Source organism: Vigna unguiculata, chromosome 10 (genome assembly GCF_037176805.1).
Source record: "Vigna unguiculata cultivar grain cowpea cultivar isolate G323 ecotype 2 chromosome 10, ASM3717680v1, whole genome shotgun sequence".
Classification (NCBI taxonomy): domain Eukaryota; kingdom Viridiplantae; phylum Streptophyta; class Magnoliopsida; order Fabales; family Fabaceae; genus Vigna; species Vigna unguiculata.
The window spans coordinates 25121881-25182828 of record NC_140801.1 but is presented as its reverse complement, the minus strand read 5'-3'; the positions used below and the strand labels follow the sequence as shown (position 1 = coordinate 25182828).

General features: G+C 34.6%; 1 protein-coding gene, 1 long non-coding RNA gene and 1 pseudogene across 7 annotated transcripts; 2 read left to right on the top strand and 1 right to left on the bottom strand.

The window, feature by feature from the left end:
• The first annotated feature begins 6611 nt into the window (after positions 1 to 6611).
• Positions 6612 to 7490, top strand: LOC146882349 (uncharacterized; annotated as a pseudogene).
• A 10115-nt stretch (positions 7491 to 17605) lies between these two features.
• On the top strand, positions 17606 to 19994 carry LOC114166363 (uncharacterized). 5 transcript variants are annotated; one of them, XR_003599901.2, is made up of 4 exons: positions 17606 to 18352; positions 18788 to 18948; positions 19446 to 19507; positions 19709 to 19994. It is a non-coding gene; the product is annotated as an uncharacterized LOC114166363 (long non-coding RNA). The 5 variants fall into 5 exon arrangements; XR_003599904.2 differs by having other exon boundaries at positions 17607 to 18331; positions 18791 to 18948; XR_003599903.2 differs by having other exon boundaries at positions 17607 to 18331.
• Positions 19995 to 51335: 31341 nt separating this feature from the next.
• LOC114165793 (uncharacterized) lies at positions 51336 to 55696 on the bottom strand. 2 transcript variants are annotated; one of them, XM_028050375.2, is made up of 3 exons: positions 55526 to 55696; positions 51927 to 54558; positions 51336 to 51848 (listed from the first exon to the last, which is right to left on the bottom strand). In XM_028050375.2, exons 2-3 carry the CDS (start codon positions 54414 to 54416, stop codon positions 51582 to 51584), a joined length of 2757 nt encoding a protein of 918 aa, XP_027906176.1. In that variant the 5' UTR covers positions 54417 to 54558; positions 55526 to 55696; the 3' UTR covers positions 51336 to 51581. The 2 variants fall into 2 exon arrangements, with proteins under 2 accessions (XP_027906176.1, XP_085523777.1); XM_085667651.1 differs by lacking the exon at positions 55526 to 55696 and adding an exon at positions 55307 to 55424.
• Between the last annotated feature and the right edge of the window lie 5252 nt (positions 55697 to 60948).

Here is a 60948-nt window from a genome sequence, read left to right as displayed (position 1 = left end):
GAATATTACTTGGTAAAGCAAAATATAATTAAAATAAAATTCAAACATCTGATACCATTCCCAAATTTAGGAAAATTCAAAAACTTTAACTATTCGTTTAGAATAACAATCCATAGTTCACAATTAAACTATTACAAGTCCAAAATCCAAAACCAACTTAAAGGAAAATAACAAATTATTCAAAACATGTTTTTCTAATAAAATCTCAAGCTATCCCGCATCTAAGCATCGGTAACATCACCTAAAATGACATGTGCTCCCGTGTGACAGGTCACACGATCATCGCGCAAAAAACAGAAAGGGTGAGCTTAAACAAAATAAAACATACATAAATAACATGAACACCTCACCCAAAACAATTAACTTAACAAGATTCCCATTCTTAAAGACCTTATATCACAAGGTAAATATGCAACCATAGTCTCATAACTTATATGAGATTAACACCTTCAAACGTGACGTGATCCTATTCAACCATGGTCTTAAGGATATCATGTTTCTACGAACTTGCCCGCTCATAGTTCAACCTCTAGGAACCTCCCCGCTCGTAGTCCAACACTCATGAACACATCCATATACGAAACTCCCCACTCGTAACAACCAAGTGTGAGGCAGCCAATACGAACCTCCCCTATCGTATTCTTACACAAGATTTCCAACATTATGAACCTTCTCATCTATAATTATAGCGCATCCAAACTCAATTACGAACCTCCCCGCTCGTAATACATTCAAGCATATCCTAGACCCAAGTTCTCATTGAGAACAAATCACCAAGCACACTGCCATTAGATCATCGCCTGGCGGAGCAACAACATCGCCTGGCGGAGCAACAACACCGCCAGGAGATTTCGCATTGCAGATTGCCTGGTGGTTCAAGAGCATCGACGAGCACCACACCTTCTAGGGTCCCCTATTTCACCTATCGTTTGGCGATCCAACAACACCACCAAGCGTTATACCAGTAGTGTGAAACTACTGGTTTAGCACCACAACACAGATTCTAACACACCAACCATCCAAGGCACACATCCAGAACACAATAACATATATCCACTTATCATAGTATGATTCAAACACACTACCACACATAATATGCTTTCCATTTTCATTTCTTTAGGTATGCATTACTGTTGGTTTGGATCTCCATTTCTACTACCTTGTGCCTTATTTCTGTATACATTGCCACTCTCCATACGGGTTATATTTTTTATTTAGTTTTGGTTAATTTTATGTTATTAATATTTATTATTTATAATGTAGGTATGATTTAAATTTTAATTATATTTTATTTAGTATTAGAAATATATGTCTTGTTGAATCAAATGTTATATTTTTGTTGTCATAATGTTATGAAGCTTTAAGATTCTTCGTTTTATTGAACATGTTTGTATTGAGTCCGGAGGTGTCCAAACTTTAACCATTATTATTCATTTTATTTTTACATTACAAAAGTTTTCTTGGACTTGTTCATTGAGTGATCTTTAGTTTTCCATTTGAAATTTAATACATTGATTTGTGTAGAAGTCCTCCAATTTTAAACTTCTTTGTATGTTAATTTAAAATTTATTTGAGAACTAATGAAGGTTGCACCAACAATAATTGTATTAATTTTTGAATTGTCTAGTTGAACAACTTTAAAAGAGTAATCATGTTTTACTAATTGACTAGTACATAAATTATAATCTAAATTTCATATATGTTATCTAATTTTGGTTTATTGCACTTTGTGTTGATCTTCAAGTGCATACTTGACTGTGGAGATTATGTGTCACCATTTTCGTGTCGTGTCACATGAAGATCAATTTGAAGTGTTGACAATTTTTTTGTAAAATATAATCGATGATAAATACACTTTAAGAACTATTAAACTATAATAAAAGTGAATCTCGTTGAATGGGATATGATCATACATTTCATAAAAAACTGAGATTTGCATGTATTATAAATAACTAATTTCAATTACGTATCTACAAAACATAGATATGGATCAGAGTTAGATTAGGTATAAGTGAAAATTATGAGAAATGGGTGGAAGAATTTGTATAGTTCACTCAACATAATGCCAATAGTGTAGAGAACTGGGTAATAATGTGATAATTCCATGACTCCTCATGAGAGCTCAGAGAACCTTCTTACGAGGATTACTAGAAGCACAACAAGAAGGGAAGCCTCTAATTCATCTTTGATTTCATTTAGCATTAGTTTATAGTGACTTTTTTTGTGTTTGACTTTGTTTGTGTTGACTTTTACTTATGTGTTGTTTTGTACGCATTGCTAATGGAACATTGTTAGGGAATAACACATATTTGGGGAGGAGAAGAGGATTGGACTTGGCCTGCATGTAGTGTCTGCCTTGGAGCTTGAGAAGCAAAGGTTTGTCTTTCTATAAGGTCAAATGTGCATGGAGAGACTTGGAGAGCAAGGCTAGGTCACGCTTCCCACACTTAGTGTCTCCTTTAGGATGACCTAGATTCTAGAAGCCTTCTCTTTGTATTTGCTAGACTATCTTTGTTTTTGCTAAGAGATCCCTTCCATCACCTATAGAAGGAGACTTCTTTATCTTAGAAGCTAATTTTCCCTATCTCATTCACCCTTCCTCCTTCAAACACTCTTAGATTCCACAATCCAAGCATTCTAATTGGTTTAAGTATTCCTAGCAATGCATTTGTCTATCCCTTAGTATCTAGAGCATGGGTTCTTCAATAGATAACTCACTTTCTTATTCTTCTCTATTGATCCTTTTTGTCACATCTAATTCTTACTTGTCTACAAGAATGCTGCTCGCATACATTATTATGTTGTCTTGAAACTTTTGGTTCAAAATTATTTTCATGATCTCTTTAGACCTTAGTTTCTAAGAATTCGTCTTCACATTAGCTTTTAATTTCTCTTTTTTTTTGTTTGGTTGGTTCGTGTTTTAATTTAAGTATTTTGATTTTGAATTTCATATGTTGTGTCTAGAGTCTTGTGTAATTCATATATGTTGTTATTTCTTATTGTTAACCTTTTTAGTTTGTTTATTCAAATTCTTGAATCTAGAACATCATATAGTTTTGCATGTTTTTTGCTTTAAATTTGTTTTGTTCATATATGCTAGTAAACCTTAGAGATTTTCAATGTTGAATGAAAACAAAAATACTAATGTTCTCTAAAGTTTTTAATATAGTGATGAATGACGCTTCACGGTGAAGAAGGTAAACTCTAAAGAAGAAAACACATAAATGTGATTTACATTCAATCATCAAAGTTAATGGTTTACAAAGACTGGCATGCCTTTTATAAGAGGATAAAGGCAGTCATGTACATCTAGAAAGGGGAATAACATGAAAGAATGGCTTAGAAGGAGTATTGATCAAGCTCTAATGGGAAACCCTAAGGAAGAAGGGAAACCTTCTTTGTGAAGAAGCCCTAGTAGCTAAAAGGTTGGGTGCCTAAAAAGGGAAGAAGGAACCCTAGATGATGTGATACAAAGATGCACTCTGATGTTGAACGCAAAAGAGACGCACTCTGATGTTGGATGATGCATGAAGCAATTTGAGCTATTGAAGACAACATGCTGGCCCAAATAAAAGATCCTTGTGCGCTGACTACTCCAAGATGAGAACTAGAATGATGGTTGCACATTGACACATGTTGGGTGTAACACCCCAAATTTTGGGATGTCACGGATAGTTAGAAAATGAACACGTTTGGCGGAAAAAGTATTATCATTACAAATGTATTAATAAAAAAAACTTATATTTTAATTTAAATTACATAGTTAAAAACATCACTCTGTCTAAAAATTCAAATAACACTTACGGACAAAAGAAAATTACATAATTTCTAATATCTGATTTATAACAACTAAATAACTTATAAAAACTCCTGAGTCCACCCCAGCCTCTCGTCGATCTACTCCATGTCAAAAACATCTGCATTATCATCTGCTCTAGTATAACACACGTTATACGATCATCGCACATACAACAAACACACAAACAAACAAATAGGGGTAAGCTAACCATAAACAATGATATTCACAAAAGAAATTCATAAATAAAACTTGTCCAATAATACTCAACGTCGCATTCAATTAACACGGAAACTTTATTATCACAATCCATCCTTGGTTTGAACACACAAACCCAAAAGTTTAAACAATCATACTAAACCAAACATAGCATCACATTAATCTGAAATCTTCATTAAATTCCACCAAGAGTTTTCAAGCAAATCAAAATACTCTCAACATTCAACCCATGAGAATTTCATATTGCCAACAAAGTACTCACCATCACATCATGCATGGGAAATAAACCATAACATAAACTCATCAACTTATCAAATAATACATTCATACAATGAACCCAACGAGTGACATTCATTCAAACACAGTATAAAATTACACTCAAACCACCACTTAAACTACATAACCATGCAACCCATGAAAACCAAGAAAAACCACCAATCACATAACCCATTTATTCATGTCACTTTCCCACCGTGAATCACATCCTTACACACCTTCATGCCTCAACATCCTCACTTACATCTCTCTCTCTTGGAAAATAACTAATTCTTTTAATTTTTATCCAATCCAACTTAACAACACATTATGCAAACGATTTGGGATTTTAGAAATAAAACTGCAGCTTGTGTAAAGCTCTAAAAATTATGTATTTATATTCAAATTAAAGATGATTGAATCAAGGAACAAAGGTCAATGCTATCAATAACCAAACTACAAGAACCTTGCGATAAGAACTGCTCTCACTACAGAGCTCCGATTCAAGATCCGACCGGTCAAAGTCAAGAACTATGTGTTAAGGATCAACGGTTAAAATTTCAGATCGATCCAACGGTTAACTAAGTGGGAACCTTCATTTTACGAAAAGTGTGCAGGGTAGAAAAATGGATAGCGCCTCAAAACGAGATATAGAAAACGAAAGGTTGCTGCACCAAAATAAATAGCTCACGTACAAGAAAGTGTTCCATCAATCCTTAGCCTCATTGAAATATAAAATCATGTACTGCACCCACATCAATATGCATGATATCAAAAAGAATAAAAAAAAACTAATAATTTTGCACCACATTCACATAAATAAAAAAGAAGAGGTAAAAGAAGAGTTAATCTCATGCAGAAAAGCTTGCTCCAGCAGCATGAATGAAGAGAAAACAATCACACATGCAGGCCATGAAAAAGAAGAAGGATATATCAAGTATATTCATTAAAACCTCATGCACCAATCCACAAAATGAAGAGAAGAAAAGGTAAAGCTTCAAACAAAACAGAAAGCAAACTCAGCTTTCCCTACCGTAAATACCACAGATAAAAGAATGTCAACTTCCCCTACCTCTCTAAAAAACTCCAACTTGCACTCTTTCTCTCTCTTTTTTCTTCTCTCGTCCTAACTCCTTTTTTTTTCTAAAGAAACTTATAGGGTTTAGCTTTATCTAATCCCACCAAATAATTCAGTTAAGATTTCTATCCCATTTTATTTTTCTTATCATTTAACTCCAAAAGATATAATAAAAACAAAAAAAGAAAAAAAATAAAGAAATAAAAATAAAACTGGTTGCAGTGTTTTGAAATCCAATAATCCAATATTTCTGCATGCCATTAGCGGGAACACAACCCATTTACGCTCCATGGGCCCCACACCTTTAAAGGAGAAAAGAATTGAATTTAAAAAACCAAAACAAAACCAATTTCCACTAGTTAGATTCGAACCCCTACATTTGCTTACTAATGCATAAACCTTCCACCATTAGGCTACATGCCATCACATGACATCATATGCATTATAAGAATTAAAGCACTTATACTCCACAAACCATAACTTCTTAACGTAGGTAATAGCAACTCTAATTACTCACATAATAATTATTTTCTATTTCATAATTTAATAACCTAATTAAATTAAATAAATCAATAATATTAATCAATCCATTAATATTTTTTTTATGTGTTTTCCTTTAGTCTAATTTTTCTCTGGTCTTACATTGGGCTGTTGGAAGCAAAGGTTGGTGCTGGTTCTCATAACCCAAAAATGTTGAAGAATTCATGAAAGATGCTCATCGGTTGGGCTGCTTAGAAAACATTGGAGTCTTGGCCCAAACACATGAAGATGAACTTGATGGTAGAATGGGTTGTTGATGTTGGGTTGGCACCAAATGTTGTGGACCTTGGTTCATGCATCCACCTCATCATGTGTAAGACCCGAGAAAAAATTAGAATAAAGAGAAACACATGAAAAAAAATGGTGGCTTGTTTGAGATTATGGATTTTTAAATTAATTATTTTATTTAATTATAATGTATGGGATAATTATTTGAGTGATTTGAGTTACTATTTTATTTATTTTAATTAATTATTTGATTATGGAATGTGAAAATATGTGTTTATAATGCATGGTTCTTTTTCTTGCGCAACCTACGAAAATACGTTACTCCGCAAGATGACCTTTGTCTCATTTTCAATCGCCATGAATCAATCAAAAGTGCATACTCTAGAGAAGGTAGCGGTGGGAACAATAATAAATTTGTTCATGTCTACTGCATTCGTCATACTGCATAAAAACTTCATGCGAAGCGAAGATTTTGAAGAATGCAACACTAAAAAAGATGTTATCAGCATGGATAATTGTCTTCTCAAGTTCTCTTATGAAATTAATTTGTAATTTGCAGTTTGTTTACATCCTATTGTTTTACTAACTAAATCTCTATCAAATAATTTCAGCATATGGAATGGCAGAACCACGTTTTTTTTACTACAAAAACATAATTATAGAGGACAATGTTGAGGCAACACAATGGTTGGACGACATACCAAGAGAAAAGTGGACTCTTGCATGGGACAATGGGCAACAATGGGGACATATGACTACCAATCTCGTTGAGTCCATCAACTCAGTATTAAAGAAGACGAGAAACCTTCCAATCTCTTATATGGTTATGGCAACATACACCCGTTGCAACAAATTCTTCACCAATAGAGGTAGAAAAGTCACAACCATGATGGCTATTGGCCATGTCTACTCTGAAGTGGCAGCAAAGGCATCGAAAGATGCACAATCTAAGGCAAATACTCACACAATGCTTTCTTTTGACAAGAGGAGCACTATATTTTTTATACAAGAAACACAAAATCCAAGAGACATACGACCACCAGGAAGATTTGCAGTCCGCTTAGATGAATTATAGTGTGACTGTGGTAAATTCCAAAAACTACACTTACCATGCTCACACATGCTTGCTGCATACAAATATGCACACCACGATTTTGAAAAGTACATCGCACTTACTATAGATTGGACCAAGTGTCTCAAGTATATGAAGGCCTGTTTGGTGAACTAAGACATGAAGATTATTGGCCTCCTTACAATGGCCAAAAACTACACCCAAATCCACAAATGAAAAGAACACCAAAGGGTAGACCTAAGTCAAGTAGGATAAGAAAAAAGATGAACTTAAGGGAACAACATGATCGATCCAAAATGTAAGATCCGCGGAATTTAATTAATTAAATAAATAATTAAATAATAAATGCGGGAGGGTTGTGCATTTATGACATTAAATTCTGTTATGTATGATGTGGAAGAGTACTAGCTCATGTGGTTAAGAGTACTTGGTTTGTGTGAGAGGACTTGGGTTCAAGTCTTATGTATGCCAATTGTGTGTGTATTTGTTTTTATTGTTTTAATAATATGTTGAGCCACGTTTTGTATGAGATAATGCTTGAGTTGGGTGTGTTAGCAAGAAACATAAGTTGGCCTAGTGGTTTAGATTTGATTTGGCATTGGGAAGGTCATGGGATTGAACCTGGGTGAGTCAAAATTTAACTCTTTTTGTTAAAAGATTAATTGTGGGCTGAATAGGAAAGGGTAGTAAAGACCAAGCAGAAATGGGTAGCTAAAGGGCTGAGAAATAATCAATTAAAGGCCCTTGAATAGCAATGATTGAGAGTGGAGAGAGAATTGAGAATGAAGTAAAGAGGGAAAAAGGAAGTGGTGGTACGGTCAGCCCTTGGTGATCAAAGGAATCCTTCAACTTCAAGCTTTAAGCGGGGAAATTTCAGGTTAGGGGAGCTGAAACTGAATTTTAGCTTTACTGCACTGTTTTTGTTTGATTTGTGATGAATTGTGGACCTAAAATTCGTGGTATACCTGAGGGAATTTGGGGTTGTGGTTTTGGGGACTGTTGCATTGGGATTGGACCTAATAGTTTGCCTATAATGTGATGGTATGTGGTGTATTCTGTGATGTTGCCAAGTTTGGGTGATTGTGGATTGTTTTCGTGTTCAAATAACGTGTATGTACCTATCCAAATTGTGCTTAAAGAATTGGTGTGGTTGAGATGTGTTTTGGGTCACTAGTGCAATGGGTGTGTGCGTGAATCAGCGTCAAAACCTGCAATTCTCGCTCAGGCGAGTCAGACTCGCTTAGGCGAGATACGCAGGGACGCGAACCCTCTATCTGCTCGTGGCCATCGCTCGGGCACAGGGTTTTGGGGTTTGGGCGAGGGCTTATCTCGCTTAGGCGAGTGAGACTTGCCTAAGCGAGAATTCGTGTTCCATTGTGTGGTTTGATTGAACATCTCGCGCATGCAAGGTTGATTGTTGTTTTGAGCGGAAGAACATCTCGCCCAGGCGAGACCCTCTCGCTTAAGCGAGATCGTGAGGGAAGGTCTGTGGTTTTGAGGGACTCGTCGCCTAGACGAGGCACTTTTATCCTGGGCGAACGAGAGTCTCGCCCAAGCGAGCATGAGCTCGCTTAAGCGAGAATACATAGGCTGCAGTGGTTCTAGAGGCTTGCACAGATTGAGGGTCTAGCTATAAGAGGTGGGATGTAATGGTTAAACAAAGGCTCTAATTTAAGCAAGCAAGGGCGAAGAGGTACGTTTAAAGAAGATGTACCTACTGTATTTATAAGACGAGATGAAACTTGTGAGAGGTGTTCTACATGGCTTTTAAAATATCTTCTTGGTGGGCTTGCAAGTGTTCCATGGGTTGTGGCCCTGAACGTATCCTTGAGTTGTGGCTCGGGATAGGGGTTAAGCACGTGGCATTCTATGGGTTGTGGCCCGGAATGACTTCCCTCGAGTTGTGGCTCGGGGTAGCGAATGAACACGAGGAACTTTGAGTGGTGACTCGGGTTGGCGAGTGTGCCGGTGTGAGTGTACTAGTTGTGGCCAGTACGGATGGGTCCAATGGATTGCCCTCCTCAGTGGTTGCTAACGAGTTTGGTAGTCCTGTGACGTTACGGACTATGTTCGTATTTGGGAACTCTATCTGGCGTTACGGTGTGTGATCCGTAGCATGATCTCTACACGTGCTCTATCGGTTGTGGCCGATAGGTGTGGCAGCAAGGCACCTTGAGATACTTACTAGAAGATGTAGAACCCTGTTAACATGGTTGTGGCCATGTGAAAGAAGTGGAACGAGGTTCCCTGATGTACTTAATATGCATGGTGGTGGCCATGTGGAGGGAAGGTAACGTGACTTCCATTAGGTGCCTCGGTGTACATGGTGGTGGCCATGTGATGGAAATAGAGTAAGACTCTGTGGGAAAATAAAGGATACTCAATATGGTGGTGACCATGCAGTACAAAGAAAGAATTGGTGTTGTTGTTATATTATTTGTACTGGTTAAACATGTATATGTATATTGATATATATTCTTGTATGTTTTAACTGTTAGCTCACCCTATTTGCTTGTGTTTGGCGATGATCGTGTACGCGGTACACGTGAGCAGGTGATGATGCAGGTGGAGCTGGTGATGCTTAGCTACGGAGAAGGAATAGCTTGGGGATTTTATTTTATGATTTTGAAACAGTTGTAAACATTTATGTTCTTGGACTTTTTATTTTATAATTGACGAATACTTGTCTGAATTTTCATTATCGATATATGAAATAAAGACTTAAATTTCCCACATTTTGGGAAATGAGGTATTATTAAATGCGACGTTATTATCTATTTTTTTTAAAAATAAATGATGCTGATGTATGATTTCTTATCTATTTTATTAAATTCGCAATATCCGGACGGGATGTTACACCAAACACCAGGATACACCAAAAGAACATGTTTGAACAATTCTGAGGCATCCATTTCTCATTGTTGATTATGTTTCATTTAACAAAGTATGTTCCGTGTACCATTACTTAATGTATTTAATGCATGCATGTTCATTTCTTTGTATTCATCTTGAACTTTTACTTTATCATTTTTTTTTGTCGAAAATAAATTTTTTTTTAATTTTTTATACTTCCTCAATTTTTTTTTTTAATTTCTATTAAAAATTTCTCTATTTTTCTCTATTTAAAATATCTATAAATATTTATATGGTCCAAACCAAGTATATCAAACACGGTGTGAGTAATTTTCGAAGTTTTTGATTACCTTCACAAAAAATATTCTCCGCTCTCCACTTATTTGCACAAGATTTACCACATAAGTGTGACAAGTGCTATGGGATTTATTTGGCACAGTAGACAAGATAATTCAATAGTTTGGGTTCATAAGCACTTGAATGTAATTACTACGGTCCATACCAAGTACATCAAACATGGTATGTGTAATTCTCCAAGTTTTCAAAAACTTGTACAAAAAGTCCATTTTAGCTCACCGCTTATTTGCATAAAACTTACCACATATGTGTAACATGTGTCGTGCCATTATTTTGGGACAAAAGGTAAGGCAATTCATTTGTTTGGACTCATAAGAACTTCAATGTAATTACTATAGTTGATACCAAGTACATCTATAATTTTCTATATTTAAAATCTCTATAAAAATTAATTTTTGCACTATATAACTTAAAATTTTTATTTTTGTATTTTCTATAAATATTTTTTGTATAAATATTCTAAATGTTTTACATATTCATATATCTCATTTTTAACTTTACATTAATTTTCTTTTTAAAGATTTAATTTTATTTTTCTAACTAATTACACATGAAGTTTTATTACATACATTATTTTAATAATGTAGTTTTACCTGGGGTTTTGTGTTCCCCTCTATAGCTTTGAGTGCAGGCACACGTTTCTGTTATGGGTACTTTCCTTTGCTTTTATTTTGGTTGTTGGTTTAACCTTATGGAAAACGATTCTTTGACAAACAAAATTTGACAAAGTTTTGACAAAGCTGAGCTGGCTTTTATATGTCATTGTTTTATTTATTTTTATTTGTAAATAATTTTTCATGCTGCCTTTGAGAAGGGATAAACACTATCAAACTTTCTTCCCTAACTTTCATTTTCAAAGTTTCTATAGCTGTTCTTTTGTGTCACCATTCCCTCCTTCAAGCTCTCTTCTGTGTCTCGTTGCTTCTCCTCCATAATCCTTCGCGACATACGTTTGTCTCAATCCTTCTTCCAGAAGGTTACTTTCATATTAAGGGTTTGGTGTGTTCTTATTTGTACATGGCTTTCGTCTTTACTGTTTCCGCCTTCATTTGCATTGCTTTCGTTGTTCCAGTGTTGGAGTTCGACGACATCGTAGGTTAGTTTTCCTTCTTCTTGTATTTTGTTTTTTTTTTCGAGATCTTGTTATTCTTTTTTCTAGGTTTAGAATTTTATTCGAAGCCTCTGTGTTTGCATCCCTGTTTTCGTCCTCCCATTTTCACGTGCTTTGTTTTATTGAATTTATTTCATTTTGTAGTTTTAGGGATTTTTTTTGGTATTTGGGTTTTGATTTCTAATTTAGGGAAAGTAATCATTCTTTTTCGTAGATGGTGATGTTGAGACAATAATAATTATGAGACAATAGACTTGGATGGCGTTAGGTTACAATTTTTTTTTTGCATGATTTGCTGATTCCATAAGTGTTGAAAAGTTGGATTAGGTTCCTATGTCTTTTTTGTTGTTGTTATAATTGAAAGTCCTCTAGTCTTTATTTTGGTAATCTTCAACCCCTTTGATTTGGTGATCCTTTTGAGATTTTGCTTTTGTAATTCTTGTAGCTTTATTCACAACCATACCTGTAGTTACATGAGAAATGTTTCCTTCATGGCTTCAGGATCCAAGAAACCCAAAAGTACTAGTCTCTTCTCATCTTTGACCATTTATTTAAACATGCTTAATTGTTTGTGCTTACAAGTTCAAGAAATATCAATATTTTATATTTTATTGTGAAAATGATATTCTCCAAATCTGAAACTTTGTAATTTGATTATTTGATATTATTTCTTCTACACCAGCTCTGATAGCAAATATTGGAGGTGTTTTTTACTTTTTAGTTGAATTATTTGAATAAAAATTTGTCGCCTTTGTACATACATGATGTCACACATTTTTAGTACCATATTCTTATAATTCATCTCCCAATTTTGTTTCTCATTGCAGGTTGATGTTGATAACATTTTACAATTGACTATAGAGAATTGATTGTTGCAACATTGCATTTAAACAAGGTTTACAGAGAAGATCATTTAGGTGCAACTTTTTCATTTTTTGATAGAAGTGGAAGCGACTATATCACTCAAGATGAGCTTGAAAAGGCTTATGAAGAATTTCATATTAAGAATGTACATATGTTTGAGGAAATGATCTAAGAAGTTGATCACAACAATGTGAGTACATTTTACTGTAACGTAAATAATGTTTGACATCTAATAAATGAAATCATAATTCTTAAAAGAATAATGTACTTAAAATTCTAAGTAGGTGTAATCCTTATCCCATGGACTATGTGTAGATTAAATATTCATGGATTTCCTTAAATTTGACTAATTATATGCAGTTATTGAATTTAGAGTTATTAACTAAAGCCCTTAATATATATATTTATTTAACTAAAGCCCATATCAAGATGAACATTTTATTTCAAAGTGTATTTGACTTGGACCACATGTCCTTGGGGGTTTATAAAAATTTAGTGGGTTTGTGTTTTTTCCCATGTTGTGAAATAGAAATGATGTGGAAAAAACACTAGAAAATATTTTCTCTTTTTAAGTACCATACACTTTGTCATTAAGTGGCAAACACAATACAAGTTTTAGCACATAGGGTTAACCAAATCAAGATGAACAATGGCAAATAATTATGTGGTAGTTTTTTTGAAGTTGACATGAATTAATTAAAAAAGAAACAATCAAATGTGTTCCAAAAACAAAGTTCCAAATATATTTTCCAAAGTATTAGGTACCAAACATAGAGTAATTATCTGGAAAATGCTTTATTGCTTTTTTCATAATTATAATAAATAAGTGGTTAAGTATGTTGTATACGTTATGAACAACATTTACACGGTCATAATTAAATGATAATTAGAAAATGTGTAGGCTTGGACTCTTGCAATTGGGAAAAATTAATTTAAAACATATATTAACTATTTTTCCAAAGTATTAAGTATCAAACGTAGAGTAATTATGTGACAAATGTTGTGTTACTTTTTTCATAATTATAATAAATTAGTGGTAAACTACTTTATATACATTATGAAGAATTTTTACGTGCTCACAATTGAATGATATTTACAAAATATGTAAACTTGAACTTTTGCAATTGGAAAAAAAATAATTTAAAAAATATAAATTAGATATTGTTTCCAAAGTATTAGGTATCAAAAATAGAGTAATTATGTGGCAAATGCAATATTATTTTTTTCATAATTATAATAAATAAGTGGTTAACTACCTTGGATACGTTATGAACAACTTTTACAAGGTCAAACTTGAATGATATTTAGAAAATGTGTAGGCTTGGACTCTTGCAATTGGGAAAAAATTAATTTAAAACATATATATTAACTATTTTCCCAAGTATTAGGTATCAAACATAGAGTGTTAACTATATTTTCAATATGAATATGTTCAACTTGTTGTGCAAAAACTATAACTGTGTTTGCTACTTAATTATAACATTTTTGATACATAGTCATTGGAAATATTTTGGTGTTTTTTTTTGCACATGATTTTAATTTTAAATCATGGGAAAACCCACAACCTTTATTGGATTCCACATGGACTTGTCTCCCACCTCAAATACATTGTGAAATATATTGTCAATATAAATCTGTTTAACTTGTTGTGCAAAAACTCTAATTGTGTTTGTCACTTAATTACAATGTGTTTGGTACATAGTTGTTGGAAATATTTTGGAATTTTGTTGTACATGATTTTAATTTCAAATCATGGGGAAACCCACACCCGACAACTTTGTTGAATTCCCCATGGACTTGTCACCCACTTCAAATACACTGTGAATTATATTTTCAATATGAATATGTTTAACTTGTCGTGCAAAAACTATAATTACGTTTGCCACTTAATTATAAAGTTTTTGGTACATAGTTATTGGAAATATTTTAGAGTTTTTCTTGCACATGATGTTAATTTCACATCATAGGGGAAATCCACACCTCACAACCTTTGTTAGATTCCACATGGACTTGTCACCCACCTCAAATACAATGTAAAATATATTGTCAATATGAATCTGGAATCTGTTTAATCTATTATGCAAAAATTATAATTGTGTTTTCCACTTAATTACAATGTGTTTAGTACATACTTATTGGAAATATTTTGGAGTTTTTTTTTTCACATCATTTTAATTGCATATCACAAGGAAACCCACACCCCAGGACCTGAGCTACCATATTTGGATGACTAACAACAAGGGGATTCTCATTTAACTAGTTTGTTTTTATCTTTTTAAGGAGTTTAACAAAGTATTTGTAGAAGACCAAAGACAAGTCTAAAAACAGCACTTCGTAGAAAAACCTAAAAAAAAAAGAGTACGAAGAAAAAGGAAAACTTATCTATGATATCTTCCAAACAAAAAACAAAAGCGCAATCCATAAAACAACACATCAAACTCTATCGAGAACCAATGCGAGAGAAACATAAAGCAACTTTACAGGAACGAGTATGGAAGAGAAGCATAGAAAGAACAAAGAAAACTTGGGAGAAGCGCGACAGAGAGAGTGGAGCGTGAAAGTTGAAAAGCAAAATTGAGGAAAGGAAATTTGGCAAGGTATTTTTTCCTTTCCTAGCGTGGAAAATTTTATTAAAATAAAAAAAAATAGAATTACTTAAATGTGAGCCAGCTCAGCTTTGTCAAAAAGTTTGTCAAATTTTGTTTGTGAAATAATCATTTTCCTTAACCTTATAGTGGTGTTTGTTGTTTTGGCTTTACTCTTTACGTTGATTCTAGGAGTGTTTCCTTTTGGAAGTGGTTAATTGGGAGTTTTCTTACGTGCATGGGTCAAGGGAGGGGCTTTGAGTGAAGGCAAGTGGGTGCTATCAAAGGATAGAAGGGTTCTTTTTGTTGAGAATATTACTTAATATCTTTTTTATTTAAATTAGTTTTTAGAAAATATTTCAATTTTAGAGATATGTTTCAATTTTAGAAATTTGTTATTATTTTAGATTAGGAGTGAGATATTCTAAATATTTTATACTTGATATTTGTTATATTTTGCTCTATATATAGAGTATATCAATAAAATACAAAAACATGTTCCTTCGTATAACATATCACATATATCTCTCATATATCTCATATCTCTCATATTTTCAAAAGTCCCAAAAATCCCAATAACTGGTATCAAGAGCCATTGTTCTTACTACCTATAGAATGGAAGGAAATATGTCACACGTCGCTATTCCACTCTTTGATGGTGAAAGCTATGATCTATGGGCGGTAAGGATGCAAACATATCTAGAGGGGCTAGATCTATGGGAAGTTGTGGAGGAAGATGATGTTCCCTTGTCTGAAAATCCTACCGCGGCTCAAATGAAAGCGCATAAAGAAAAGAAAACGAGAAAGGCAAAGGCAAAATCATGCTTGTTCGCAGGTGTTTCACAAATGATTATGACCAGAATCATGACTCTAAAGTCTCCCAAAGAAATATGGGAATACTTGAAAGCAAAATATGAAGGGAACAAGAAGATTCGAGGCATGAAAGTTTTGAACTTGATAAGGGAGTTCGAGATGCAAAGAATGAAAGAGTCAGAGACGATTAAAGAATACTCAAACAAATTGTTGGGTATTGCCAACAAGATAAAATTGTTGGGAAAAGAGTTTCCAGATTCCAGACTCGTTGAGAAAATTCTGGTGACGGTGCCGGAAAGATATGAGGCATCTATTGCTTCCTTAGAAAATACAAAAGATTTGTCTACAATCACCTTTACAGAGGTGATACATGCCTTGCAAGCACAAGAACAACGAAGATTGATGAGAGAAGATCATGAGGCAGTTGAAGGTAATTTAAATTACACGGAAGATAATGCTCTCATAGTCAAGAAAAATAGAAGGAGCAAATACAACAACACACAAGTTTTTCCATCTTGTCCCCATTGTAAGAGAAAAGGTCATCAACCCAATTGGTGTTGGTGGAGGCCAAATGTTAAATGTCACAAATGCGGTCAATTGGGACATGTGGAAAAGGTATGCAAATCTAAAGATTCTGAAGAAGATGTTCAAATTGTGGAGAATAAATCAGATGAGGATAAATCAGAGGAAGATCTACTTTTTACAACATCATGTGTCACAACCAACGAATCTTCAAAAGATTGGATTATAGATAGTGGTTGCACAAACCATATGACTCATGATAGAGAAATTTTCAAGGAGCTAAATAAATCAAATATTTCCAAGGTAAGAATTGGGAATGGAGAACAACTTACTGTGAAAGGTACAGGAACCGTTTCAATTAAAACTCATTCAGGTATCAAATTAATTTTTGATGTCTTATATGTTCCTAAGATTACCCAGAATTTGTTAAGTGTTGCTCAATTGTTAGAGAAAGGTTATAAGGTCTCCTTTGAAAATAAAGTATGTGTGATAAAAAATACTAACAACATAGAGGTATTCAAAGTCCACAGGAAAGACAAAAGATTTGCGTTAGATTTTATGAAGGAGGAATTTGATACAAAGAAAGTGAGCATGAAAAAAGGACCAAAATTAGAAGATAAATATCTTTGGAACAAAGTATATGTCCAAGTGAAGAAAGTAGATGGAGGTTCACATTTTAATATTCACAAAAGGTCCAATGCCACTCCAATGAAACCCACACCGGACAAAGAAAAAGAAGTTGATCTTGATATAAGAAGAAATATGAAGGATGATGCCAAATTGAAGAAAGATGTGATGCCATGGAAGAAGGAGAAAAACAAATATTGCAAGCACAAAAAGAGGAGAAAATCAAGCATCCAAAGATGGAGAATCAAATATGAAGATATAAAATTTAAATAAACAGATATTAAGCAAGGAGGAATGTTGAGAATATTACTTAATATCTTTTTTATTTAAATTAGTTTTTAGAAAATATTTCAGTTTTAGAGATATGTTTCAGTTTTAGAAATTTGTTATTATTTTAGATTAGGAGTGAGATATTCTAAATATTTTATACTTGATATTTGTTATATTTTACTCTATATATAGAGTATATCAATAAAATACAAAAACATGTTCCTCCGTATAACATATCACATATATCTCTCATATATCTCATATCTCTCATATTTTCAAAAGCCCCAAAAATTCCAATACTTTTATCCTGTTGCGGTGAAGATTTTATGTACGCAATTCCTTTTATTTAAGTATGTTGGGGCCACGAGTTATTCTTTTCCTCCTTTAAGCATTTGGGTGGAGTGAAAATGCATGGGCTACATGCCAATTGGTTCTATTATTTATGTTCAGTGCGGATTATTTATGTTTTAGAGTGCTTGTGATAATGATTCTTGATTTTGTTTCAATTATCTCTAAGCTTGGTTTTATGGGTGTGGTTTTGTTTTGCATGCATTAGTTTCATCGATGGTTTTAAGTTAATGGGTGGGTGCTACTAATGAGTTTGATGTGGTTGTTCAAACCAAGGATGTGCTGCAGCGTTTGGGAGTTAGTTTGTGGAGTGTGTTTTCTTTTAGGATAATGATACATTAAAACACTAAATTTAACTACTTCTCTTACAACTAAACGTGACACTGAAACTTTATTTATTTTTAATTGATATTTATTTTCCACATTGGCAATTTCATTTGGAAGAGGCAGAAAAGAAAGGGTTCGAACGAATAGAGGGGTTCAAAGTTATGTGCGTTTCAAAAACTCAAAACGTTGTTCATCTTCCATAACCTCTGATTCAGTTGTTCAGTTGATTAAGTTTGTAAACTCCTTTTGTTGGTGCTTTCCCCCTTCTTGGTCTTCGTGGAAACTTTCACCGTAGTTAAATCATTTATTGATGAGCAGTAGAAAAATCGCAGGTGCAAACGAAACGCGTACCTCTATTTTCGCGTTTCTTCTTCATCTACTACCTCTTTGTGTATCGTCTCCGTTGTCGCATTCTCGTCGTGCCTAGCCTTGCCTTGCTCGGCCGTGACTACACCTGATTTTCCTTGTATTCTTCTTTCGTTTTCAAGTAGGGTTTGCATTGGATTAAGTTAATTTAATTTGGGGTGTAGTGTGGCTGCTTGTTATTTGGGGCTTAACTTTATTTTAAGGGTGGGGTTTCAATTTCAGATTATTATATGTTGCTCCATTGCTTTCTTCTTTTAGTTATAATCAGTTACAATTATCTTGTTGTAGAGATATATAGTAGTGGTATCTATCGAATGTGTTTTGCAATTTTTAAATCTTTAGCGTTACTTTCATTCGATATAGATATAAATGCAACACAAGATCTTTTTTATTATCTTATTATACCCAAAAGCAATTATTTAAAGGGAATATAAAGGGAATTTAAACTCCAATTGATTATTGCAATAGCATGTTATAATTAAATGGTTAAGCTTTGGATTAATGGTAATTTATATCACTGTATGTTGTGTTCTAATACTTGATTTCTGCAATGAAGTAGATATTATCAAATTGGAAGGCTGCAAAGGCATATAAAGATAGGGCTCATTTATAACAGTAGGGTTGAAGGCTTTAATTCTGGAGGTCTGCGGGTTCAATTTTATTCTATTATGGGGTTTCTCCCATTCCCCGAATAGAGTCCAATGCATACTTGTAAAGGTATCCATCCACCTATATGTTCATCGTCCATGTTCTTACATTAAAAGTTGGTCCTTAACGTTCTCATTTTGCTTTCCTTCTCTCTGTTTTTATGCCGAAGAGCTCATGCTTATGGGCACTTTAGAAACTGTACTTTCAGTTTAAGTAAATGAAATATGTTTCCTGTATCATAAAAGTTTTGTTACATTGTTGAAAATTGCTTACATTTTCCCTTTCAACATCTTCGTGTTTGTCAAACACTAGTTAATGATGATTCTCAGAGCCATTCACGTTCATGGCTGCACTTTTAGCATCCTTTGGTATCCATAATCCATAATAGTATACAGATAAAAATTTGCTTGTTTCCTATGGCTTGTTGTATATAGTGTTTGGCCATGTTTGCCTGTCTAAGCAGGCCATTTAATCATCTATTTGAACATATTTTAGGGGCTTCGTATTGATAATAGCATGTGGAGTTGAAATTGCTGATTTGTTGTAGCATTGATTCTTTTGTGTAGAACCAGAGAAACCTATCCAAGAAATTACAAGAGGCTTAGTTGGTTCAGTCATATCGTCAAAGGTAGATTTTATGATTTAAATAATGAGAACTATGTGTTATAACTTTTCCTTCTACTAATCTAATACAATGTTTAGTCTTGGAGCTGCTCCTAAAATACCATTGTCCCCTGAATCCAGAAAACTGATGCATAGCTCATATGTCTACATTTTTTTTTTCACTTTATCATGGACAAGTTACTACTGACATCACATAATGATGCAGGTCTTTATAACCTTAATGGACTAATACACATCTCAGAGGTGTCATGGGATCTAGTTCAGGATGTCAGAGATATCTTAAAAGTAGGCGATGAAATGAGGGCAAAAGTTGTTGGTATTTCTGGGTGAGATTTCCGATAGTTAGGTTTTTTAAAGGAAATTTTTAAGCAAAATAATCAATTTGTTTTTCGAACCCATGAAGTATTCAGTTATATTTCCTCATTGTAAAGACATGTTAACGTATCAGATTTTTTTGAATGTGACAAATACAAAGTGTAGGTTTGCACTTACTTGAGTGGTGGTTCACATATGTTTATAATATTGGATTTGTATGTTATTGTGGCTGGAAAAAAATAAGAGCCTCTTGACGTAGTGATGGTTACATGTATCATAAGTAATGCGAGGATTGAAAGTCATTAAAACTGATTTTGTTAATTGATTTGGTTCAATCAGTGCAAATGATAGGACCTGGGTTAGCACTTCTTTCCCCTGGGGTTGACAAATTGCTTTGACAGTGCTTTGTTATTCTTGTTACTTTAAAAACTCAGAAGCTTTTTGCCTATTAAATAAGTAAATAGATTTTTGTCACAATTCTTTAGGTTCAATACGTGTGATAAGTAACCACAAAGAAATGGAGAGATGAAAAGGAAATACTGATTGTATTATTGAATTCAAAAATAACTATTTGAGGATGACCCTCTTTCCATGGCCCTCCTTCTACTATCTGGTTCTCACCCACCCCCCCCCCCCCCCCCCCCCCCACCCTCTTTTCCTCCCACGGAAAACCCTCCTCCCCCATGCCTCTAGAAGCACGTAGGCAATTATGTTAGTATCAGAATCAACGTGTGTGGGCATGTGGTTCCCATGCAATTGGTTTCCACTCTTTCGTAAACCTTTTGGGTCTTTCTAATATGCCCCCCTAATTCTTTGCTTGTATCAAAGCCACCTTCTTTAAAATTCACCTTGTCCTTAAGGTGAAGATTAGGAAATGCTTCTATCATCTTGGTCATAGATTCCCATGAATTCTCACAATCTGGTATGTTCTTCCACTTTACTAATACCTCTAAGGACTGTTTGCTTTCTCCTCTCACTGCTAAAACATCTTCTGGCTAGACTTGTAACTTAATTTCCTCGGTCACATATGGTGGTAATGGTTGAACCACAACTTCGGCTGTCATAGTGGATTTCAACAAAGACACATGAAAAACTGGATGCACCTTACTATCCTTGGGTAATTTCAAACTATACGCCACTTCTCCAATCTTCTCAACAATTTCATACGGACCATAATATCTCGGGCTAAGTTTTTGATTAATTCTCTTAGCCAACTTCTTCAATTTGTATGGTTGTATCTTCAAATACACCATCTCCCCAACCTTATACTCCATTCCCCTTCTACTTTTGTCGGCATGTTGTTTCATCTGATTTTGGGCCTGCACCAGGTGATCCTTTAATATATCTAACATTTCGTTTCTGTCTTGTATAATCCCAGCTACCTCATCTACTGAGATTGCTGCAACATTTCCCCTAATCAACGGAGGAGGATCTCTTCCATACATTGCCTTGAAAGGTTTCATTTTAGAGGCTTCATGGTAGTTTGTATTATACCAATATTCAGCCCAACTAATCCACCTATGCCACTGTCTTGGTTTGGTACTTGTCATGCATCTTAAATAAGTTTCCAAGCATCTGTTTACCACTTTCGTTTGTCCATTAGTTTGCGGATGATATGCAGAACAAAATTTCAATTTGGTTCCAGCCAACTTAAATAATTCTATCCAGAAGGAGATCATAAGAACCTAGTCTTTATCGGAAACAATGGTTTCTGGAAAGCTATAAAGTTTTACCACTTCCTTTAAAAACAAATCTGCAACCTAACCTCGTTGGCATTATAAGGATGTGCCAAAGCAATAAAGTGGGTGTATTTGGTGAGTCGATCCACCACCACTAATATTGTATCCATTCCCCTGCTTTGGGCAAACCTCCAATGAAGTCCATAGAAATATCAGTCCAAATATGTTTAGGAATAGGTAAGGGTTGTAACAAACCCGATGGACTTAGAGTTTGATACTTGTTTCTTTGACACACATCACATTTCTGCACATACTCTTCAATGTTCTTCCTCATTCCTTTCGAGAAGAACAAGTTTGAAATCCTCTTATAGGTTCGAAATAATCCTGAGTGTCCTCCCACAACTCCTCCCACAACTATATATTGAAATTCTTTCAAAATGGTGATGATTTTCTGTGAGTCCTTAGGAATCACCAATCGGTTGTGATAATACAACCTCCCATTGTTCATCTTATACCTTGAGTGTTCTCCCTCCTTAACCAACAGATCTTGTAGAATTTTATTTAGTTTCACATCCTTCTCAATTTCAGCTGCTAATTCTTCCCACTCAAAGAAACGTATCGAACTCAAGGCTGAGTATTGTAATTTTTTGGAAAGGGCATCTGTTGCTCTATTTTCCGCCCTTGGTTTGTACTTAATTTCGAAGTCAAACCCCAACAATTTAGAGATCCATTTATTTTGCTCCTCACTCGTCAATCGTTGATCCACTAGAAACTTCAAACTTTTTTTATCGATATGAACAATGAAGTGCCTCCCTAGCAAATAATGCCTCCATTTTTGGATTGCCATGACCATGGCCATCAACTCTTTTTCATAAACAGATTTATTCTGAGCTTTGTCAAACAGAGTTTGACTCATGTAGGCTACTGGTTGTCATTCCTGCATCAACACCGCTCCAATCCCCTTCCTAGATGCATTTGTCTCCACCACAAAAATTCTGTCAAAATCTGGGACAGCAAGAACGGGCACTTGAGTCATAGCTTTTTTCAAATTCTCGAATGCCACTTGTGCATAATCATTCCATTGGAATTTATCTTTCTTTAATTGTTGAGTTAGGGGCCATGCTATTTTGCCATATCCTTTAACAAATTTTCTGTAATAACCTGTGAGGCCTAGGAAGCCTCTTAATCCCTTCACGTCTTTAGGGATTAGCCATTCCACCATGGCTTTTATCTTGGCAGGATTAGCAGCCACTCCTTGGCCTGAAATGACATGTCCTAGATATTCAATGCTTCCCCTCCCAAAAGAGCATTTCTTCTTGTTCACCATTAAGCCATGTTTTCTTAGAGAATTTAATACCGTTCTCACATGCTCATAATGACAACTCACTCTTGCTAAAAATGAGTATATCATCAAAGAAGACTAAAGCAAACTTTCGCAAATATGGATTCAACACCTGATTCATGAGAGCTTGAAATGTAGAGGCGACATTAGTGAGTCCAAATGGCATAACAAAAAACTCATAATGTCCTTCATGCGTTCTAAAGGCTGTCTTAGGGATATCTTCCTCCTTCATGCAGGTTTAAGATCTAGCTTAGAAAAAACTTGAGCTCCTCGCAATTCATCTAGAAGTTCATCTATGACGGGTATTGGAAACTTGTCTGGTACAGTAAGTTTGTTTAAGGCACGATAATCAACACAAAATTGTCACCCCCCCACTTTCTTCTTTACTAAGATAATTAGGCTGCTGTAAGGGCTATTGCTAGGCCTTATAATTCCTGTAATCATCATTTCCTTTACAAATTTCTCAATTTCATTCTTTTGGTAGAAGGGGTACCTATAAGGCCGTATATTTTGGATACTTACACCCTCCTTGAGGTTAATAGCATGGTCACAGGTCCTCTTAGGGGGTTAAGTCTGTAGGCTCTTTGAACAAATCATCAAATTCCTCCAAGACAACAACCAAATTAGGACTGAGAGGATTAACTTCCTTTGCATCTATTATCAATAGTGCTTGATAAGATAGTAGGTATCCATCTCCTTCATTATTGAGGGCCTTCATCAATGCTCTCCAGGAAGCTTGGGATTTACAAAAGGCAGGATCCCCCTTCAATATTTTCTTCTCTCCCCTTATTCCCCAACTTAACACCAGATTTCAAAAATTAGCTTTCACATTACCCAAACTTGCCAACCACTCCATTCCTAACACCAAATCAGTCCCTCCCAACTCCATAAGAAAGAAATGTTGCACAATAGGAACTCCTTGAACCACCACTTCCAACTGTTTGCATAATCCTCGGTTCACCACCTTGTCCCCTGTTCCCACTTCCACCTCAAACGGAGTAGTATCGCTTACTTCCAAATTGAGATGCTTAACTAACCCTTTTGATATAAAGTTAGTTAAAGCTCCACAATCCACTAGAATTAACACCTCTGCACCTCCTATCTTTTCATCACCTTGAAGGATCGATTAGAAGTCAACCCTTCCTTGCTTTTCAATGATATCTGTAGAACCTTAACAGTGAAAGTATCCAATGTTTCCTCCTCTCCCCCACTATCCTCCGTCTCTTCCCCTTGAGAGTCTTCCAATAATACAAATTGAAAGTGTTTCAATTTGCAAATATGGTCCCTTCCCCATGTTTCACCACATTTAAAGCATAACTCCTTCCTACTCCTTTCTCTCAATTCAGCTTGAGAGAGTCTTCCTCAACTCATTGTCTTCTTCTCAACCAGCTCACTCTCATTCACTTTACTGCTTATCCCCTCAGTATTTCCACCCTTCTCCCATCTAGTGAACCCTTTCGCCTGTTTTATAGGTGGTTTGTCACCGACCTTCTTCTCTGAGCCCATCAACCCAACCTTGCGTAAGGCATTATTCTTTTCTTCTAACAATAAAGCTCGGTCCATCAACTCGTAATGTGCCTGTGGTGTAGATTTTCAATTCAGCTTGGATCTCTTCCTTCAACCTATTGATGAAAATTCCCTTCAACATAATCCTTTCCTCCTTTTTCAATGGAGCTGATTCACGTTCAAATATTTCTTTGTACTTCATTACGGAACTAGTTTGCTTAATACTCAGCAACGGACCAAACGGGTTTTGGACCAACCCTGGTTGGAAGCGTCGAATCAACACTCCCTTAAATTCCTCCCAGTTGAGCTCCTTACTCTGTTCTTCCCACCATTGATACCAACTCAGGGCTTTATCCTCCAATGCGATTACCACTGTATCGAGCTTTTCTTCTTCACCCAGTTCAATTTGAAGTATCGTTCAACTCGAACGATCCATTCAAGCGTCATCACCACGGAAGATGGGTATCATGAGTTTCCGTCCTCCGAAATCCCTCGACGACTCGCCACTACTACTTCGTACTGTCGAACGCGAGCTGTCGTCACGCTCCAAATCACCATCGTTCTCATCGTGCACCTTCCTTTGTATGTGCGAACGTCGTGTGTGAGGTCGGCCATTATTTGACCTGTTACGAGCGATGATCAGGTTTCTTAACTCTGCGAGTTGTTGTTCAAGGCCATCAATGCGCTTCTCCATCGCGTTTCGTGTAATGACCATGCACTCCTAGAAACAAGTGGCTCTAGATACCAATTGATAAATAACCACAAAGAAATGAAGAGATGAAAAGGAAATACTGATTGTATTATTGAATTCAAAAATAATTGTTTGAGGATGACCCTCTTTCCATGGCCCTCATTCTACTATCTCGTTCTCCCTGCCCAAAAGAAACCAGCCCCCCTTTCCTCCCACGGAAAACCCTCACTTCTTTCTTTCGTAAACCTTTTAGGTTTTCCTAATATGCCCCCTATGTTTTTCACGGTGCTTCTTTATGCTTTTGTCACTTAAAAAAAGGCAGCTTACATGTACTTCTTAAACGTAAGGAATGAATTCAATGAAAATTGTTTTTGTTTATTGTTTACTTTGAATCGATGGAAATGATAGAAGGCAGGTTTGCACTTATTTCCTCTTGGATTGAGAGATTGCTTTTTCAGTGTTTTATGATGTTTTTTCACTTTAAAAAGGCAGAAGTTCTTTACCAATTCAGCCATACGTGTACATAATTAACAATTAACAAGATGAATCAAAGTCATCATAATTGTTTTTGTTAATTGTTGTGGTTAAATTAGTGAAAATTCGATATCTTGGGTTACCATATATTTCCCCTAGGGTTGACACATGATTTTCATATTGCTTTTTTATGGTTGTCGCTTAAAAAAATGTTTATCTATTCAATCTTACATGTACTTATTTAACGCAAGAAATGAATTTCATGATAACTGTTTATGTTAAGTGTTTACTTTGAATCAGTGCAAATGATAGAATACAATTTAACACTTATTTTCCCTGGGGTTGACAAGTGATTTTTCCAATGCTTGTATATGCTTGTCACTTTAAAAAAAATTGTTTACTTATTCAACGTAACTTAACGCAAGAAATGAATTTCATGACAACTGTTTGTGTTAATTGTTTACTTCAAATAAGTGCAAATGATAGAATGCAGATTAGCACTTATTTCAGCTGCTGTTGGCATATGATTTTCATAGTGTTTCTATATGCTTGTCACTTTAAGAAAAAAATAATTGTTTACCTATTCAACCATACATGTACTTATTTAATGCAAGAAATGAATTTAATGACAACGGTTTCATTTAATTGTTTACTTGAATTTAGAGTAAATATACAATGCAGGTTAGCACTTATTACCCATGGGGTTGACCAATGGTTTTCACAATGCTTCTTTATTCTTTTGTCACTTCAACATGGCATAAATTGTTTACCTATTCAACCTTACATGAACTTCTTTAATGCAAGGAATTAATTTTATGAAAACTCTTTTTGTTAATTCTTTACTTTGAATCAGTGCAAATGATAGAAGGCAAATTAACACTTATTTCCCCTCGGATTGAAGGATGATTTTGGTAGTGCTATTTTATGCTTTTGTGACTTTAAAAAGGTAGAAGTTGTTTAGATATTGAACCTTACAAGTACTTATTTAACGCAAAAAATTAAACTTATGAAAAATGTTATCATTAAAACCGTTGTTGTCAATTCTTTAGGTTGAATAAGTGAATATCACATTACTTGAGTTAACACTTATTTCCCCAGGGGTTGACAGATGGTTTCTCATGCTGCATTTTATGAATTGTATCAGTTGAAGAACTAACAACTAATGTACCTATTCAAGGTCACATATACGGTATTACAATGATGACACTGGCATAAAAAACTTGAATGCACCAATTTGCTTTCAACAACAATTAAAGTTTCCATAATATTATCAAGACGATCATGGTAGCAGGGGGCCATGGCCCCCCGAAAAATTTTGATTTTTTTTTATAATAGATATTTTTATTTTTTTATAGATATTAGATATTTTAATTTTTTTATTATAGATATTAAATCAAATATTTTATTTCTTTTATAAACATAATAACTAATGCTAATAAATAATAAAAATAAAATAAAATATAATAAAAAATAAAGATTAAAAAGATTTATCAAGATATTTTTTATTATTTGTTTTCATTATAGTTTGTGTTTCTCATAAATTGTTCTCATATTTCATTCTCATCTATTTTCTTTTGTTTCTAAAGAAAAAAAAGATCTATTATTTTTGCTCTTATTTCTCCTTTGTTCTCTTTCATTCTTGAGGAAGAAAAGAAAAAGATAATTCTTTCGTCTCACTTTATGGTGAAATAGGTTCAATAATTTATTTAATGAACCTCTTTTATATTGTTTTTATTTTATTTTATGAACATAGAAAAAAAAGTATTGTGCTGTGTGTTTTTTATAACCATATTTTAATTGTGGTTCCATTATACGTACATGCCTTGAGTTTCTTACAAATTTTTCTCATCTTCCATTCTTACCTATTTTCTTTTGTTTCTGAAGAAAAAAAGACCAATTATTTTTGCTCTCATCTCTCAACTGTTTTCTTCCATTCTCGAAGAAATAAAGAAGGTAATTGAAATGCAACTTGAAAACTATCCTTATTCTAAGGAAAAACATCCAAGGAGATTTCAATCTAATTGGTTTAAAATGTTTCCTTCTTGGCTAGAGTATTCCCCGACTAATGATGGAGCTTATTGTTTGGCATGTTATCTATTTAGTTCAAAGCCAGATGGTCGTTTTGGGTCAGATGTGTTTACTGAACAAGGTTTTAGATCATGGAAAAAGGTTAATGTAGGAAAAAGATGTGCATTTCTCAACCACATTGGAGATAGTCATTACTCACCGCATAACAATGCAATGAAAGCTTGTGAAGACTTGTTGAATCAATCTATGCACATTAATAACATTATAAATATTCAAAGTTGATAACAAGTCTGCAAGAACCATTTATGGCTCAAAACCTCTATTGACACAATTATTCTATTAATAACATTTCAAGCTTATGCATTTAGAGGCCACGAGGAAACACCAGAGTCAATTAATAGAGGCAACTTTCTTGAAATGATTAAACTTCTAGCATCATATAATGATAAAGTGGCACAACTTGTGTTGGAAAATTCTCCGTATAATGCTAAGTATACTTCTCATCATATTCAGAAAAAAATCTTGCACATTTTCTCTAGAAAAGTAAGAAGTCACATTCGAGAAGAAATTGGAGATTCTAAATTTTGCATAATTGTTGATGAAGCACGTGATGAATTTAAGAAAGAGCAAATGGCTATTGTTTTGAGATTTGTAGATAAGGATGGTAATATAAAAAAACAATTTTTTTATATTGTGCATGTTAAAGATACAACAACTGCCACTTTAAAAAAAGAATTGAGTGTCGTTCTCTCTAGGCATAATCTTGATGTTTGCAATATCCGCGGTCAAGGGTATGATGGTGCTAGTAATATGAGGGGAGAATGGAATGGATTGCAAGCATTATTTCTCAATGATAATCCTTATGCTTATTATGTGAATTGTTTTGCTCATAGACTACAACTTGCTTTAGTGGCTGCTTCAAGAGAGGTCATTCCAGTTCATCAATTTTTTTCAAATTTGTCTTTTATCGTAAATGTTGTGTGTTCCTCTAGTAAACATCATGATGAGTTAGAAGTTGTTGAATTAAATGGAATAACTCAATTATTAAAAATGGGTAAACTTGAAACTGGTAAAGGAAAAAATCAAATTGACACTTTAAAATGAGTTGCTGATACTCGTTGGATCTCGCATTTTTATTCCATTTGTAGTATGATGAAGCTATATAATGCATCTTGTTTAGTTCTTCAAAAAATTATTGTTGATGGATCAACTTATTCTCAAATGGATGATGTTGATGCTGCATTTAATATGTTGTCTTCATTTGAGTTCATATTAATTTTACACATGATGAAAGAGATTATGGGAATTACTAACGGTCTTTGCCAAGCTTTGCAGAAACAATCTCAAGATATACTGAATTCTATGCAATTAGTTTGTTATACTAAAATTTTGATTCAAAAGTTGAGGGAGGATGGTTGGCAAAATCTATTAAAATGTGTGGTATTCTTGTATGAACAACATGACATTGATATTCCTGATTTTAATTCTACTTATGTTGCACGTCATGGTCGTTCTCGACATCAAAAAGATCATTTCACTATGGAACATCATTTTAGGGTAAATATATTTCTTATTATAGTGGACAAGCAGTTGCAAGAATTAAATGATAGGTTTAATGAGCAAACAATGGAAATTTTAACTCTAAGCAATGCTTTAGTTCCTAAAGATGCTTATAAAGCTCTTAACATTGAGGACATATGCATTCTTGAGAACAAATATTATCCTTTAGATTTTAGTGAGCAAGAGAAGATTAATTTAAAATTTCAACTTCAACATTTTATTATTGATGCTCCTAACCATCCAAATTTGAAGTATTTATCAACCATGCTTGAATTATGTCAATCTTTGGCAAGAACAGGAAAGTCAAGGACATTCTACTTGATTGATCGTTTAATTTGTCTTATTTTAACTCTTCTTGTCTCTACAACTACAATAAAAAGATCATTTTCTGTAATGAAGATTATCAAAACAAGATTGCAGAATAAAATGGAAGATGAATTTCTTGCCGACAATATGATTATTTACATTGAAAAAGAAATAGTTGAAACTTTTAGTTATGATTCAATTATTGATGAGTTCAGCGATCTAAAGGAACGAAGGGCAAACTTTTAGATATGTGTGATTTCTTTTTTAGTTATCGTTATACTAAGTTATTATTCATCTTTATTGTATTAGTGACAATAATTAAATGTATAAATTTTGGATGTATTATTTTGGCTCCCACAACAATGTTGGTCAAGATCCGCCACAGGCGACAATGCCATCTTGTGCAGTTGTTGAGCCACCTGAAAATCACCTGGTTGCATGTGCCAACAATGCAAGTGTCATCTAATGCATCATGCCAAAATAAACTAATGAGGATATGCCATAATATAATAATGTTTTTTAAGAATATAAGATTAAAATCGAAACATATGAATATGTTTGGGAACTTGCCAAAACTAGATTCAAAAAAAAAAAGGTTTAGGGATTTCTAAACTTACGGGGTATGGGAACCTGTAGTAGGGTTTGATACTCGGGTTTCAAGAACTACATTGACTTTCAACAAGGTCGGATCCAAGTATAACGCTTTAATACTTGTGGATAGTTGAAGAAGAAAACTAATTCAAATCATTCACGTCAGGATCCACCAATGGCGGTTCAATAACTTTACGAGGTTGAAGAGAAACACAACTTCAAGAAGAACATATTCGACTAAGAAGACGACTGAAGAAGAAGAAGGTCGATGAAGACGCTTTGGGTTTCTAAAACGCGCATCAGGTCAAACCTCCTTATTCTTTCAAACCCTTTCTTTTTTGTCTCTTCCAAATGAAATGGAAACGTGTAAAATCATTATCCTTTCTTTTATGCATGCAAGAATCACATGTTGTGACAGAAGTATTCAAATTTGGTATGTTTGTATATCATTATCCTTTCTTTTATGCATGCAAGAATCACGTGTTGGCAAGGTGGGAGCAAATCAATAGTTTAAATTTTGGTTCCAAATGGAATGCATGGTGCAATGTCCACTTTTCACTAGTCCAATAGAGTAACTATAGGGTAAATTGATTGGGCACATAAAAGTGTGTGGGTTTCTTCTTTAACTTTTTCGTGCATGCATAAGTTTCTTGGTTCTTTGTATCTTAATGTGTTAAGTGGCTTTTGGTCTTTGATGAGTCAACATGTGAATTATGGCAACCTCATGCAAGGTCTTCTATTTTTCTCATAGTCATTGGTCCTATTGGTTACTTTACATTGTGTTTGAATGAAATATTTCAACAATGCTGAGAAATTAAAATGCATTGTATTTGAATTGCTTGCAATTAAATTCTATTCATTTTATAAATAACTTGTTTGGAAAAGAAATTAAAATACCTTACATTTAAATTTCTTATTTGAATAAAACAAGAAATTTGGACGGTTGAGACGACCCGATTTGTCGTTAGAATATTTAATAATATATTTTAGAAAATAATGTATTTTTCATGTTTAAGAAGGTTGGCCCTAGCCTTGGCCTATAGGACTTTTGTGAGGATTTTGGCCTTGTGGGCTTCTTAATGTGGAACTTTTTGGCACTTTGGGTTTTTTTGGTCCGAGCCCACGTGGGTCAGGGTCAAGTCCTATGGACTATGCCAAATTGACAACTCTACCAAAGTGTGAGGTTGAACGAGAAAAATTTCAAATTCCACCTATTTTGAATATATTTGAATTTTTACTAATTTAGTTAATTAAAATACTTTAAAAAAAATGTTTGCATTTTAAATGCTTTTTAAATTTCTATCTAAACAAAGCATTTTATTACCGAAAAATTTAAATTCTTAAAAAAATGAATTGCTTCATTAAAATACTCTTTCCAAACTTACCATTAAGGTGCATCTAAGTTTTTTTCTCCCATTTAAATTCCCTTTAGTTGTTTTAAGGTGCAGCTACGTTTTTCACAATGTGTTAAAACCCTTAATGTTGGGACCCACGGTAGTATAGTTGGTTTTGTCTTGTGATGATGCTTAGGAAAGAACCCAATGGGTAACGTACTGGCGGACAATAGAAAAGACTAAGGGGGCATGCCTCCTAATTTTTTTTTATATTTATATAATTTTAAATATATTTTTTAAAAATTAAATATTTTTAATATGTCTTATATATTTAATATTTAAAAAATATTATATATCTATTTTTATATATAAAGAATTTTTGTTATTGTCAATATTTATATTTCAATTTTACATTTTAGATATTTTTTAAATAAAAATAATTATTTTATTAATATTATTTTTTAAGTGATTATTTTCTTAATTTAACATTTTTTAATTATTGACTATTTTTTTAAAATTAATCCATGAAAATTATTATTATAAAACTATAAAAATTATTTATATTTAATTCTATAATTATAATAATAACAATAATTATAATTTTATTTTTCTAATTATGATGAAAAAAAAGGTAAATACAATATTTTTATTAGTTTAAATAAAAAAATTAGAATTACTCTTTTGGTTCATGTTTTCATTCAAAAATATCAAGTTGGTCTTTTAGGTGTTTTTTAGTATCAATTTAGTCTTAATTTTTGAAAAAATGGTGCAATTTGGTCATTTTTTGTTAAATTTTTTTAATCAGACCAATGTTTTTTCATCAAAATTGAAATTGTGAATAAGAATGGTTTACTTTGTCAATGTAATTGTTCGCTTGTTCCACTCCGAAAAATTTAACGAAAAGTATCAAAATGTATCAATTTTTAAAAATCAAGATCAAATTGAGACTAAAAAACTAGAGAATCAATTTGACATTTTTGAACGAAAAAATAGACCACAAAAGTAATTCAACCAAAATTTTGATACCCCAAAATATTGGTTGAAGATCCGATACTTACGTGCATTTTTTTTTTTACACTTTTAGTATCTCTTTTCATCTTGTTTGGTATTGGGGAGGGTCCTACGGGTTTCACACCAATATATGAATTTTGGTTGCCGTATTTAAGTTTCGCATTGTGCCCCTTTTCTTCCAACTTATCATAAAGATTGTTATTTAAGTACAATACTAATAATTTATATGTATTAAATCTTAAATTGTCCGGTTGGACAGTTTAAGAAGATTAGTCATTTTTTAATAGTTTATTAGTACATATATATATATATATATATATATATATATATATATATATATATATATATATATATATATATATATATATACATATCTTAAAATTCATGAATATTTGTCAACTGTGTTTTATATTGATCTTCAAGTGCATATTTGATTGTGGTTGACAATCACTTTCATTTTTGTGTATCCTGAAGACCAATGTGAAATGTTGGAAAAATTTCGTGAAATATAAGACATATTTTTTAAAAGTAATAGGTACCAATAAAATAAAGAAAATGAATTTTCTTGAATGGGATATGGTCACACCTTGATTACACAAGCGGTGTGAGCATTCATTCAAATATTACTGAAATTGTTCACGCAATTTCAGTATATATACGTATGGATCGAGATTGGAGTATAAGAACGAAGTAGAATAATTTATACAATTGCGCAACGTTATGAGTGTAGAAGTAATGATGAGGTGAAGTTTAGTTGTCCTTGTGTCAACTGTTTGAATGAGAGAAAGTTGAATGCAACTCAAGTTAGGAAACATCTTATTTGTGATGGTTTCCTTAGAAGTTATACAATATGGACATGGCACAGTGTATTAATAAACTTTCCAATTGTTTCCCGAACTAAACATGTTGTCGATTCCACCATGGAAGAGCGACAGGAAGAGCGAGTGGAAGAAGACAATATGATAAGAGATGTTGGCACAAAAGCTTTTGCACAAGCACATGTGTATGAGACAATGTCTGTTAATGCGGAAACTCCGTTGTATGTCAGTCCAACTAAGTTAATGCGGATAAATGTTTTACAGAATTGCTCCTGCTCTTGAATGAAATGCTTCTCGAGGGAAATACTTTACCCACTCGAAATTATGACGCCAAGAAGATTCTTTGTCTGATGAGTATAAAGTATAAAAGGATACATGTATGTCCTAATGATTGCATATTATGGTGCTGGATTAGGAGTCGGCATATGCCAATTTTTTGGTTCCTCCTTTCTCGTCAGTCCTCATGTAGACATAGTGCTGATTATGAAGAATGACTGAGGGAAAGAATCACAAGGATGGTGAAAGAACAACTTATGCGCCAATTTGAGAATTATGGCATCCGTCTGCCATTGGATCCTCCACCAGAACTAGACCCATTTGTGCCTCCCATGGGTAAATATTTTTTCTATAAGTTATGAATTGAATAAATGATATTTAATAAAATAATTGAATAACATTAATAAATCATTGACTTTAACATGTAGAAGCAGAAAAGGGAGTTGTTCTGCTCCACCCATACTAGGAGATAAGATGGACGACACTCATCCATGTCAGCTATATATTTGGGATGGTACAGGTAAGACACTAGTGGCTCGTGGAAAAGTATTTGAGGTAGCCACAATTCTTCATGGCATGGACTTATTAGAGGATGAGGTTAAGGTCACGGTAAATGAGATCCTCGTGCCTTTTTCTTTAGTTCCTGTGCCAACAAATGAGGTATGTAAGACCCGCGAAATTTAATTAATTAAATGAATAATTAATTAATAAATGCGAGTAGTGGGAGCCTTTATGACATTTAATGTAAACTTGTATGATGTGGAAAAGTACTAGCTCAAGTGGTTGAGAGTACTTGGTAATGTTAAGAGGACTTAGGTTCGAGTCTTATGTATGCTAAATTGTGTTTTATTTAATTGATAATTATTTTAATAATGTGCTAGATTATGATGAGGGATAATAAAATCCTAGATTTATAGGAATTATCATGAAACATGATTTTGTTGAATGGTTGTGCATTGATTTGATATTGGATGGTTGTGTGTTTGAACCTTGGTAGACACGAATTAAGTTTTATTTTTGCTAAAATTAATTTTGGCATGAATGAGGGATTGGAAACCCTAGCCGTCACAAAGGGGAATTGGAAGGGACTGAGTGAATCAACTGTTTATGGCATTTGATGGCCATTAACGTCACTCTTAATGCCATTTTCATTTTGGAAGTAATTAGGCCTAATTAAGTGAATTTAAGGAGAGAGAAAGAGAGAGAGAGGAGAACTTAGATTGAAAAGACTAGGCAACCTGAGCAATCAACTGGAAATTTTAGAGAGCATTGGAACTACAAAATAGAGGAGGGTGGAGAGTTGAATTGAGGAAACACTAGGAGGCCATTGTGGATCAAGGAAGAAGCCAAGAACCATCAACTTTTAAGCAAGGAAACCAGGTTAGGGGAGATGTAGCTCGTTTTTACCTTGCCAGTTATGAACTTCGTGCTATGATATATGATGTATGATGTTTTGCTCCTATCCATCTATTAAATTCTCGGGTTTCAGGAAATTTTTAGAAACTGCCTGGCGGGCCTTCAATCAGTGTTCCACTAATCAATCCACGGAGGATTGTCTCAGAAATGCAGTGAAAACTCAAAAGTAGACTAATTCTCTCTCGTTCTCACACGAAAACTCACAACACTCACGGTGTTTGGGGAAACCGACGAGATGAAACCTCATCTAGGGTTTAAGGTTGAGCTAAGACGAAAGGGGATAAATCTCACTATATTCATCAAAGTTACTTAATACAAAGATTGACCTGCCTTTATAGACGAAGAAGTAGTCGTTATCGAAAAAGGAAACCTAATATGGGTCATGGATAGATCTAACAGATCCTAACGGTTAACGAAAGGGGGCCCTATCAACTAACGGATGAAACACGATGGTGAAGAGAACACAAGCTATGTGCGTGAATGAGCACACTCGAACCCTAAGTAATGGGAGGAGAAACGCGTGAAGACGTGACGATGTGATGCATGACAAGAGGAGGAAACCCTAGCAACTAGTGAACCACGTGTGATGAAGAAACCTAGCAGAGAAAAAGACATCTTCTTGTGAGACGCTACACTCTTAACGTGCGTGGGCTGCATAATGAATTGTAAGCCCATAAAGAGGAGCACTAAATGATGCACTGTTGGCTGAAAGTGGGCTGATTCAATTTGATGGCCTTACCAGCTGAAGTCTGCTACTGGATACAAAGGGGTGCACACAGAAGGCGTAATTGGGTTGCTGGCAAAGGTCTGAATAACACGTTAGAGGGTGTTGTCTTGGATGGCCACAGTTGGGCTGGTGGAAAGATTAGTGGCCCAAACAGATATAAGGAAAAGAATAAAACACTTCTAATCATGGGCCAGAATACAAACCCATGGAATTTGCTAGTTACACCACACATTATTAAACCTTTACATTTAACTAGAAAGACATGTAAAGATAAATGGCCCTGATCATTAGCCAAGCTGAAAAGCCCGGTATGGTGATATTCATCATATTGCGCCTGGCGTTGAGGGTCATCCCGCCAGGCGATAACTACACTTGTAGTGGCTCTGCAATAGGGGTTAAACATGTGGTATTCCTTGAGTTGTGGCTCAGGATTGGGGTTAAACATGTGGTATTCCTTGAGTTGTGGCTCAGAATAACATCTCTTGAGTTGTGGCTTAGGATGGCGGCCGAACACAAGGAACCCTTGAGTTGTGGCTCGGGTTGACGAGTGTTACCAGTCTGAGTGTGCGAGTTGTGGCTCTTATGGACGTGCCTAAAAGATTGCCCTCCTCAATAATAGCCGACGAGTTTGGTAGTTTTGGGACATTACGAACTATGTACGTATTCAGAACTTCACTTGGCATTATGGAGTATGGTTTGTAGCATGTTTCCCACACGTCTTCTACAAGTTGTGGCTCTTATGGACGTGCCCAAAAGATTGCCCTCCTCAATAATAGCCGACGAGTTTGGTAGTTTTGGGACATTATGAACTATGTACGTATTCAGAACTTCACTTGGCGTTATGGAGTATGGTTTGTAGCATGTTTCCCACACGTCTTCTACAAGTTGTGGCTTGTAGGTGTGGCAGCAAGTGTATCTTGAGGTATGCATCAAAAGAGGTAGAACATGGATAACATTGTGGTGGCCATGTTGTATGGAATCAAAGGATAAGAAGTCCCTTTGATGAGTGTATGCCTATATCTTGTTTGAATTATTATATGTTGTATGTTAGCTCACCCTATTTTCTTGTGTTTGGCGATAATCATGTATTACGTTACACGGGAGCATATGATGTTGCAGGTGGTTTTGGTGAGGCTTAGCATCGGAGAGGGGCTAGCTGGGGAAAAGCTTTATCAGAGTTTTATCATTTATGGCTTTGAATAATTTGTAAACACTTATGTGATCGACTTTATTATTTTTATTCGAGTATTATACATTATGGATTTTAGCTTATTTATGATTTAATCAAAGATTTAAATTTTTCCGTGTTTTTGGGAAATGCGTTTATAATAAATGAAATTTTAATCTTATTCCTTTATTTTATTATGTAAATCTGTAATATCTGACCGGGATGTTACAAGGTATATACTGTGGCACATGATTACAAGGTATATCAGACTCTCAAACCAACCATATACTAAATTTTTAAGTTTACATGTTTATTATATTCAACCTTAAATTATATTCCATTTTAACTCAAATTACATCGATAGGAAAATCCTCAACCAAAGAAGATTCCTTTCTCTTTGGACGATCCTCTTGGTGCATTACTCCAACTTACTGAAATCACAAATGATAAGTCGATGCAGGTTCCTTGGGATTTTAACATTTTTGGGAGAGACCTTGAGATCCCATTTTACTTGCATTCCCAAGATGTCTTGGAGCTTGCACGAGGATAAGAGGAACTGAATGTTACCATTATTCAGTTATGGATGATGTAAGTTTTTTAGTCATTATATATAGTTATTTGATTTATTTATCTATTTATTTATATCAAATCAATTTTATATTTAGGTATATATCCGGTGTCACTGAAACTATGGGGTTAAATGATCCATATAGGTATGTAGACCCCAACTCACTCATGAAGACAACAAGTTTGATGACACTCAAGCATATGTGATCAAATGCTTTCAACGCGGAAAAGAAATTGATTTTGTCCCTTATGTTGTTGGGTAAGTCATTTTTTTTAACTTATGAATATAATATGTCATTTTAACGTATAACATTGAATTTATTTTCTTCGCAAGTGTCATTGGCAGTTACTTGTGGTTTCCCTAAGAGAGAACCTCTTTTGTGGTTTTTCTCTATGCATCGCCCTCCCTCGAACCATCTGAGACAAGTGATAGATTGACAAGAACCTCAATGTCAATCTTATGAATATTCTTTGTTATATAAAAGTGATGAGTGCGTATTTTTGCCCTCATTTAATGTTTAATTATGGGTATTTAATTGAATTTGTGTGCTTAAAGATTGATTTAATTGGGATTTCCTATTATTGGGTTTATTGAGTATGAGATACAAAAATATGTTAAAAATAGCTTTTTAGTTGCATAAATGTTCTTTGGATATTTTGAGGTGTGTTAGTGCAGTTGCAGCTAAGTTGAGCTCATGGAGGTGTGGAAATAAATTGATTAAAGCTTCATGACACCTTAAAGATAAATCCAAGAATAAGAAATTATCAAAAGCACAAAAATCCAAGCAAAGCATTGCATGAAGACGGCAAGAAAAGCTTGAAAAAGTGAAGAAGTTTGGCTAAACCAAGAAGAGAGGAAAGAAAAATTGGACCTTGCGGTTTTCTTTATCTTTATGATAGAAGATAATTTGGGAAAATATATCTTTGGATATTGTCACAACCGGAATCGCGACGGGACGACGAACGAAAAAAAGAAAACGGGTTTGAAAAAGAAATTTGGAGTCGCCACCATAATTGTTCTGAAAAACTATGGAAAACCATAAAGATAAGACAAGTCTACGAAAAACCAGATTTAGGATCCGGGAGTCGGTTACGCGTAGGGAAGGTGTTAGCACCCTACAGCGCCCGCCCGAGGGCGGTACCTTTAATTAAAAATGCAAAGTCGATGTGATTTTCAAAATGTTAATTTTCCCCAAAATTAATAAGACAATAATGCTAAAAAGAAATAAAAATATTTTTTTAATTTTTTGGGCCCGACAAGGATTGACCTTGGTCCTACGTATTCTCATTCAAAATGAGAAATCAGGGTTACGTAGTTCTTTAGATAATATTTGGAAAACAAAGAAAATGATTTGATTTTTTGGAGGTGAACCTGACAAGGACTGGCCTTGCTCCTACGTATCTTACAAGGGAGAATCAAGGATCACATAGTTCTTAATAAGGACTCTTTGCTTGAAAATGGTGATGTTTTTATATTTTGAAAATTTTATATTTTTGTTTTGTATTTTTTGAATTACTTGAAAATATGTGTCACACGACGCGAGCGGTCAGACAGACACTAAAAGAGAAATAAAACTATTTTTGGTGTTTTTTAGAAAATTTGGAAGAAAGTGTCACACGACGCGAGCGGCCGGACAGACACAATAAAGAAAAGGAAGAGAACATTTTTATTTTTATTTTATTTTACTTTTTTATTTTTTTTATTTTTTTGCAATTTTTTATAATTTTCAAATATTTTGTTTTTTTCAAACTAAAAAAAATTATAAAAGGATGAAATTATTTGAGAAGGATAAAAGTGAAAAATAAAATATGGGGGTACATGAGTAATGTGTGAGGTGCATGAAGTAAAATAAAAAGAGCCCCCAAAATAGGAGATAAATACAAATGAGTGGTGGAGTCAATAAAATTGGAGGTGCAAGAAGTACACACTGGAGGTGTGTGTAGTGAAACCTGGACCGTAAATAGTAACGCATGGGGTATAGGCGCTAAAATAGGGGTGCATCAAGTAAGGAAAACAAAGCGAACCCAAATCAAACAAGAGCTAACTAACGTGGAGGGTGAGCAAGGGTGCAAGATTAAACATTCGGGGGTGCATGAAGTAAGGTGGGTTGAGACCTGATCAACCCAATGAGAAATGTGGGTGGTGAATCATAACCTAGACCTAACTACTCAAAAATCAGGAGGCAAGTCCCCTCCCTCTCCCCCTCTTGCGCCTGGAACCAAAACCATGACCAATCATCATCAACACCTCACTTACTTCGGCAGGCCAAGGACGCTGGCAACGACGCCGACCACCACCAAGAAAAAGGACATCACTGGCGACCACGAATCCCTTTCTTCCTTCTTCTCCAACGTGCGCGAGATCCTTTCTTCTCGTCATCGCCCCCCATCTTTGCTTCAACACACCACCACGCATCTGGCTTGCCAGCGACGCCAATAGACGCCAGAGACGTCCTCCCTCTCGGTGGCTCAACGATTTGTTCTCACGCACGCATCGACTCCAACCCCGAAAGATCGTCACCTCGTCACCTCACCACCACTGGCCACAGCCGTCGCGGGCGACACCGGTGTCCACCACGGTCGTTGGCGACGAGAGCCTATGCGACCTTCACTCTCCTTCCCCTCATGCACAACTCGAACTGCTTTCACGCGAACCCTAGGGCCACTGCCATTGGTGCTTGTACTCCGTTCAAAGCTCTTGTTTAAGACTTCAAATTAATCGATGTAACTTCTCAATTAATTTGTTGGCGTCCTTACTTTCAACCAAAGTAACTTCTGAATCAAAAGCAAGAACTTTGTAGATTAATCTTAGTAAATTTAACCAAAGTAACTTCTCAATTAAATATTACTAATCCTAATCATGTCCATTCTTTTACCTCTTATATCTAGTAAAAAGCTAATTAACCAAAGTAACTTCTTGATTAATTTTAATATAAGTTTTCACCTTTAATCAAAGTAACTTCTCAATTATTAGCAAAAACTCATGCAATCGTATGAAAGTTTCTAAAATTAATCAAAGTAACTTCTCAATTAAAATTTAAAAACCCTTGGACTCATACGATTGTAATGTTATGTAGATTTAACACCGTGCTATCGTGCTACAATGTAAAAATCATTACTTTCACTAAATTAAGAACCAAAGGACATAGATGAAAATAAATCTAAAAAAGAATCAAAAGAACAAACAAATTAATTGATTAACCTCATAATCCAATTGAGAAATTACAATGGAATCAACCCAATAAGTTGAACACTCCATGAATGCAAAATAAAAATAGAAGAAGATTAGAGAGAGAAAGGAAACGAAATTAGGCCCCCCTTAAGGGTTCCTAAACTCTGAAGTCTCGAGCTTGTGCTTTATGCTTCTCCCTTGGTCTCTTTATATAGGAATTAGACTAGGCTTTTCTGTTGCTAAAATCTCTCAAATATCTTTTAAAATAAAGATAAAGATAAATATTTAAAAATATTTGTAGAGATATAGACTATTTGACAAATATAATTGGTTGATAATATCAATATCTAATATAATAAATTAATTAATTAAATATATATGATAAATTATCACCAATTAGTATTTGTATTAATTTTCCAAATCAACCCTTTGCAATCTCCTTAAATTATCTTCTAAATAATCCAATATCTTCAAGATATATTTGTTTGTTGTGGAACTAAAAAGATTCAAGAAAATCTTGTCATCTTTAAAAAGATTTGGTAGTTATTATCTTTTAATATTTTATGATATAATTAAATAAGATAATTATTTAAAAATATCAAATAAAATATCCAAAGATATATTTTCCCAAATTATCTTCTATCATAAAGATAAAGAAAACCGCAAGGTCCAATTTTTCTTTCCTCTCTTCTTGGTTTAGCCAAACTTCTTCACTTTTTCAAGCTTTTCTTGCCGTCTTCATGCAATGCTTTGCTTGGATTTTTGTGCTTTTGATAATTTCTTATTCTTGGATTTATCTTTAAGATGTCATGAAGCTTTAATCAATTTATTTCCACACCTCCATGAGCTCAACTTAGCTACAACTGCACTAACACACCTCAAAATATCCAAAGAACATTTATGCAACTAAAAAGCTATTTTTAACATGTTTTGTATCCCATGCTCAATAAACCCAATAATAGGAAATCCCAATTAAATCAATCTTTAAGCACACAAATTCAATTAAATACCCATAATTAAACATTAAATGAGGGCAAAAATACGCACTCATTAAAAAGTATCCTAACATATTCCCTTTATCATAGTTCAATTGTTGGACATAACATGTTGTTAGGGAGATCAACGGCTAAGGCAAAATATCTTGCATGGTATTCCCTCCAGGTTTGGTATTTTTATCCATATATTTATAGTTGTTTGATTCGATTTTCTTCCTTAATGAGTGTGGTTACTGTATAAGGCAATGGATGACAACCATTGTGCGTGCTTGTATTACAATTAATTGGGAAACAATAATATATAAATGAATTAAAACGAATACTTTGCAATATATTCTTTCTATATACTAACTTAAGTTAATGTCTTATTTTGCAGACATTCAAGAGTACTGCACCAATTTCTGCGAAGTCCATAAAGTTTGGTAAGATAGCATGTGCCAAATTTATAATTCAGATGTACAATAGTATTGATTAGGATATATATTTGGATTTTTGATGATGTTAAAAAACCTTTTAAATGTATTTGGATTTTGGATGATGTTATATTTCATAAAATGTTCTATTTTGGTTTGTTCTGGTTTGTTGAAAAAATATGCAGGTTAAAAAATGTGGAATAAGAAAAAACAAAAAATTTATTTAAAAAAATAGAACATAAGGCATCAGTTCCTACCTTAATCGAAGCAGAAAGCCAAGAGTAGACCTAACTGCTGCAGTTACGCCTCCAATAGATGAAATCGCACCATCGTCTTTCTAGCGTAGAGCAAAGCAAACAAGTCAGCCTGAGATAGAATAGGAATCCCTAGAGAAGAGAGTTCCTGAAAGGAGAAGGGGAATTGACCAGTTCTGGAATTCACAACTAAAAAAATCATATCTTTCCTATTGTAACAACTCTGGTTCCCCCACCTTTTTTTTCGTTCTGGGACCCTATTTAAAAAAAGAATCCATTATTGTAAGTAAGCCCCCCTTTTGCCTTAAAAGAATTTGGTTTCGCTACGCCCTGAATAAATAAATAAACTTCTTTTTTTTTAATTCATCCTATTTTATTTGGGCAAGAGGGAGGTGTTGAGTCACCTGGGCTACGAATTTGTCGGTTGGTTGATTCTCAAAATCACCTCTTGAGAAAAAAAGGCCCTCGGGTCCCGACCCAAAAATGAATATGAAGCAGGGCGAGGGTCTTTCATTAAAGGGGGAAAAGAGGGGTGGGGGCCTCAGTTCAGGTCACAACCAAGACCAAAAGGGAAGATATATGGCTTCGATTCAATGCCAACAAAAGCCAAAAGGCCTTCAAATTTTTAAATTAAATTTAAAATTGGTGTCTATCTCGGATCCTAGTGAACCAAAGCAGAAAAGGTGACTATATAGCTTTGGTTCATTTAAAACCGAGGCAGAAAAGAGGGTTTTTGCTTCGATTTTCAACCGAGATCAAAAGCTGGCCCTTTTTGGCCTCGTCCTTATATGCCTTGGTTCTAAAACAGGAGCAGAATTGCAACAATAACCGTTGTCAAATCCCTTGTTTGTACTGGTGAATGCTTAAGTGTTTTACTTGGATGTGTAATGTTGAGTATTAATGGCATGTCTTATTTTGCTAAATTTCCTGATGAGTGCGTATTTTTGCCCTCATTCAGTGTTTAATTATGGGTATTTAATTGAATTTATGTGCTTAATGAGTGATTTAATTGATAATTCTGATAATTAGACGGTTTGAGCATATATGATAAAAATGTCTTAAAAAGTGATTTTTACTTGCATAAACTAGTTTTGGATATTTTAACGTTTGTTGATGCAGGTGAAGTTAAGATTAAGCTTATTTAAAGGTTGGAAAATAAATTGATTGAAATTACAAACACCTTTTAATAAGGCTAAAATTAGCAAGTTCTGGAAAAATCACTTCTGCACCCTAGTTTTTACTTATACACTCCCCTATTTCTAAATGGGTCTCATCAAAAACCTATTTTGCACCCTCTAATATGTCTATTTACACCCCTCCTACCACTTAAACTCCACTCAACCGGATGTTGCCATGTGTCAATCTCCACTTTTTAAATCTGTCCAATTAAAACATTCCATGTGGCAACAATCCTTGCACTAACAAACTGTCCAATGAAAGGCTGCCACCTCATCGTCTTCAACCCTAGCCTATTCTCTCAAAGAGAAACCCTAGGACAACCACCTCCATGCGGTCCACCTTGCCGGAAAACGTAACAACAGTGTCGTCCACCTTGCCAGAAAACGCACAAGCAGCAGCGGAGAGCTTCAACCACCAGCGCACCACCTCCACGCAGCCTTGTCGTCAGAATCTGCACCACAAAATCGCGCGCAACGCCTCGCGCCACCGTGACCATCACAGATCCGATCATGCACCTGCAACCACGCCTCCATTGTAGCAGCTGCATCGCACACCACCATAGCCATCGCGTTCGGAACAGCACCGCGTCGGTGTCCACCATGGCAGTAGCCGTCAAAGCCCATGCCATTACGTGCAGCCAAGGGAGGAAGAAGGAGCAAACCCCCTAATTCTGGAGAGAGTGTCTCTGCGCCACGTGTCAGTTTCTCATTGTACAGTCAACTGGTCAATAGGTCAACTGGTCAAACAGTCAACTCTGGTCAAATATTCAAATTTGGTCAAAGACTGGTCAAACAATAGGGGTTTAATTGCAAATATTGATATTTTTGGATGTCTCTGCAAATTTGGACTACATGATTAAAAATGGGTTATTTAGAAAATTAATACAAATATTATTTGGTGATAATTTATCAGATTTTTTTAAATAATTAATTTATTTAATTATATCATAAATTATTAACTAACTATATTTGTTAAATAGTTTATATCTCTCTAAATATCTTTGAATATTTATCTTTATCTTTATTTTAAAAGATATTTGAGAGGTTTAGCAACAGAAAAGCCCAGTCCAATTCCTATATAAAGAGACTAAGGGAGAAGCAGAAAAACAAGCTCGGGACTTCGGAGTTTTGGAACCTTTAGGGGTGCCTAATTTCATTTCCTTTCTCTTTCTTTTCTTCTCTCTATCCTTCTTTTTATTTTGTATTCCATGAATTGCTAAACTTCTTGGGTTGATTCCATTGTAATTTCATTATGGATTCTGAGGTTAGAATGAATTAATTTCTTTGTTCTTTTTATTATTGTTGAGGTTTTAATTTATCTATGTCTTTTATCTTTGAATCACATAAAAAGTAATGATTTTAAATCTATATGCATATTGATCATATGAGTCAAGGGTTTTTAAATTTAATTGAGACTTTACTTTGATTTTATTTAGAAACTTTCATATGATTAAATGAGTTTTTACCAATAATTGAGACTTTACTTTGATTAAAGGTATTTACTCTAATGAAAATTAATTGAGACTTTACTTTGATTAATTAAGCTTTTTATTTGGTGAGGAGATAAAAGAATAGACATGATTAGGCATAGTAAAATTTGATTGAGACTGTACTTTGGTTGAATTTACTGTGGATAATCTAAAAGTTCTCACTTTTAATTGAGATTGTACTTTGGTTAAAAGTGAGAACGCCAACAAATTCATTGAGACTTGACATTGATTAATTTGTAAATCTACAACAATAATTAATTGAGCAATAATCTTTAGATAACCGATGATGAATCTGTTTTGAAAAAGCAATGGAATCAATCTATTTTCTTTACTATTGTTTTTATTTCTTTTTATCTTTTAATTTTTATTTCTATCTTTGTTTATCTTAATCCCCTATATTTTTTATTTTATTTGACTAACCGTTTTGTATAGATTTTATAAGAACTAACTTGTTAAAAATCAATTCCGTGTTCGTTGGGAGACGACTTTGGGTTACTTTACCCTTTCTATTTTCTTGACTACTATCTTAGCAATATTAAAGTTGCTATAGTTTACTTGGATGTGTAATGTTGAGTATTAATGGCATGTCTTATTTTGCTAAATTTCCTCTATATATAATTGTTTATGGTTAACTTACCCATATTTGTTTGTTTGTTTGTTGTGTATGTGATGATTGTATGACGTGTGTAGGGATGTCAAAAAAATCCGTACCCGCGGGTATCCGCGGATAAAACCCACAACGGGTAGAAAATGGATATTAAAAATGGATACCAACTATCCGCGGGTATGGGTATTTTTGATACCCGCATGTTAACGGGGCGGATACGGGTATCATAGTATCCGTACCCGTGGATACCCGTACCCGCTAAACTTACACCCCTTGACATTCTTCTCATTCCTTTCTTTGAAATTTGGCATATACATCAAACCTTATATAGACAATGACATTTATGATATGTTTGTTGTCAAATGATAGAATCAAAATAAGATTACTTGGCATGTGGCAATTGAGGTTTATTATTTGTTTATTTTGTTTATTTTTCAGGAATCAACCAGAGAAAGTGAGTTTGTTGATCAAAACACTAATTAAAGAATTTTTATTATGTTGAACGTTATTTTATATTTACTTTTAAAATTATTTGGACTTGTATCAACTTGAGTTTATTTGAACTTTATTCAAAATTTATGACAATGATGCATTTTATTTTATTTTACTTGAATTTATGATTAAATATTTATTTTTTAAATAATTTTTCAAATACCCGTGGGTACCCGTGGATATTTGCGGATATGAAAAAAATAGGCGGATACCCGCATAACGGATACCCGACGGATGTGGGTACGGGTACAGGGCATATATTTATCCAACGGGTAGGGTACAGGGGAGCTACTACCCGTACCCTACCCGCCCAGTTGACATCCCTAGACGTGTGTGTTATATGGAAGCAGGTGATAATGTAGATGTTTCTGACGTGGAGTAATCGATGAGAATCTATTGAATGAAGTCGAGAGTTTATTATAATTTATTTAATTATTTTAAATCAAATATTAAAGACTCTGTAATCTTCTTTTGTTCATAGTTGTTATTTGGAATTGATTATACCAATTGACTTTTTGAACTACTCCTTTACAATTAAATTATCAACTTTTGTTTAAGTGCATTTAAAAAAAATGTTTTACTTCAAAATGTATACGTTTTATAACTCTCCGTGACATCCTAAATTGGGTGATGTCCCAAATTGGGGTGTTCCATCATGCCTCCATGGATTCTTGACCCAAACATATTACAAAGAAAATTCAACACAATAATAAAAACTTGGGCCTAAAATACAAGCCACAAACTTGCTAATTACACAAAAAAATCATTGATCCTATCAATTCTACATTTATTGAATTATTTAAAAACAAAAAATAAATTTTAGCCTAATCTTTGGCCCATGATGAAGACCGTTGGGACAAATATCATTCTCCCTTCCTTCTTGAAAAGGATTTGACCTTAGATTAAAAGGGAGTACAGTAATCCACGTCTTAAACTACTTATATACACCTAGGTCAAAAATTAATTCGTAGTGGTCATAAAAAATGCACTCATTAAATTTTAGAACCACAATAAAGATATTTGGAAATGTCAAATTGGATAAAGGCCTTTTAATGGAATTTTCATAATATCTACTAGCCTATGTTACAAATTTGTGCACTTTGAAATAGTTCTAGCCAAGAAGGCAACATTAATTCCAAGTTTAATTTTGTGAACTCTATGGACAATTTGGAAGAATTATGTAAATTTTAAAAACAAAAGAATGCATGAAAAATGGGAAAGGGTTTAAAGATTGAGTTACTCCCTTTAAGAGTTTAGCTTCAATTATTAGGGAAGGAATTAGGGATGGTGGCTCCTTAGACTTGATTCCATTCTTGTCATCTGTTTTGTTCTCAAACTCTTCCTTTTCTCTCTTCTTTCTTTTTTCTTGTTTAATTATTTCTTTTTCGAGTTCTAATCTCTCTTTTCTTCAATTTCTCTCCTTTTGTTCTCTTCCTTATCTCTTCTTTTCTTCTCGTCTTTCTCTCTCTCTCATCTTGCTCTCTTCTCTTGTCTTCTTTCCTTTTTTTCTTTTGTATTCCTCTCTTACCACTAATTTTTCTACTTTTTCTTCAATTTCTCTCAACTTTTCCTCCCTCAAGAGCTTTTTAAGCTTTTCTTTAAATTCACTTTCTCTATAAAAGAAATCGTCCTCAATTTTAATGAATGCTTTTCTTATCTTTATGAATTCTTTTAAACCATTCCAATCATCCATTATGGATTTTCTTCCTCTCTCCACTCTAAATTTCTTATTTTCCCACCACTTACATGCATGTCCTACAAACTTAGAAATGCAAAATCTAAGTATTTGATATTTACTATAACAAGTACATAATGGATACAACAACTCTTCTATTTTCCTCTACCATGCTAAATATGCCAATGTAATTATATCCTCACCAAAGAAAGGAATGTTACTATACATCTCATCCTCACTATGCTTATCTAAATGCAACCTAGGATGACTAAAATGGGAATACATACTCATCTTTCAAATCACATATGAATCAAACAAATTTTCTCATAACAATTTTCACATAGAAATTGATGTGAAATTCTAAAGAGAAATTAGAGTGAAAGTTCTTTAGAGATGCTCCCAAGAAAGGGAGGTTAGTCACTTGGACATACTTAGAAACCAAGTCTTTCCTAGCCAAAGATATTTTAAAACTCTTTCACAAAATTTTCTGAAAAAAAAATTAAGTGTTAGAATATCAATTTTAAGTGTATAAAGAAAATTTTCCTAAGACCAAAAAGGAAGGTCAACTTAAAAATATCACGAAGACCTAAACTTAAAAATACCTCAACAAAACTAATTAATAACAAAAGACAAAACATCAAAGAACCAAAAGACAAGCAAAAGCAAAAGACAAGCAAAACTAGACGAATACCTAAGTGAAGAAATAAGAGGCACTTAGAACCCCTTGACACTTCACATTACACGATTTAAGCAAAACAACTAAAGGTAAGGGTTGCTCAAGGCAATTTCCCACCCAAGCAAAGTAAACTAAAAATAGAAAATTGAAGAAAATTTACATTGCACAAATTTTCGTGATACATGACAAATAGAAACATATAGAACAATCCAAAGGCTTGGTTGGATGCACTCCTCAAATTTGGTTGTAACTCTTGGACTAGCCTAATAACCTTCAGTGTCTCTTCTCTCACCAATATTTCCCTCATAACAATCTAAAGTCTATCCTATCAAGATTTGTTGTTTGTTGGGCCTATCGTGTCACCTGCTATCAGATCACTATCAAACCACTCAATAATGTCTAGTTTCACACTTGAGATGTATATTTCTCGACATGAGGGGAATGTTGAAGATCCCACATTGACTAGAGACAAGGTAAATTTATAGTATATAAGTGGATGTAAATCTCACGTTACAAGTTGGTTTATTGGGGTTGAGTTAGGTGATGACCCTCCTTGTGCGTGATGGATGGAGGAAGGAGGCCCCATGGCAGTTCAATAGAAGCAAAGAAGGCAACAAGGTGTTTCAGTGGTGGGATAATTGAATGGTGAAGGTTGTTCTCTAAGAAGGTTGGGCTAATCTTAGAGGAGGAAGGCTAGAGGAGGTTCCTAAGGGAAGCTTCTAACAAGGTGACTCTTAAGTGAAATTTGTGGAGTGATCTCAACAACATCTCCTTAAATATTCAAGAGTGTCAAATAAAAGGGGTGGAGGCCTTCATTTATAGTAGAATGTAGCTCAAAAGCTAAGCTAATTGGTTCCTAAAATGAAGGCACATGGAGCAAATGTCTAATTGAATTTGGCGCCTAATTCTAACCTCCAAGATTCACCTTTCACGGATCAAATGCCATGTGGCATGTCACACCTCCCACATTTGCACCATGTGCTCAATGTGCAAAGGAAAGGGAGCATGCTTGCTAGCTCTCGGCTTGAATGGATCCAATTTCAATAGTTAGGTGATTTATGACCCAACATACTTCAAGCTAGGTTCTAGGATTTTTACAATTTATTGAAAGCTTAGCCTAATACATGGCCTAAATAAAAACTACACTAATGGACTATTAGAAAGCCCATCAAATCTTTATGTCATCCTTGGCCCATGGGAAGAGCATTTGAACCCCATTGGACTCATTGTATTCTTGATGTTCCATATATTCTTGTATTATTTTAAGCATGCAGCTAATGATTGGGCCTTTGATTGGACCTATGGTTGGGACCAAGTCATCATTAGGCTTAAGAATAATGATTAGTGGTAAGTAATTATTGCAATTTAGGTCAAGTTCCTTTTATCTATTTTCATATCTATATAAATTATTAGCTTATTTTAGGGTTAAGTAATGCACATTACAAATCTATGTTGAATTTATATTACTATATTAGATTCACATTTTATACCATATGTCGTTATACTTTGCTTATGAACAAAAAATGGTCTTTGAGAAATTAATTCCACTTGTTTTTCCTTTGTTTATTTTCTAAAACATTGAAGGAAAGGTTTCTTTGGAAAATCCCTAATTTAAACAAAATTTGCTCGAAAATCTCTTCTATTAGTATAAAACTTTAATAAGTAAGGATGTCGATGTGAGCCAACTTGCCCCATTTTGGCCAACCCACATTTGGCTGCAAAAAGTGGATTTGGTGATGAAGGCTTAACCACACAAGATGTCATGGAAGCTCTCTGAAGAAGTATCACAAGGAGCATGTCTAGAGGGGAAACTTCTAGTCCTTCATCTTTATCTTTGCATTGCATTTCATTATTGTGATTCCCCTAAGTGGACTTAGTTGACTTACCTTGGTTGACTTGTTGACCTTTGACTAAGTTGGATTTGTTGACTAAAGTTGACTTGACTTAAGTCAACATGATAATCTATGTTTATGTGTTTTGTAGGATTAATTAGGATAAAGGAGCATGACCTAGGTTGAGCAATCCTTGTGGAGAATGAAGATGATGTGGATCTTAGGTGGGGGAGAGAGGAAAACAAAAAGCATAAAGCAAAAGGAGCTTGTACATTTTGTCTCCTTTTGTCTTTTTCTCCTTTTGGCCTTTTGTAGAGACATCCTTTGTCTCATTTTGGAGAGCTTGGCCGAGATCCATTTAGGGTTTTCCACCACCATTCAAGTTTGTGCTACTTTTACGAGATGTTTCTAGAATGTAAGGTTTTCTATTTGTTAGTTACCCCTTTTGAACTTTGTGCTTATTTCCTAGAGGTCCCTAAAACTCTTTATATAAGGGGTTGACTACTATGATATGATAACTACTGTGTTTTCTAAACTTGATAGGTGAGTAAAAGTGCAAGATTTTTAAGAGTGACATGAGAGAGATAAAGTGGAATCTTGAACAAATATGGTAAAGCATAACCTTGTCTCTTCCTCACTCTTTTGATTCACAACAACCGTTCACCCTACTCTAGGAATTATAATCAGGTTGGACTAGAAAGCAGTCGGGTTTTTGGCTCTGTCTAAATGTTAGGCACTTGGTTGGGTTTCACTTAAACAACTTAAGCAATGGTTTGTTGGTCATTAGTTTCATTATTCTACTTCTAGAGCCATGGCCTTTTCATTTTCTAAGGGCTCTGTTTTGCCTCTTTGTAATTGATATATGCTTCTGTTGCTTTTAGTTTCGGCCTCCTATTCATTAGGCCATATTCTTATATGTTTGATATCTAGTTTTGTTGGCTATTATGTTTTGTATGACCTTAATACCAAGCTTTTGCATCTTTTTGTCCAGATTATGTATCTTTTGTAAAAAGATTGGAACAACCCATAAATGCTCTTATTTTATTTATTTATTCTTTGTCCAAGTTATTTATCTTTTGTAAAAGGGTTAGAACAACCTATAAGTACTCTTATTTTATTATTTTTTTCTGATAAAAAAAAAAAAAATACAACCACCATCCCGTTTTCTGCCAAAACAGGTACAGTGATATTCCAGTGTTACTATACCGGTTTTGCATGTATGAAACGAAAACATAAAAATAAAGAAACAAATATGTTACGCCAAGACTTAAGTTTTTGCAGTAGAAAAGGGAGAGGAGGGGAAGAGAATCACGTTTTCCTTTTTCCTCCTCCTCTCGTTGAAAGTAAAAGTGTAAAAATTCAAGTCCAAGAGTAACATTTATGACACAATTGCATTGCATTAACTCGCTATTCCTCATCTAATTGAAGATTTTAAAAGCTAATCATAATAACTATCAACGATAAAAAAGAAAACTTCTTGTCAATTTAAACTCTATCAACAGGGGATAATGGTGGCATTGGAGCATATTTTAAAGGTGCTTTCCTCTGATCTTTGCCGTTGTTTTGTTCCTTAAGGATTTCTTTATGCATGTCATCTATTTCCAAGACACCTGGTAGTTTCTGGCAGTTAATAACCGCAACTGAGATGAAAAATGCCTGTAAGTGAGAAATTGTTGAGTCGAATTCAACTGAGTAGAAACCGTCCTTCAGTGGCAACAAAGTGAAAAGTGGTTTGTCTTGCCCAGCTTCTCCCTGAAAGTAAAGATAAGGATAACAATATGTAATGGGAAGTCTACAATATTTGTAATGCCCAGAACTATAAATATATACCTGAACAAAAAGTTGAAAACGATCATGAGGCTGATAGCTCCTTGGAATACATGAATTCTGCTTCGGGTTAGAGAGCACAAACAGTCTGCAACCAATGTCCCAACCGCCACAATCACATGATCCCCCGGATTTCCATCGGTAGATCAATGGGGTAGGTTCACCTTTGTTTGGTGAACCATGTATACCACCTGGAAGTATAGCTGTAGTGCAAACAAAAGCATCATTTTCCCCTGAATTGGACAGGCACCTTTCATCTGCCAAGCACTTTGAGCATCCTTTCTTCAGCATATAATTATCATTATGCAGTTCTTTATTGGTATTTTCACATAAGGTCGCAATAACAACAGCGGCAAGCTCTGCGCTCTTGATGAACTTTGGTGGTCCTTGATCTGTATGGCCCATTTCCACACCCGCTAGAACATATTCTTTAAGCATAAGCTTTTTATTAGGGTGCTGATCGGCTGATTCTAGGATTTTAGAGCTTTTCATTTCAGCAATAATATTGTACGCATAGCCACAGTTCTTTTCTTTGTTTCCATGACTGATCCACCCGCTACTCGTTTTCTTAATTTCATTAACCAGGTAGAACGTAAAACAGCAGCCTAAATCGCCCTTATCCAGTGATGTTAAACTATTCTTGGTAGCAGCAAAAATCTTTCTTTCATTGTTGAGCACAAATTTAAACAAAGGCACTCCGTTTTTTATTGTAAGCTGCAAGAGGCCTTGAACTGCTGATCCTTTGCTCTTTTCAGAAAGCAGTGATTCACTGACACCAACAGTCCTGAAGCTTGAATTCACGCTTCCCTCTAGTGTCTGACCACTGTGAGCTGAAAGGTGTTTGTCTGAAGGCTTCAGTTTCAATATAGGGTCTAGCAACCTCCGCATGGGGCTGGATCGATTTCTGTTATGACTGTTTGACTTCCCTTTGCTTGGATTGTCCCAACGTACAGAAGATTGAGGCGTCACGGGACCAGACTTTGCACTGACATACATTGAACTATATTTTGGAAGTGTTGGCCCCTCTTTGAAACTGAAACTTCTTCCAATTCGACTTAGGCTGAAACTAAACCGATGATTATGGGATACATTCATTTCCTTCTGAGCTGCCAGTTCAGCAGTTTCTTGGTCCGGTGATTCCTTCAAGTTACTAAAAGCACACTGATCTCTCAACTTAGCATCTAAAGTATCCTTTTCAAAGCAAGCACCTATTGATTGCAGACTAGACATCTTGTTTATTATGGAAGATGGTGTCTCAGACGTAATAGACGAGCGGTCTATACCGTGATCAGTACTACTGATGTGTTGCATTGTTTCCAAAGGAGAAGAAATCTCAACTGCAGAACATGGTGCCCGTGACAGTGAGATTTTGGAACATCCATCTTCAGAATGAGCCTCCTCAGGAAGAGAAACATATGACAAACTACTTTTGGTTGATTCTGAAAAGTTTTCATCCGATGACAATCTAGATTCAGAAAGCTGAAAGTACTCTGAAGAACTTGACTGGGGAATTTCTTGGGGACAAAGCAGCACAGTATTACTTGGTTTGCTATGAAAGTGTTTATGACCAAAGTCAAAATCTGATTCCTGCAACCGATTCACCGTTTTACTGGTTTCACTACTGGACGAGACCCCTTTTCCTTTTGATTTAATCGATGGCAGTCCCATGTCAGATCTAGATTTATGATTTCTTTCTTTCTTCTTGTGATTACGCTCTTGCAAACTCTCCATGTTCTGCTTATCTCCGTCAACCCTATCATTTGCATTTTCATTAGGGACCGATGAGATTCCATGAAGCCTTGTGTTTGATGCAAAATTTTTGACTCGTGAAGTCCTTTTACTATAGTCAGTTTTGCCAGAGGACTCAAACACCAGGGGTGTCATTATCTTCTCATCTCCAGTGCTCTTAATTACACTTCTGTAAGATTCAAATCGTTTGACATCATGAAAAGGAATTTTGGCACTTCCAGATTCCCTGTAAGATGGCCTGATGCCCGAAGAAGACAAATTTTTCTCATCATTGAGTTTTTCCTTGCTGCCAACACTGGTTGATGGTTTGATGGCTGTTCTTGATGACGATCCGCTGCTATTGAATGATATGAAGTTACTAGCAAGTACTGGGATATGCTTCTGCTTCCACTGCTCAAGTCGAGACCAATCTAGAACACCAACATTGAAAGCTTTCTCTTCAATGTTTTCTACTCTACTGGCATGCTGGAGATAACCTGGTAAGTTAGACATGTGCTTGACAAGTTCATCTCTTTCAGTTGCGCTTCTCGTCATAGTTTCTGTGTTCTGAATCCTGCCTCCTGCATCTACCACGGTCTTCTGTTTGAGATCACTGCATTGTGCACCAACACCACTCTTTGACTTCAACTTATCAGCTTCCTTCAGACTTCGTTTCGAATGGCGCAATTCGGAACACTTTTTAGCTGTCTTTGAACTGCTATGCTGTTTTGAGCTGCTCTTTATGAACTCCAAACTAAATCCCATGTCCTCAGCAGATTTCAACTATCCATTACTTTGCTGTATATTATTGGGTGGAATCAAAAATATACACTCAAAGTTCACATTTCACACTGACGTTTCACCCATATACTAATGCTGATGAAGAGTTTCTCCTTCACTCAATTATCTGCCAGTAAATTTTAACAATTGCATCAGTAGAAACAAAAAGAGGTTTGAAAATTAAGGTTCAAATGATGGTAACTCAACACAAGCAGTAAAAATTGAGACAAGGTTTGTCAAAAGAAAGGTTCACGCCATGACACAAGTAATAATTAAACGATCTACAGAGGAAAAAAAATTGGTCACATTGAAGGGGTACCGTTTTCTCATGGCACCAAAAATAGCAACATCAATCCAAAAAACATGGATCAAAATTTTGACACTGTCCTCCAGAAGGGATTTAGGAAGAAAGTAACGTGAAAAGGAAACAATTGAATGCATTGAACAAAGGAAATGTACATAGACTTATTGAAACCCATCCACTCTTTGATTCAATGAACAAAGTGATGGTAGATACCTACTCTTCATTTCCAAAACAGAGACAACAGAGGGACTAAATTCCACTTCTCACTAAAATATTATATCCGTTTTTCTAAATTTGACGCATAATCCCACATCGTGTAACCCAAAACAGGAGCTCCAGCCAAATATAGAGAACCATATAGACATCGTTCATTACACATAAAATTGACATACACGACACTGTGACAGTGATATCTGACTCGTTCATAACGAAAACGATGGATTTTTAATACTTAACCCAACTCAAAAACCAGAAAAATTAATTGAATTTAAAAAAAAAAAAAATCAGAAAATCCATACCGAGCTAGCCTTGAAAAAGAAAAAAAGAGACACTACCAAGAACAGAAACTTACATTGTTCGAAGAAAATCAAGTGCAACAAAACCCACATTCCAAAAAGAAAAATAATTTTGAAATACGGATATCAATTAGTTTCCGTTAAACACTAAAACTCGATTTTTCTTTTATTTCCACCATACTTACCCATTAAAAGAAGAGAGACGGACCATTTAAAAGGATAGCGACACAAAACGAAAAAAATGTACAATCAAAATTCAGGAAATCAAATCTTACCCAAAATAAGTGAAAAAGAAAATCCGAAAGTAACGTGGGTGTTGCAGCAATGATCGAGAGAAGGATCCTTCGGTGGGAAAACAATAAGAACGTAGTTTAGAAGCGAAGTAAAGGATTACAAAAAAGCCATTGTTGTTTCTTTCATTATTTCGTTCTTTCTTCTTCGTTCATCTTGGTATATTTATATATTTTTTCTCCTCTTCTTTCTTTATTTTCGGTTTCGTATTAGCGTGCCGCGTTTTTTACCTCAAGAAAGAGAATAATCATCGATTACGTTACTATAGGAAAAGGAAAAGTAAAAGGAAAAGAGAAAAGAGAAATAAATAAAGATAATTTTAATGCACTATACGATTTACCTCGTCATATATATATATATATATATATATATATATATATATATATATATATATGAATCAATTATGTTAACTTCTCGTCGATTCAACATCAAACATAAAACATTATTCTTGTTTCATTATGACAGTTTCAGTTATTACTCATATCAAATCCTAAAATTCAATTTTAAGATATTTTATTGTAAAAAGGAAAATTGAAAATTGAAAAAAAAAATATTGTGGGTAGAACATTTTATTAGACATAAGTAAACTCCTGAAAAAAAAAGTTTAGTCACAATGGACTAAACTTAAATTTTTTGTTTTTCCTGATATGAATTTTTTGCACTTAATAATTTTACAATTTTCTTAAAATGAAATCATAATTTTTTTTCAATGAAAATTTAAAAAACATGACAAAAAAATATAAATCCAAACTATCACTGTAACATCTCATTTAATTAATAACGTAATTAAAGGAAGCGACACATCAAAAATAGTGTAGTAGCGCAGTCTTAGAGTTTCCACATAACATCTTACAATATTCCAAGGTATACCACAATGCCAAACTAAACCAGGTACAGGAAATTAACAGAAATAAAATAGGAGTTTTAAAAGATAGCCAATACATGGGTTGTGGCCCTAACAGAAAACCTAGAGTACATAATCCAGCCCAGATGGCTATGCAGCGAAGTCTAAGTGAGACTCTCACCACATGAGTCAGTCCGCTCTAAGTGAGACTAACTGACTCCTTAGAGTGTCAGGATGCAACCTTACCTTGAATCCTTACCAGACCATATAGATGGGGCACCACCATGGACACCCACTAACAGGGGCCATGGAATTACGTCTCGACCACTGAAGCACTACCCTGAAATCCCATCTAGAGACCTCAAGGAATTACGCACTAACCACATACTATACATGTACACCAAAAACATGAAATATTTACCACATGTGTCAACAGTATACCCATCTTAGTAACCATCCTTCATTCGTGTCTCATATTTAATCAACCACAGTTCATCCTTCCCAAAGCCATGAAAATAGAATCGTACATCATGCCAAGGATCATCATTCATTTTCCATGAAATACCTCTACATTTCATATTAACTCCATAACCATCCATCATATTAAAACCATGAATCAATCTCATACATACACATCATACATCCCATGCTTTAAGCAGATCAAACCACCCAAGATACATTAATCACACAAGAATCAGCAAGGGAAACAGAACCTGGTGCATTCTTGCCCAGCCTCTCGCTCAGGCAGAGGAGTCTCGCTCAAGCGAGAGGGTATCTCGCTCAGGCGAGCCCTCTTCGCCTAGGCGAGGGCTTGAAAAGAGGAACAGTGGTGCTGTCACGCACTCTCGCTTAGGTGAGACCTCCTCGCCTGAGCGAGACGTGCTCTCGCTTAAAGTTGGAGCTCATCGCCTGAGCGACAGCTCGCGTAGACAGACCTGGGCGAGTACTGCTAATCTCGCTTAGGCGAGACAGGTCGCTTAGGCGAGATATGCAGGGCTATCCACTGTTTACACACGCAAAGACCAAGCATTTTACTCACATCAACATACAATACATAGTCACAATGCCAAAACTTCAATCATACATTCCATATCACGAAAATGGCCATAAAAACTCATCAATAAAGCTTAATACGCAAAACCCTAACTTCCCTTACCTGGAAAGGGATTTGTACGAGACTTCGACACTGAACCACAGAGCACAGCAGCTCAAGAACTAGACTCGCAAACTAGAAACAGTGAACAAAAACGAGTTATTATAGGGTCTCCAACTATGACCACAAAACTAGACTAGAAATGGCGATAGGAGTCAAGGGACGCTTACATGAGCAGAAGCAAGGCCAAGCCAAACGTGGATCTAAGGGGACTTTTGAACCCTAGTAGTGTTCTGTTTTAGGTGTAAGGAAAGGTGACGGCTGATGTTTCTGAAAGAGTGGAAGTGGAAACATTAGGGCAGACTTAGGATTCAGCTTTATCCTTTGGGTCAGCCCTTAGGCCTATTAGATTTCGGGGCAGCCCTTTTTGTTAAAGGTATAAAAAGAATAGAGCCTTACAATCAGTCATCTTCCCCATACTTCTTTCAAAAATTTATCTTTGATGGACTTATTTTGGGGAGAAGACAAAAAAGTTTGTAACTTTTAACTCAATATTTTCATGTCCAAATTTTATTTTTATTTTTATTAAAAATATATATTTTTTTTAATTTTCTAGTTTTATTAAATCAAAAATAGAAAATTAATATGCATGTAATTTTAATTTTTGTTCAATAATGTTTTGAATATAGAATTTAAATCTAACTTGTTTTCTACTTGTAATGACCACTCTTTTTACTCCGCAACCAAGTAAACATAGATCACCTGTGAAAAGTTATTTTCATCCTTCACATCAACAAACTTGATGTGTAGAGTGTGTGGCTTCAACTAATCAGGTGCATTAGGATGGTGATGAATAGGGATGGCAATGCGAGCCAGGCCAGCCCGTTTAGGCCTGGCCTGCATCAGGCCCGCCTCGCACACGTTTCGCAGGCTGAAACACATGGCCTGCCCTGCATACATCTTGGCTCGCGAGCCTATGGGCTGCCCGCATACTTTGGGGTAGTTTGACTTAAAGAAAAAAAAACACATTATGGACATCTTAAAGCAGATCCTGGATATCATAATAGTGGAATAAATCTAGTCCTGGATAAGTGCAATAAAAAACATCATAAAACACTACATAAAATAAAGTCTTGGAGCATAAAAAACAAGTCTTGGAGCATGAAAAAAATAGATCTTGAACATCATATCAAGTGCAATAAAAGACATCAAAACAATAAACAATAGTCCAAATAAAAAAATAGTCCAAGAAACATCTTCATCTTCATGGTAGTAGTTTAATGTTCTTCATCTCTCATGGGGAACAATTGTATTTGGTTTAGGTATTATCCATCGAAAGTTGTATCAAAAGTCATCACAACCACAATTAAGCAGCAATTTGATCAGCCATGGCTAACATGGGGAACAATCCCTAAAAGTGAGAGAGGTCTTTACTTCCAATGTTTTAACGTACCAATATAGTTATTCTAGGACAATTAATGCATTGATATGTTTTATCCATCAGTTTCGAGAATGCTTATCTAATCACAAGCTCATACCTAAAATTTGAGTCTCATGTTTTAGAAAAAAAATAGTAATATGCGATTGATAGTGTAAATACTTTCTTGTGTACTTGTCATCCATGTCTCACTCATTCCTGAACAAGTGAATATGCTTCTGAAAAATACATATTTCTATATATGCATGTTTCTCGATGGTTACCATACTGTAATAACAATGAGCATCTTTGTACTAGTTTTTTACGGTAGGAATGCAATATAACTGAACTAAAATTAGTTCATTTACTGATAAAACATTTTTCTCTCTTTCATAAAGTAGTTTTCCTTTTCATAAGCGATACTCAAATTTTAGTATTTTGTCTAATAAAAACAAGGGCCTTTGATGGAAATGATGGACTTTATTAAGAAGTGGGATTTTTTTTTTGTGTACCCATCATTGAATTTTGTTGCCTTTTAAATTTTGTAGTCTGTGATGAGTTTGTTCATTAGTCATGAGCAGTGGAACATTCATTTACTTGGAGTTTTCGTTTGCCACGCACTCTGCTCCCATTGGAATAGATCTTACATTCATTTGGGCAATTCATTTTTATAGATGCCTCTCATTTACTTGGAGTTTCCATTTTCCATGCACTTTGCTCCCTTTGAAATAGATATTACATTCATAAAGATGTCATTCATTTCACAAATGCAACATCTTCATTTTATTTGTCTCATCATTTATAGCTGAAGCTCCATTTTTCTTCTTACACTTTCAATATTTCTTCAAACTTGTATAAAACTCTTGAATTTCATTACTCATTTATCATATTGATATTTATATTCTACTTTATTATTATACAATTTTAACCTATATTAATTGCAATCTTAGAGAAAGGTTTCATGGAGGGTTGAGGACGAGGATAGAATTCTAAAAAATTTTCACTCCAAAGCATCTCATAGACTCTCAAAGATGTTTAAAGAGGCTCGAAGAGAAGGTAAGAGGCCTGATTGGATTGGAGATTCTATTTGGAACAATTTGTTTGAGAAATGGAACATGCTTGTGTATCGAGAGAAATGTGATACAACTAAGAAAAATCGATTATCTGAAAAAGGTGGGAGTTTTCACACAAGGGGATCTATCAGCGTGCATGACAATGCTATTTGTTTGGTATGACATCTTTATATATTTCCTATTCATGTATGACGTAATAACAATTGTTTAATTTATATACTTTTTTGGTTTCCAGACAAAGGAGCTTGGTCGTGCAGTCCATGAAGGAACAAAAGATTTAAAAAGAGCACGCAAGAACTCCCTGATTCAAGAATACAAAATGTTTTGTATGCAGCAAGGAGAAACCATCTATGATGTGCAGAAAAGATTCACACACATCGTCAATCATCTCACAGGTCTTGGCACTAACAAATTAAACATAAAAATTCTTAAATCTTTGAACAGGACTTGGCAGCCAGAGGTGATAGCCATCACGGAGTCACAAAATCGGGCAACGATGACAATGGCGACTCTATTAGGAAAACTAAGGGAGCACGAGCTTGAACTGGGTAGATTAAATGAAGAAGAAGATCTTGGAAGAAAGAAAAATATTGCCTTTAAGTCTGAGGTCATCAAAGGCAATATTTCTAATTCTTTTATTTTTCTAAAAACCAATGTGATAATCGATTATCACTTAGGATTAATCGATTATCCTAAGCTAAGTTCATTTTTAGAAACTCACTAGAATAATCGATTATCAACCAAATAATCGATTATCTGCTCAAAGTTTTGTTTTTATGATAATCGATTATCCCTAGCAGTTTGAACATGAGTATTTAGTTTTTGACCTAATTTTTGAAACCCCTATTTAAGGAAGTGTAGTGGTACTTCGAACTTACCTTTTTGAGAGCCAGAGTCTTAGTGTTGTATTTGCAAAGAAGTTCTCTGAGTGTTCTTAAAAGAGATTTGAAAAGCCTAGTGTGGGTAGAGTGATAACTTTT

Bases quoted from the DNA above. Each gene is read 5' to 3' on its own strand.
- LOC114165793 (XM_028050375.2), bottom strand. From the start codon at position 54,416: ATGGGATTTAGTTTGGAGTTCATAAAGAGCAGCTCAAAACAGCATAGC. The intron at 51,849-51,926 runs GTATATATTTAT...CTTTACTTTCAG, and splicing joins GTTTTCAACTTTTTGTTCAG to GGAGAAGCTGGGCAAGACAA.